This window comes from Cryptomeria japonica, chromosome 8 (genome assembly GCF_030272615.1).
Source record: "Cryptomeria japonica chromosome 8, Sugi_1.0, whole genome shotgun sequence".
In the NCBI taxonomy this organism is placed as follows: Eukaryota; Viridiplantae; Streptophyta; class Pinopsida; order Cupressales; family Cupressaceae; genus Cryptomeria; species Cryptomeria japonica.
In genome coordinates, this window is record NC_081412.1 from 717,954,913 (window position 1) to 718,027,001 (window position 72,089).

Consider the following 72,089-nt stretch of genomic DNA (forward strand, 5'->3'; position numbering starts at 1 on the left):
TAAAGCTGCTATTTCTTCTCCTTTTGAGTTATGTATGCTGCAACCAATGCCTGCCATGCTTGGATTGCCTCTAGATGCTCCATTGAAATTGAGTTTAACCCATCCCTCATCTGGGGGCATCCACTTGCAGTCTCTGTGATTTTGAATAGCTCTAATAGGATCGTCCCCAAAAAATGGAGGAATCTTTAGGCCGATCCATTTTAATCTCATTTTATCATCCCACTGTGACATTTCCAAATTTTTATGGTTTTTCATAGAGTGGCTGTTAATTAGTTCTATAATGGCTGCCTCAACCTTGTTTGTGAGTTGTTGTCATTCCAACTTGTCCTCTCTGAATATTCTCCTATCTATTTCTTTCCAAAGCTCCGAAACAAGCATTGAGGGAGCTGCCACCCAAAGTCCATCATAAATTCTCCCTTTGTTCATGATGGGCCATGCTTGAAACATGGCTATGAATGAGTCTGGGATGGGGGAGTACCAATTAAGTTGTTTCCTCAACCAACTCCAACAATTATGAGAGTATTCACAAGTAAGTAAGAGATGATTGATTGATTCTTCGACCTTCTCACATAGTGGGCATCTGCTTGGGCCTTCATACCCCATTTTTTTGAATAAATCAATAGTTAGAACTTTGTTATGTAATGCAAGCCAAGCATATAGCCTTGCTTTAGGGAGGCATCTCTTGTCCCAACAAAGTTTTAATGGAATATCCTTAGCAGTATCATGCCCTTGTTCAATAAGAATGTTGTAGCCTTTTATTGTGCTATACCTGCCACTCTTAGTCCTTGCCCAGATTACTCCATCCTCATCCTTACCCAAAGAGATTTTCCTAGCCAACAATGCTTTTTCCTGCTCTCTTACTTCATGGGCTGGAAGTCCCAAATTATCAAACTGTTTCCACCTCCACACTATAATACCCTCCACTATGTTTTCCTCAATATAATCAGCAATCTTATCTCCTCATTGTCTTTCCAGGATAACCCTAGAAGTGTCAAATTTGTTATTTTTGCCTAGTGCAGGGTAACCTCCCCAAGAGTCTGACCAGAATAGTGCTTTCTTGCCATTCCCTGGATTCCACATTATTTTTTCTTATACTAATTCCATGCAATCCATCATGAAATTCCATATTCTGGATCCCTTAGCTGGTGAAAGAACTCTAAAGATGCTTGTTGGGTCACTGTTATAGAGATATTTGTTGTATACGATCCTGGCCCATTTGAAATGGGGATTGTTATGCATTCTCCATACCAATTTAGCCCCAAGGGCTTTGCTCTATAGTATCATATATTTTATCCCCAAACCCCCTTTCTCTTTAGGTTTGCAGATTTTATCCCAATCCATCAGAGGCTTTCTGTATTTCTCACTAGCTCCCTACTAGATAAAAGGTTCTAGTGTGTTTATTGATTTCATTCTTTTTTGCAAAAGGGAGGTCTATACAAGAGAGTTGGTAAATGGGCATAGCCGATAATATTGATTTTATCATTGTAGCCTTGCCAATTGATGATAGCCATTTACCACTCCATGAGCTGATTCTATTTTTTATTTTTGCTATGATTTGATCCCATAAATTTGAAGATCTACAACCTTTGTCCAGGGGGATGCCCAGGTATTTGCATGGCATTATGCCTTTATTAAATTTTAAGATTTTGCAAATCTTGTTTGCTAGTTTCTCTTCAGTGTTGAAGAAGAAAATGTTTGATTTTGAGGTATTGATTTCTTGTCCTGACACCATTGAGTAAGTTTGAAGAATTTATTTAATGGCATTGGCTTCTTGAACACTACTTTGTCCTAAGAGCATAGTGTTGTCCACAAATTGTTGATGTGTGGTTGCTTCCAAGCCACTAGTAATGTTAATTTCGTGAATTGATGATTGTTCTCTTGTAGTATTCAATAGTCTTCCAAGGGACTCAACCATTAATATAAAGAGGAAGGGAGAGATCGGATCTCCTTGCCTTAGTCCTCTGGAGGTATTGAAGAAACCAACCGGGGCCCCATTAATGAGGATTGACATTTTTGGTGTTGATATATATTCATATATAATATTGATCCATTGTTTAGCAAAGCCAAAATCTTCAAGGCATTTGCATAAGAAGTGCCAGTCAACCTTGTCATGGGCTTTTTTTATGTCTAGTTTGATGAGCATACTTGGGTATTTATTGTTTTGAACTGTATGTATCACTTCTTGGGCAATAATGATTCCATTATATATTGAGCGACCTAGAACAAAACCTGTCCATTCCTCACTAATTAACAAGGGGAGCAGATTGTGAAGTCTGTTTGCTATGGTTTTAGTTAGAAGATTGTATAATGTGTTACATAGAGCAATAGGTCTGAATTCTTCAAAACTCTCAGCTTTGTCTTTTTTTGGTATCAAGGCTATGAATGTGTTATTTAATTCCTTAAGGATCTTCCCTGAATTCCTGATTCCTTCTAATGCCTCTATGACTTCATCCCCGATGAAGTGCCAACATTTCTAGAAAAAGGCGGTCGGGAATCCATCGACCGAGAATCCATCTAGCCTAGGGGCCTTGTCTAGATTCATTTGGAAAAGGGCCATCTCAATTTCTATATTAGAGAATTTAGCATTTAATAACTGATTATGATCCTTATTTATTATCTTCGAAATGCTCTTGAGTACTTCATTTCGCAAGGGTAATCTAGAGCCATCCTGATTGTTAAAGATGTTCATAGAGTATTCAATTGCTTCTGCACCTATAACATTCGGGCTATAGTTGGGAGCCCCAAACTTGGTTTTAATTTTAGTAATTCTATTAACTAGTCTCCTCTGGTTTGTGTTGTTATGGAAGAACTTGGTGTTTTTATCACTAGACTCCAACCAATTTTCTTTGGACTTTTGCTTCCAAAAGATTTCTTCTCTGACCAAGGTTTCCTCATATTTTGTTAATAAGGATTTTTCCTTCATGTAGAGGTTATTATCCATCCTGGACCTAATGACCTCTTCATTCACTTCTTTTAGAGCTACCTCTATTTTAGTTTTTTTCTTAAAGAGGTTCTTGAACTGATTTCTATTGTAGGCTATTAGATTTTGTTTAACTGATTTTAATTTAGTGATTAATTTGAAGGGTTTAGAGCCTATAATTCTAAGTTCCATCCACCATTTTTCTCTTAAATTTTAGATGTTTTCATCTCTTAGCCACTTTGATTCAAATCTAAAAGGGCTTTTAGAGGAAGGGATGGATTTAGAGATGAAAAGATGGACTGGGAAATGGTCAGAACCAGAGAGAGGAAGGATTTTTGCTTCAAAGGTGTTTGAAATATTGGCAAGATTTCCTCTTATAAAGAATCTATCCAACTTTTCTGCAATGTTACAAAAACCTTTCCTTCTATTATTCCATGTAAACGAGTTTATTTCTGTTTTAATCTCCATGAGGTTGCAGTTGATTATTCAATCTCTGAGATCATTGGTGGCTTGGTTGAATTTTTTAATGCCCCACCATTTTTCTGATGGGTCAATAATGGCATTGAAGTCACCTCCAATGATACATAATTGATCTAGGATAGAGATAAGGAATTGTTCTATCTCATCCTAGATTTTCTTTTTGTCTTTATTTTGAATAGGTCCATAGATATTGACTAGGACAAAGTTTAAATTACTCTTTGTATTATTGATCCTGCCACATAGCCAGTTTTGGGTCTTATAAAGAAGGTTAAAGACCACTATCCTGGGATCCCATATTACTGCTAACCCTCTTGAAGCCCCCTTGGCTGGGGAGCCTTCCAAAATCCTTATACCCAATTTTTTGTCAAATGTTTCTAACTCATCTTTGCTTAATTTGGTTTCTTGTATCATAATTATATCTAGGTTAAATTTAGTTATGGAGCATTTTAAGATATGTTGCTTGTTAGGGGCATTCAGGCCCCTAACATTCCATGTAAAGAGCTTCATTTCTCCTAGGGAAGGATCTTCCCCCTCCTTGCATGAAAGAGATTAGTTAGAGTAGTTTGGCCCTCAGCCTTGCTCGCTTTACTAATGAGTTCTACTATTGATTTCCCACCTCTTCTTTTTACCTCTTTTGCACAATCCTGGGAATCAATAAAGTTTAGTGTTTTAGCTAAGCCCAACTCCTCTTCCCTGTTACCCATAGAGGCTTCGACTTCTAAAATTTTAGCCTTTGAAATTTTCCCCTCTAGTAGACCTGACATTAGTATTCTTTTCTGATAAGCCAATTACTCCTCATCCGCTACTTCATTTATAAAGGAGTCAGTCAAGTCATTAAATGTTTCATTTCCCACATACTCCAAAATAATTTTATTCTCCTCGGTGATCCTCCTGGCATACTCTACCTCTGTTTCCTCTGTATCGATTAATAGGGGCATGATGGGTGGTGAGTCAGAGACACAAATTTCATGTGTGTTCTTTGTTTGGATAACCTTTTCTGGGTTGTATTTTGTTTTCAAAAAACAATCCACATTTGTCTTCTCACTGGAGTGAGCCTCCATGCACCATTTAAAGAGGGTTTGGTCACCCATACGAGGGATAGGAATGTCTTGGTCCATTAGTGAGGGGATTTCAGATGCGCTCTCAGAGCTGCAATCTATTTCCCCTTCCTCCAATTCTAGGGTTGGGGTTTCTCTTGGAAGTGGATTTTTTTCTAGGTTACTCTTTGTATTTATGTCTGTTGATTATATGTTGGCAGTTTTTCTCTCCCTAAGTATTTCCCTAACTTCACCACTTTTAGTTAGGCTCAGGGTGGCATTTATCATTTCCTTCGATGTTGTTTTTGATCTTTATTGTGATGTTTAGGGTTGGGGAGGGTTAGGCAGGGTAAGATTACATCAATTTGATCCATCCCGCCCTTATATATATATGGTCTTACCACATACATCGAATGGTTAGTTATTATTTTAATAGGTTCCAAGCTTAAGTCTTTTACTTGTAGTTTAGCCATTATTCTAGCTGTAGAAGAGTTTTTATAATTTTTTTCAAAACCTACAAAACCACCCAATGAATCCCCTATTCTAATCAGGCAGTGCTCGTTAAGAAGTTCAACTAGGAGGTTTGACAATTCAACCCATCTGGGAATCAAGCAGTTCTCAAACATTTTAGGAGAGAAATTTTGCCTCCATTTAAAAAAGGAAATGTAGCAACCTTTGAAGAAACAAGTTTGATTATTGAGTAAATTTTCCTTTAGTTCTGATGAATTGTAGAGGATAAACAAAAAATTATCGTCTAGGGTTGTGATACTTACTTGTCCCTTGGTAGTCGAAACCAACCACTAGATGATTTCCAAGGTGGAGATACCATTTTCCGAACAACCCCCGTCTCATATATTCTTCCCAAAGGCTATATGTGTATTGATTGCTGATAATAATTATTTTTTGGTCCCGTTTGGAGTAACTTTTTCTTGTTGCTCCTCTCTGCATAGCGATCTTTTGTTTTTCGGGATGTAAACCCGTGGAGGGTTCACATGGGGTTTTTCCAAGGGCTCCACCCTAATCCATTTTTTGCCTAATTTTGTCAAATTCACTCCAGTGGCGACAAAATTACCTAGAGGTGAAGACTTTTGTGGAGGCCACCTATTGGCCATCCCCATTCTAGTCTTGTGATGGGTACCAAGAGCTGCTCTAAGATTCCAATGATTCCTTTCCCAGCCAGAGACTCCCGTGGTGGGATCATGGTTAATTTTTTGAGATTTTGAGGCCTCAAAGCTGATTGGAGGACCCCTGGGAACCCTAGCCACCTCCTTGCACCTTTGATTCAAAGAAACCTGGATGGTATTTGCCCCCGTAGCACAAGATTTTAAGGCCTCAAATCTGTTTGCAGATCCTACCTTATTGAAGTGGGCGATGTTTTGGGGTTGTCCTATTAGCCCAGGAGAGTGCTTGGCGATTACATTAGATTTATTTTGCCTTGTTCCTTTCCAATTTGTAGTCGAGATTTTCTGCAACCCATTTTTCATGGATCCAAGTTTTTTGCAAAGCCATTTTTTTTTATCCTTGTGATAGTAATAATATTTAATTAATATTTAGAAGAGGGTTAATGATTAATTGATTAGAGATAAAAATTGGAAATAGAATTTATTTAAACAATAAAGATTATTTAAATTGGGGAATTAATCAGAATTAATTAAATAATAAATATTTATCAACATTAGAAAATGGTTAATGATTAAATGATGAAAGAATAGGAAATAGAAATAATTAGTGAGTTGATGAGGAAATATGAAATTAGAAGAATGTGATTAATTAACTTAATTAAATAATTAAATAATTATTTAATCAATTAGAGGAACAATTAGTACATGATCAATGAGACATTTTTAGGTGTCTACACTATCTCTCCTCTCTGTCTCCCTCTATATCTCTCTCTATCTCCCTACATCAATCTACCTTACCTCTCCCTCTATCTCTCTCTCTACGGCTCTATTTCTAGATGTCTCCCTCTCCCCCTGTTCCTATACCTCTATACCTACATGTGTTTGCCTCTCTATCTCTGCCTCTCCATATCCCTCTACCCCTATATTCTTCCTTTGCCCATCTCTCTCTCTCTCTCTCTCTCTCTCTCTCTCTCTCTCTCTCTCTCTCTCTCTGTGTCCCTCTGTGTGCGTGTGTGTATTTCCTCACATCTTTGTCTCTTTATCACTCTATCTCATCATCTATATCTATCTCTCCTCTCTGTCTCCCTCTATATCTCTCTATCTCCCTACATCAATCTACCTTACCTCTCCCTCTATCTCTCTCTCTCTCTCTCTCTACGGCTCTATTTCTAGATGTCTCCCTCTCTCCCTCTTCCTATACCTCTATACCTACCTATTTTTGCCTCTCTAGTTCTCCATATCCCTCTACCCCTATATTCTTCCTCTCTCTACTCCTCTCTTTATATCACTTCCTATTATGATGAACATCTCTTTCCATCTCTCCCTCTTTCTCCTTCTCATTATACTTATCTCTTCCACCTCTATGTCTCTTTGTCATATCTCTCTCTTTATCTCTCCCTCTCATTCTCTCTATATCCCTCTTTACCCCTCTATCTCTCCCTCATTCCTCCTCTCTCCTTTTTGTAAACATAACATGATCTTATTGGTAATTGAACTTGATTATATTCCTAATTCAAGGATTTTTTCAATTGTGTTTAGATCATTGTAAGTGGATGCATAATTGATTTGAAGCTACTACACAAATGTATGCAAAAATAAAAAATAAAAAAATAAAAATTTACTACAATTATCCTTCTATGCTTATTCGGCATGCCCATTGCACACCAAGATGCAATTGGTAGTTCTAGTCCATTACAACACTTCACCAAATTCCTATAGAATTCAGATTGCATATTCCTATCTATTCCAAATAAACATTGCTATCTACTCAATCAGCCTATCCTCTATTTATTATAGCCAAAGTTTTTTTATTATCTTCTCAAGTTTTTAAGAAAGGTTTAGGTAGTAGCCTTCTTTACAAACATCTCCTTCATCTATGCTTCACAGCTGTTCTGCAACGCCTTTGTTGACCACAGTCAACCCCTCCTCCTTTATAGTTGGTCGACCTCTCCTTACCCTGCCAAATCATCCACACTCATGGCGCCCAAGTTGGCTTTGTTTACTGTTATTTTCCTGTTTCTTCTCTGCCTCTGCTGCGGATGCATCGAGAGGGAACGGGAAGCTCTTCTCCGCCTAAAAGCCGACTTAAATTACTCTTCTTCTTATTCCTATATAAGCCTGGCATCATGGGAGGAGGGAGCAGATTGCTGTCTCTGGCAGGGCATAACCTGCAACAACACCACCAATCATGTAGTCGGTGTTGATATTAGTGGCCAATATGAGCCTGTTGTTCCGGGCGGTTTTGAAATTGGTTTTCAGCCCTTAGTTGAAGGAGCCATCGTATTTGACAGCTTGTGCAACCTCACTTTTGTTGAAACTATAGACCTCTCTCACAACGGAATATCAGGTATTATTCCTCGCTGCTTGGGAAACCTGTCTTTTCTCACAGATCTGTATTTAAACAATAATGCGTTGAGCGGGAGCATTCCGTTGTCCTTTGCAAACATGTCTTCTCTTGTTAGCCTTTCTTTAAGTTCAAACTTCTTGGGAGATGAAAGTTCCCTTATTTCTTTGTGTATGATCAGTAGTCTTACTTACGTTTATCTTGATTCCAACCAGCTAAACGGAAGCTTACCATCTTGTTTCGGTACTCTCTCTTCTCTAAATTGGCTATATCTTAGAGATAACGAACTCATAGGAAGCATTCCCTCTTCTCTCTCTAATCTCACTTCTCTAACTGGGCTCTATCTTCCAGACAATCACTTGAGTGGTGATATTCCATATTCATTAGGCAAGATCTCCTCACTAAGATTTTTTGATGTTTCTAACAATTGTTTAAGTGGTTGTATCCCAGATTCCTTGGGTGGCCTCTCTTCACTGGAAGAGATTGATCTGTCTTACAACCAGCTAAATGGAACTTTTCCCCTTTCATTTTCAAGGCTTTCATCCCTTACTAGACTCCATGCGGAGAGGAATAAATTCGACCTGAGTATTGCTTCTTCAGCTCTACCCTCTTCTCTTTGGGAGCTCTCTCTCACATTAAACGGCCATCAGATAATTTCAGAGTCTTTCTTTCACTCCATTAGCAAATTAAATTCTCTAAGCCTGTCCAATTGTGTACTTAATATCAGCACCACTTGGATTCCCTCGTTCCAGTTATCGACCTTACATATGACATCATGTAAAATAAATGGTCAAATCCCTTCGTGGATCTCGACTCAGTTCTCACTTTCAGATTTAGTATTAGGTGACTGCAATCTTGTTGGAGAAATTCCCCCTGGGCTAGGGGAAATGGGTTTTGGCATGCTCAACCTCTCAGCAAACCATCTGCAAGGCCCCCTTCTGCTAAATAGTTCAGCTTGGAATATGTTGTCATTCTTGGATGTGTCTAGGAATGCATTATCGGGTCAAATACCGTCAAATTGGCCCCCTTATATGAAAGTATTGCTGCTCAATGACAATTTTCTGAGGGGAAATTTTTTTCAAGGCTTTCAGGACACCTCTCCATTAATGATTCTAAATTTGGCAAATAACTCTTTAAGTGGAACCATCCCTCAAAGCTTAGGAAATTGTATCTGGCTTCGAATTCTGAATTTGGGGGATAATAAGTTTGAGGGAAGGATTCCGCACGGGCTGTGTGAGGAAAATCGTCTGCTGTCGCTAGTTGTAAAGAATAACCGCCTGACTGGATCACTCCCTCCTTCTATATCAAACTGCATAGAATTAAATTTTCTGGATGTGGGGCAGAACTTTTTGTCAGGCAAGATTCCAAAGGTAATAGGAAAACTGACAGAGTTGAAAGTGTTAGCAATGAGGAAGAATAATTTTGAAGGTAGCATTCCTGCAGAAATCGGGCAGCTCAAACACCTTCAAATCTTGGATCTTTCTTCAAATCGTCTATCAGGTCTTATACCACGCAGCATTTTCAGTTTACAAGCAATGTTAGAACCGCACCAGGAACTCAGTATGGTTCAAATAGATCTACATATAGATTCCAATTACATGTATGAGAATGGATTGAATATGAATTCAAAAGGCAGAGATGAGGATTACATCTATATTTTCCCTGACATGGCATCAATAGATCTTTCAGACAATCAATTGAGTGGGGAGGTTCCTTCTGATCTGGGAAAGTTGAAGGGGTTGAAGTTGCTCAACCTTTCTATGAATAATTTCAGTGGTATGATTCCAGATATTATTGTACAAATGAGCTGGCTAGAATCATTAGATCTTTCTACAAATAATTTTTCTGGACAAATACCTTCAGATCTTGGTTCATTGAATTATTTAGGAGCTCTCAACTTTTCCAATAATCAGCTTTCAGGTAGCATACCACAAGGAGGATATATGACAACATTTACCGAATCATCATATTTAAGGAATCCAGATTTGTGGGGATGTCCACTTCGAAAGAAATGTTTTTGGCCAGAATTTGCTCCAGCTCCTCCTCCTGTTTCGATATCTACTCACGAAGAAGAACAAAGTAAGGAAATCATATGGTATGGGATTGGACTTGGATTGTCATATGGAACAGGTTTTTCAGTAATTGTAATATTTATTGTATTAAAAAAAGAATGGGGAGAGATATTTCAAGGGAATTGATTTGGTCTTGAAATTTTGTTTCCCTTCATTTCGCAATTTGACATTGTGAAATTTATTTCTTTTGATGAAATCAATTAATAAAAATATATTATAGTTTTAAAGGATCATACAATTTATTATTTATTTTATTTACATTTATGTGTAATATATAACTTGAAGTTGTTAACTGTGTGAAATCTAATGGTCATTTGACCAATCCTCTTCTCCCCGTCTCTTCATTTGCTTGTTTTCTGGGGTTTTCGAAACCTGTCGCCCCACAAATGCCCCCCGATAGAATGAATTCATTTTCGTTTAAGTCAAATAAAGGCTTTGGAACCTTAGTTCTGTTTCATTACTACACATTTGAAAGGGAAAAGTCTTACGAGTTAGAATTATGTTAGAATTTAGTTTTAGTTTATAAATTCTTATTATATATTTAATAATTATTTTTATATAATTAGAATTATATTTAATTAAATATTTATAAAAATATTAAAATAAAATATGTTAGGATTGTGTTTGTTATTGTAATTATTTTTAATTAAAATTAATAAATTTATTTGTAAGTTTAAAATAACATTATATTTGAGAATCAATATAAGATTAAGTTTAATATTATATTTATAATTAATTTAATGGTGTGTTAAAATTAATATTAAAGAAATATAATTATAATAGTATATTCTTAAAATATTCATAATTAAGAATTAATTTAAACATTAAGTTTATAATAATATTTTATTATTAGAATTTCAATTATGTTGATTAACTTATAATTACAATTATATAATTTTTTAATCAACTTAGAATCATTAGTATAATTAATTAATTTTTTTAATTAATATAAGCCAGATTTAATTTTGTAAATTAGAGTTAAAAATAAGTTCGAATTAGAATATAATTATTTAATTTCATGTTCAAACATATACTAAATATTTTTCTAAGTTATCAATTGTTATTTCAAAATTCAAAATAATTGTAAAATATCTATAAATAATTTAATCAATTATAATCTTAATGAATAATTATTTTAAATGTTTTTATAAAATAATTTTTCATTAGGTTAGGCAATTATAATTGTAAACTCACATATTGATAAAAGGAATGAAACAAGTGGTGATGCACATGAAGAAAATTATATTTACAACCAAATTTACATGTGACAAAAGAAACGCTCTATTGGCATTAATGAAGTTTGATATAATTAATGTTTATAATTTTTATTTATATAATAAATATAAGGTTGTCAACTTTTGAACCTTGGTTGTTGGATTTGAGGTAGTGCATTTAATCATTTTCTTTCCACCTTTCATTTCCTCACACTATCCTCTTTGTGTCTAGCTACATATGACAAGCAAGTTTAAGCCATTGAATCAAAGAATTTCTCTCTCTTTCACCAGCTAGGAACTCTCCACTTCTGGATCTTACACCACAGAACAAGTCTCAAACGTATTTTTAAATGAGATAATCTTAACATTTAGAGGGTGATAATAAATTTATCAATCAGGAGGTGATTAATCCTAGAGCACCTTGTAGCCTTTAGCCTGCTTAGGTTGTTTCTGTGTTCCTTTCCAATGCTTTTGATTTGCCTCAAAATTTTAGGTTCTATCATTTAGAAAGGCTATCAAAAATATGATTTATTTGATGGCACGAGATGGGTAGGAGGTATTTTCACCAAGTATCTAAAAAAGAAACCCTAGTATGCTAGCCTCTGCAATGTGATGAAAATAGGGATAGAATCTAACAATTGTAAGATTTTTTAGAATGATCTAGTGCTTTTCGCGGAGATCATTTTTTCTTTTGTGGTAAACTAGTTCTTATATTCGTTCTATTCACTCCATCATTTGGTCTTTCATTAATTGCACCATCAAAGGGTTGAGAAATTCCTTGCCATGGAGTTTGTGAGAGACATTCCAAATGGCTACTATGTGGGCTACAAATTTGGGGGCAAGGTTCCTTAGGATGAGAATATAGAGATTGAGGTGACATATGAAAATCACCCTAAGACCTTTAAAGTTGTCTCTTTTTGTATATTCAACTTATAAGGTGCGGCTTTCTTCTCCTCTCTTTTACAAATTCATGTCACACGACTCTTATAGTTTTTTGTTATTGTATATATTCCCTTTGTTTTGTATGAGGGGATGCTAGTTCATGAGCTACTCATATACGCTTTATGATTTGGGGTTGTTAATAGTTTAATTGTTCATATAGTCCCTTAGTTCTAGTGGTCTAATGTATACTTTATACCGCTCTTTGATCTTGCTTCAATGTGTTTTTTTGGATTGTGTAGATGTTTATGTTGGATTTAAAATGTTGGCATTTTCAGATTGTTGGCATTTTGCATATAGATTACATTAATGATATGTTGTCATTGATGTCAATTGAACCGGTATAATGATATTCATGATATTGTTGATGTTATTGTTGTTATTGCCTTTGTCTTGTAAACCAGTAAGAAGAGAGTAAGAAGAGATTCGTAAAATGTTGTAATCGGTATGTAAAGTTTGTGAGTAAAACCAGTGAACTGGTATGAAGGGTTAAACATATCTATGTAAAGTAACTGGTAAACCCTAACCTGTTGATAAACCCTAACCGATCAAGTTTTTTGGTTTATTACCTGTTAAGCGGAAATGATGGAGACAAGTGTGATCATTGTATAAGGATAAATTCAAATCAATTTAGCGTGTTTGTTTAATTTCTTAGAAATAAGCAAAGCGGATTGCATCTAATGCACACCACGTGATGAGTTACAAAGTCCAATGTAGTGGTGATCATGGAGCGGTTGGAATTTTCTTGAAGAATGTGAAGAGATTGTTATGATTTCTAACGGTCAAGATTGTACCGACTTGTTTGTAATCTCAATGATGAGAATTAGGTTTTTTCTTGTGTTATCGACGTAATTGTTTGTGTATTTAAGGTCGATGTAGTTGTTTGTAAAAGTGTTGGCAAAGTTGACAAGATTGGTAGAGACTTGTGAGTGTGCATTTGCCTAACCGGTGGATGGATCTATACTTTGAGTAAAGACAAATTGAAGCTTAAGAAGGATCCGATCAAGCAAGTGTAGTGCTATTCAGACATATCAACAAAAACTATTATTTTCTAACAATTACAACAGAAGTGAAATCCCCTAACCGGGTAAGCTCTAACAAGCTTGGTTACTCATTAAATCCTCTAACAAGGTGGTCCATTATCTTGGATTCTTAAATCCTCTAGCGAGGTTACTCCTTATAGGGTATTGTGTTTTTTCATCAAGGTATATTTGTAAATCCCTTAACCGGGTGATTCGTAAACAAGAATTAGTTCTTAACATGACTTATTGTAAAGCTCTAATAGGATTTGATTCCCAATAGGGAAAACTTAAGAAGAGTTAAGATAGCTATCTTTTTGAGTCCCATCTCACCATGGTTTTTACCTATTTGGGTTTTCCACATAATAAACATTTGTGTCAAATGGTGAATTATTTTGTGGATGTGATGTTACATGTTGATTAGATTAATTTCTGATGAAGCATTGAAGGATGACTATGTTGAGTTATGTTTAAGCATTGTTGATTTACATAAAGGTTGAAGTTGTTTTACTGTTAAGTTTCTATAGTAGTCAAACCGGTTAATGTCAAGTATTCTTATGATTATTGATTTTGATTCATAAAAGTTTACTTTGTGAGATTGAATTTGAGTTCAGGAACTCTGTATCAGTTTTTCAATATACTGATTCACACCCCCCTCTCAGTATTCTATCGGATACTTATTCTTTCATCATACCATCAATTGGTATCAAAGCATTTCAGGTCCTCTTTATCTAAAATCCTAACAGCTTGAGAAAAAGATCTTGTAGACCATGATGAAGAAAGAAGGTCTGAAGTTCAACAAAGATAACTATAGAATATGGAGAGACAAAATAAAATTTTACATCAAGGGTCTTGGTAGCCAATATTGGGATCATGTAGAAACTAAGTATAACACACCTATTGGAATCCTAACTGATGATCAGAAGAAAGAACAACAAGAAAATCATCAAGCATTAGAGGCTATTATCAATTCCATGTCTGATGCTAAATATGTAGATGTTCATGGTCTTTAAACTGCATATGAAGTATGGAAGAAACTAGAAGATATCTATAGCAGTGATGAGCATGTAAAGATTGCTAAAGAAGAGAGTCTAAAAGGAAAGTTTGATGATATGAGAATGTCTGAAGGGTAGAATATCTAGCAGTATGGTCAAAGGATAAAAGAGATAGTAGGATAGGTTAAGAGTGCAGGAGGGAAAGTGGAAGATGACACAATGATCCGTAAGGTACTGAGAACCCTGTTACCAATCTATGCTATCCGAGTTGCAGCTATTCAGGAGCTGAAGTCCATTGACAAATCTATGGTATCTCTTGACTCTATCATTGACAAACTTACTTATTTTGAACTAAATGGCTATGATGGTAGTGTACAAAGATCAAATCTACATTTAGAGCCTCTATTTCTAACCCATCTGTGAGAATAAGTAAAGATGCTAGCCATATCTATGAATCTAGATCCAACAGAGATGCTGATGATGAAGACAACTTAGTGGAACTTGAAGCATTGTTGGCAAAAAAACTTCCTAGAGGCACCAGTAAATATAAAGGTAAGTTACCTTTAAAATATTTTACATGCAACAAAATTGGTCATGTAGAAGCTAATTGCCCTAATGGTGAAAATGAGTACAAAAGAGACAAATTTAAGAAGTATAAGGGTAAAGCCAAGAGAGATTGTCTTGTAGCTATTGACAGTGGTATTGCTGATGATGAATTTGATGATGGTGCTAGTGAAGATATTGTGTTTGTATCTATTAAGGAAGAATTATCAGATTAGAAGGCACTAGTATCCAGGATGGATAACTCTGATGATTGGATCATTGATAGTGGTTGTTCACATCACATGACTGGTGATCGAAGAAAATTTCTTTCCCTGAAAGAATTTGATGGCGACATTGTCAGATTTGGCAATGACTCACCCTATATGGTTAAAGGTAAAAGAGTTATTTTTCTTAATGGGAAAATCAGTGTTGACGATGTCTACTGGATTGAAGGACTAAAGCACAATATTCTGAGTGTTGCACAACTTAGTAACAAAGGATACCCACTAGAGTTTAGAAATGGTATATGAAAAATCTTTGACAACAAAGGTGAATTGATTGCAACCGGTAAACCAACCAGAGGTAATCTATTTAATCTCAATCCTAAAGTTAGCAACTATTTGATTGCAAAGATGGATGACAGCTGGCTTTGGTATAGGTGATTTTGTCATATTAATTTTGACAATAGTATTAAAGTAAGAAAATCTAAGACTGTAAGAGGTTTGCCTCAGCTAGACAAACTGGTTAATGCTCTTTGTAAAGAATGTCAATTAGGAAAGATGACCTCCTCAACTTTCAAGAGCAAGTCCTTCTCAGTGAAACACTTGTTAGATTTGGTTCATACTGATCTATGTGGACGAATAAGAACAAGAAGCATTCAAGGTGATAGATACTTTATGATCTTCACTGGTGACTATTCAATGATGATTTGGGTCACATTCTTGAAGGACAAAAATGAAGCTTTTGGTAAATTCAAGGCATTCAAAGCCTTAGCTGAGAAAGAGAGTGGAAAGATTATTAAATGTCTCAAAACAGATCTAGGCGGTGAATTTACTTTTGATGAATTCACTAAGTACTGTGATGATAATGGTATGAAGCGACAACTTTCTGCACCTAGGACACCACAGCAGAATGACATAGCAAAAAGAAACAATAGGACAATAGATGAAGCGACTAGGACAATGTTGATACAAGGAGATGTGGCAAGAACATTTTGGAGAGAAGCTGTAAGTACAATAGTCTACACAATGAACCGGGTTCTGATGAAAAAAGGTAAGGACAAAACCCCTTATGAATACAGGTATGGGAGATCACTTGATGCTAGCTATTTTAAAATGTTTGGAAGCAAATGTTTTATTAAAAGAGGTGGTTATATAAGAAAGTTTGAAGCTAAGAGTGATGAAGGCATATTTCTTGGCTATTCCACCAAGAGTAAGGCCTATAAATGCTTCAACAACCAAACACAAATAATTGTTGAGAGTGCTAATGTTCGTGTAGACGAATTTCCTAAAGTTGCTGAAGGAACAAGTTCAGACAAAAAGGATGAAGATCCTTGTATTTTGCTTTTTGAACCTGAAACTTTTAAGAAAGAAACCGATAAAGAAAATCCTGATGTACTTGTTCAACCGAAACAAATAAATTCAGAAGAAGATGACAATGATGAAGCTAAACCTGAAGGGAATGATCATGTCGTACCTAGGTATGTGAGACTGAATCATAGTCCTGAACTGATAATTGGGGATAAGGATGTTGGAGTACAAACTAGAAGGAGATTAAAATAGAACTCTTGCATGATATCCACTTTTGAACCTAGAAGTGATAAAGAGGCATTTGGTGATGATCATTGGATGAAAGCTATGGAGGAGGAGTTAGATCAAATTGAGAAGAACAACACTTGGACCTTAGTACCTCGACCAGTAAACAAGAATGTTATAGGTACTAAATGGGTATTTAGAAACAAGTTAAATGAAGATGGTGTTGTAGTTCAGAATAAGGCAAGATTAGTCTGCAGGGGGTATGCACAGGAAGAAGGAGAAGACCATGGAGAAAATTTTGTACCAGTAGCAAGACTGGAAGGTGTTAGAACATTACATGCATTTGCAGCACATAAAAATTTCAAGGTATACCAGATGGATGTCAAGTCTACATTTTTGATTGGGATATTAGAATAAGAAGTTTATATATAGCAACCTGATGGTTATGCATTGATAGATAAGGAAGATATGGTATGAAAATTGCATAAAGCTTTGTATGAATTGAATCAGACACCCAGAGCATGGTATGAATGACTTCATACTCATCTGATGAAGATAGGATTTGCTAGAACCAATGATGATAACAACATTTATCTCAAGTCTAAAGGAGATGATATACTGGTTAGTGAATAATTTGTTGATGACATTATATTTGGAGGTAATGATGGCATGAGTAATTGTTTTGTTGATGAAATGAAAAATGAATTTGAGATGGCATTAGTAGGGGAAATAAAAAATTTCATAGGCTTACAGATACAACAGATGAAGAATGACATTTTCATTACTCAATCCAAATATGTGAAAGAGGTTTTGAAAACTTTTGGTATGAGTGATTGTAAACCAGTTGGAACCCCAATGGTTACAGGTTGTAAATTGATGAAAAGGAATACAAATCAATGATTGGCAAATTACACTATGTTGTTCACAGTCGACCGGATATTGCCCATGCAGTTGGTATTGTTTCTATATTTTGGAAAAATCCAAATGAAGCACATATAATGGCAACTAAGAGAATTTTCAGATATTTGAAAGGTACTATTGACTATGCGTTATGGTATCCATATGGTGGAAATTTTTATTTGAAAGTGTATATAGATGCTGTCTGGGTGGGAAATATTGATGACTGGAAAAGTACTACAGGTGGAGCTTTCTTTCTTGGAGGAAGGTTAGTTTCTTGGAGTAGCAAAAAGAAGAGTTGTACTTCACAATCTGTAGCAGCATATATAAATTGCGCACAAGCTATGTGGATGAGACACATTTTGGAAGGTTTTAAGATGAAAATATCAGAACCTATAAAGATTCTATGTGATAATACAAGCGCAATAAACATTTCAAAATATCCTGTTTTGCACGCAATGACTAAGAATATTGAGTTTAAGTATCACTTCTTGAGAGAAAAATTTCAATGTAAAGATGTTATCTTGGAGCATGTTTCTACTATGGAGCATCTTGTAGATATCTATACCAAACCTCTACCAAAGACCACTTTTGAGTATCTTAGAAGTCAGTTGGGGTTTGTACCTCTTCATGAAGTTAGTTGAGCTGATGCTGACTACATCAGTCCCTGAATTTCTTATAGAATCTTACATGGATTGATGAAGAAGTGGATGTTTTCCACAGGGGGAGCATCTAGTTGCAATATGATGTTGTTGCATAGTCATGAGAGCAAAATTAATTTCACTTTGGCATTGCTATCAAAGGGGGAGAAGTATTATGTAATTGAAAGGGAGAAGAACCAGTGACAGACTGAAGACCGACAGAGAACAATGAATTTACTTGGTAATGTAAAGCAGGATTCCTATTCACCAATCATAGCAGCAATCAAGGCAATGAATTTGTATTGCCATCAATGCCAAAGGGGGAGATTATTGGCATTTTGCATATAGATTGCATTAATGATATGTTGTCATTGATGTCAATTGAATTGGTGTAATGATATTCATCATATTGCTGATGTTATTGTTCTTATTGGTTTTGTCTTGTAAACCGATAAGAAGAGAGTAAGAAGATTTTTGTAAAATGTTGTAACCGATATGTAAAGTTTGTGAGTAAATCTGGTGAACCGGTATGAAGGGTTAAACATATCTATGTAATGTAACCGATAAACCCTAACCTGTTGATAAACCCTAACTGATCAAGTTTGTTGGTTTATTACTTGTTGAGCAGAAATGATGGAGACACGTGTGATCATTGTATAAGGATAAGTTCAGATCAATTTAGCGTGTTTGTTTGATTTCTTGGAAAGAAGCAAAGTGGATTGCATATAATGCACAACGCGTGATGAGTTACAAAGTCCAATGGAGTGGTGATCATGGAGCGGTTGGAATTTTCTTCAAGAATGTGAAGAGATTGTTATGATTTCTAACGGTCAAGATTGTACCGACTTCTTTGTAATCTCGATGATGAGAATTAGGTTTTTTCTTCTGTTACCAACCTAATTGTTTGTGTATTTAAGGTAGATGAAGTTGTTTGTAAAAGTGTTGGCAAAGTTGACAAGATTGGTAGAAACTTGTGAGTGTGTAGCTGCCTAACCGGTGGATGGATTTGTACTTTGAGTAAAGACGGATTGAAGCTTAATAAGGATTTGATCAAGCAAGTGTAGTGCTATTTAGAGAGATCAACAAAAACTGTTATTTTCTAACAATTATAGCAGAAGTGAAATCCCCTAACTGGGTAAGCTCTAACAAGCTTGGTTACTCATTAAATCCTCTAACAAGGTGGTCCATTAGCTTGGATTCTTAAATCCTCCAACAAGGTTACTCCTAATAGGTTATTGTGCTTTTTCATCAAGGCATATTTATAAATCCCTTAACCAAGTGATTCCTAAACAGGAATTAGTTCTTAACAAGACTTATTGTAAATATCTAATAGGCTTTGGCTCCAAACAGGGTGAACTTCAGAAGAGTTAAGATAGCCATCTTTGTGAGTCCCATCTCACTGTGGTTTTTACCTATTTGGGCTTTCCACGTATAAACATTTGTGTCAAATGGTGAATTCTTTTGTGGATGTGATGTTACATGTTGATTAGATTAATTTCTAATGAAGCATTGAAGGATGACTATGTTGAGTTATGTTTATGCATTGTTGATTTACATAAAGGTTGAAGTTGTTTTACTGTTAAGTTGCCATAATAGTCAAACCGGTTATGTCAAGTATTCTTATGATTATTGATTTTGATTGAGAAAAGTTTACTTTGTGAGATTGAATTTGAGTTTGGGAACTCTATATTAGTTTTTCAATATATTAATTCACTACCTCTCTCAGTATCCTACATGATACTTATTCTTTCATCATACCATCATTCAAGAGTTTGATCATTATACTCTTTGTTTGTTTAGAATTTTACAGACTGAGTGTTTCTCTCTATGTTAGCTCTTGCTTTTTTTCATATTACATATTTCTTATAAGTATAGTTTAATATAAAGATGTATGTTTTCACACTTTGCCTCCAAACAAAAAATAGATTAATTTCAACAAAAAATAATGATTGCATTATTATCATTTCCCAAGACAAGGTTTAATAATACAAACCGAATAAGAAAAATTATAATTATACATCAATACTAAAATTTATAAATTTACATTAATACTACAATTTTTTTAGAGTGACTTAATACTTGGGAAGATGCAAATTTTCAGTATAGAGGATCCAATATGTAATAAAAATGTAGATTATAAGTGGATGCTAAAGGCTATTGGCCATTCTAGATTCGAAAGATAAACCCAAATGTACAACAGTGCATTTGTACATATTTTTTTGTGCTTTGGAAATCTAATATTGGTCTCTAAGAATCTATGTAGGGAAAGCATACCAGTAGCTATTATAGCTCACTTCATACACCCATAGATTCTAAATGACACATTAGATTTTGATGATTTTTTGTTGTCTCCACATATAACTTAATTACTTTTAGTTATTATTCTAGCTTTTGGGCAGTAATGATGCATATTGTGTGATTTTTAATATGCACAAGGGTCACAAAGTACATATTTCAAAGTGTCACTCAATACCTGCTTAAAGATGCCCTAATAACCGTGCACTTAAAATTGTCTATACTTACATGCCAAGTAGTCATGGTCTATGGGTACCAATAATGGTGCACAAATGGGCTAATTATTGTCCAAAAATACTAAAAAATGGATGGCTATTGATAAATGTGAAATTTATTAATGAGATTTTAGTTTTTTCTATGGTTTCTTTAAATTATTAATTTGGGGCTTGGGTGAGCAAGGAGTGAATTATTAGTTTTTGTATATAAATTCTTATTATATATTTAACGATTATTTTTATATAATTAGAATTATATTTAAATAAATATTTATAAAAAAATTTAAAATAAAATATGTTAGAATTATGTTTTCTATTCTAATTATTTTTAATTAAAAATAATAAATTTAATTATAATTTTAAAATAATATTATATTCAAAAAATCAATATAAGATTAAGTTTAATATTATATTAATTAATGGTGTGCTAAAATTAATATTATAGAAATATAATTAAATAATATAATCTTAAAATTATAATAATTAATAATTAGTTTAAAAATTAAGTTTATAATAATATTTTATTACTAAAATTTCAATTGCGTAGATTAACTTATAATTATAATTATACAATTTTTTAATCATCTTAGAATCATAAGTATAATCAATTTATTTATTTTTAATTAATGTAAGCCAGATTTAATTTTGTAAATTAAAGTTAAAAATAAGTTTGAATTAGTATTAAAACTATCTATCTATCTATCTATTTATAAAATAATTATAAAATATCTATAAATAATTTAATCAATGATATTATGATTGTAGTCCTAATGAATAATTAATTTAAATATTTTAATTAAATATTTTTCTATTAGGTTAGGCAATCAAAATTGTAAACTCACATATTGACAAAAGCCATGAAACAATTGGTGATGCACATGAAGAAAATTATATATACAACCAAATTTACATTTGATAGAAGAAATACTCTATTGACATTAATGAATTTTGATATTAATGTTTATAATTTTTATTTATATAATAAATGTTAGGCAGTCAACTTTTAATTATAAGAATAAATAAGTTCTAGTTATCTCTCCTTTGTATCCCTTTATCTCTCTTTCTATCTATAACTCTCCCTCTCTCCCCTTATTACTCTCTCTCTCTCTCTCTCTCTCTCTCTCTCTCTCTCTCTCTCTCTCTCTCTCTCTCTCTCTCTCTCTCTCTCTCTCTCTCTCTCTCTCTCTCTCTCTCTCTCTCTCTTCTTTACCTATTTCTTTCATCCTTCCTCTCTCCTTATATCTTCATCTCTACCTCTATCTTCCTCTCTCTATATTTCTTCTTCCATCTCTCCCTATGTCTCTATCTTGTTAAGTCTAAGTCTCTTTAGCCATACTTCCTCTTCACATTACTTTATGTGGTATCACGAAAAACTAATGAAATTTTAAAAAAACATTTACTATAATATGACAAATATATTATTCAAATTACCCTACAATATAACCTTGTAGATTGGGAAAAAACTTTATTTTCTATAATTATATTTGACATTGATTTAATTGATATTTGTCAAAACATTAATACTTATTCACTATCTACTTCAAATTTTTTATTCACAAACAAATAATTCCTATTTTGAAATTAAATCAGACTTTTACAAATTTATTTAACACTATATCTTTGAATAAATTAAACGAAACCTATTTAAACATTAAATTTTTAAACAAAATATTATGGTTGCACATTTTATTTTCCTTTATTCCTCTTGTTGTCTACTGTTGTGTTTTTCATGAGCAAATTGTTGCTAGTTTGTATTTTTTTTTGTAAATTGTTATATTAATGTATTTTTCCAATTTAAAGAAAAAAATTATGAAAAAGAAAAAAAAATTGAATCTTATTTCTTATTTTTAAATAAAAATTACTATATAAAATTTATAAACAAATAATAAGCCATTGGAAACACCTATAATAAAATTAATTATTATTTTAAATGGAAATTAGTGTAGGCATAAATTTCAAAATTCTATTTCTTGTAGTGCCTACAACCTAGGTTAAAACCCCACGAGTTCATCTCTACCATGTCAACAATGGAGCATTCTTTACCTTGGGGAGAACCTTGGAGAAATAGTGGGGCTTCTTGCCTGTAGTGCGTACATTCTTGGTTCAAACCATTAATTTTAGGGGATGACCCTTTGGTGAAATGGCGGGGCTTCTTGCCTGTAGTGTCTACAACCTAGGTTCAAACCCCATGGGTTCATCTCTACCATGTCAACAATGGATCATGATTTACCTTAGGGAGAACCTTGGAGAAATATTGGGGATTCTTCCCTGTAGTGCTTACATCCTTGGTTCAAACCATAAATTTTTTGGGTTTTTCTAGGGCTTTGGAGAAAATGTTCACCTTGCAGGAGAATGTTTCAAAGTTTGATTGGGGTGATGAAGCGGTAGCTGATCTGCTTCCACTTGAGGATCCATTTGGCATCAACACACACCATGTTCCTCAAAGGGTTTTTTGGGGCAGGCAATGGGTGGATATGGCCATTCGGCAAAAGGCTTCCTCTGGTCTTCCTCACCATGGTTCTTGCGTTGGTAATGAGGGTTTTCCTTGGGTTAAAAAATTCAGGTGATATTTCTATTCTTTCCCATCCTTTGTTTATTTTCTGGGGTTTTTTCCTCAAAATGGGGTCGGGGCCAAAAGATGGGGACCAAGGCTCTTGGTGTTCAGTGATATGGCTTAGGGGCTGCAAATATTAGGGCTTCCCAAGTTGAAAATAAGGCATGACATGGGATGGTAAATAAGGAGCCTAGGGCAAAGCAGATGTCAGGTGTTTCTTCACCGAAGGAAATTTCAAGGGAAGCCGTTCGCCCTCTACCGAATTCTAAGATGTCTTTGAAGCCGCAATTTGTATGGCTTCCAGTACCCTTGATTGATGTCTCTGATTTTACTTTGGGAAAGAAGGCTTGTGATCTTCAGGCACTGGCGGTCATTATTTAGGTTTGGGGTGACACCATTCCTCTTTCAAAGATACAGTGTAAGATCCATTCACACTGGTATGGTACCTTGTACTTTCCAGTCTTGTTTGCAAGTTCTTTCATTATTGTGTTTGAATTTTTTGAATCTAGGGACAAGGCTTTAGAAGTTCCATTTTTTTGGTTGGGTAAAAAATTGGTTTTTGTAGAAATTTGGAAGCCCTTCTTCGAGCCCTCTTGGGTTTCCACCAAACAGGTCCCTTCCTTGTTTAAACTCTCTCTATTTCCCTCTAAATTTGTTGAGTCTAATATCTTAAGGAAAATTGGGGATTGTTTTGACAAGTTTTTATTGTTGCATTCTGTTTTTGAGGATGGCTATTTTGTGGTCAAAATTTGTGTACTAGGGTGAACTCACAATACTGGTTCCCACTTTTTGACCAACTTTGACACTTAGATGAACATTTTGCAAAAAACCTTCACTTTCCGACACCTATAACTTTTAAATCGTTAAGAATTTGAAGATGATGTAAACTAGTGATTTGTAACATCCTTTTTGTAGATTCTAAATATATTTTTTTCAAATTTTTTTGAATAAAATTTTATTGATTTTTCCATCTCCCTCAAAAGTAGTTTTTTACAAGAAACAACATTTTTTAAGAGTGATGTGCATCCCGAAACGTATAAATTTTTTTCTATAAATGATAAAAACTTATCTCTTTTAAATTTTGGTTTGTAACATCAATACCCAGGGCATGCAGTTGGTTTGATAGTGATATGTTGAATATTTTTTATTTTATTAAGTTTTGAAGTTCGACTAATTATAATTTAGATATAGGTGTACGTTTGAACACATAACTTGCTCTATATATATCAAAATTAAGTTTTATTTTTTTTGTTAGAAAGAAGACATCAATACCTAGGGCATAGATATTTTTCAGATTTTTTTTGAATTAGTTTGCTATTTTTCCCAATGCATTGAACAAAGAAGTTCATGTTCGGTGAAAAACCTACATTCATAAAAAATAAAATAAAAATATATTAATAAAATTAAATATATTAAAAATTATACTATTTGGAAAGCTTATAATAAGGACTAAATCCTCAAGAAAATAAAACTTCTAAATGAATTCGTTTGACCCCTCAAAAGCTAATGTAAAATTGGTTTTTTATCAGCATTTGATAGATGCAAAGGAGACTCCATTGCAAGTATGATTTAGAAGTAGAGAGGTTCTATCCAAGAAATTTTGATCTAAGAGCCTTTGATCTAACTCTCTTCAATTAATTACTTCAAATGGGACTTCTTAAAGCTTAAATAATTATATTTTCCAAAAAATATATGATTTCAGCAAATATCAGGATGTACTAAAAAGTGGGAACCAGCTTTGTGAGTTCACCCACTAGTTGTTGTGAATGTTTCCCCTCCTATAACTTGCAACATCCAGTCCTCTTCTGGTATTTGGCATCAAGGCCTTGTTAGGGATTCAGTGGAGTTTGTTCATACTTCAGTTGTTATGGATTCAACTTTTCTTTTTCATATGAAGAAGATTAAATTTGCTTCAAGAACTCTTGAGTCTTCACTTGAGAAAAATCTTGAATTTTTTTCTTGGAATAAAGTGCAAACTTCTTTAAAGGATTCACACATTTCATCTGTTATTCCTCCTTTGGATAAAAATGTTTCAATTGGGATTAATCCAAATTTAGCTACTTGCTCTATTCCTTCTCCATTCTTGGGCTTTGATAAGGATACTTGTGTGGATAATGTTAATTTATTCTCTGATGCTTGTAATTTATCTTCGAAATTTGTGGGTTTGGAGAAAGATAAGTTGATTGCTAAGGGTACTCCTTTTCCTGTTAGTCCTGCTAGTTTGGTTAAGAAGAGCAACAAGCCCCCTCAGGAAGTTGATAATCCTCTTACTGCTCAAGTGCAAAATATTGTTAGCATTAATAACATTGTTCTAAATTCTGAATTAGTTGACAGAATAATAACCTCGATTACGGCTGATTTACACAAATTGGATAACGACTTATCTACTTTCCCTACAAATAACCCTTTTAAATTGTTTAATCCGGAAAGGGAAATGGTTTCTTCTGCTCTTGGGATTCCTTTGGATTCCATTGGGGTTGAGGTCTTGGATCAAGGCAAGGATAAGGTCCTTGTTGGATGTGCTCCTCTTGGTTCAATAGTTTACCTTTAATTCAATCCCCACTCTCTCCTGCTTCTCCTTTTACTACTCCTAGAACCTTCTACCATTCATCACCAAACTAGTAACCGTTGCCACTAGGGTTTCATCCAATTGGTAATCAGCACCATAAGCCCGCAGAACCCCTATCTTCTACCCGTTTACAAAGGATTATGTGAGCAGAGGAGAAGGGCCATGAAGTCTTTTCAAGAAGGGGACAATTTCCCCATCAATGATTTCCTGCCACACCTCCTTGTTTTTCTTCCATTTCTCACAAGTAGATGGTTATAGTTAGTGTTGGCATTATGTGAACCAGTATGAGGACATGATGACATTGTATGTTTTCATTGATGTCAATATGCTGAAGAAGAGAGAACTGGTATGTTACCATAAACCGGTATAATATTGTGAACCGGTATATGTGCCAAAGTGAAGCAGTGTGTCTGTTCAAGGTGAACCGGCATGTTGTTATGAGAACCGATATATGGAAGCTTTGCATGACTACCAGTTGGCAGTCTCAGGATTTCCGGTTGGTAGTCTCAGGGTTTCCGATTGATGAGCTTCAAGCCTGTGTGACTCAACCAGTGACTTTGTGTGATGAGTTATTATTGTAATGAGGAACAGACTATGTTGCCACGTCATCCTTGTGCGCGTGAGGGATTTTGCATGAAGGAGATCGTTATCTTCTACCTCGGGAATGTGTGAAGTCTGGAAATAGTGCAAACGCGTGATGGGTTATTAGCTGCCATGAAAGCGGTGGAAAATGAATGATGGTGAATGTCTTGAGATCAGTTCAAGACTCTTGCATTTAATGCAATATGTTCAACGCCCAAGATTGAACCATTTGAATTGCTTAACCTAACAAGTTTAGGGTTTATGCTATCGACCTATCTGTTTCCTATAAGGTCGTTGTTGTGTTTCTTTCTGAAGTTGTTGGCAAAAGTTATATGTGTGTATCCAAGTGAAGTGATACGTGATTCTTGCCAGACAATAGGAGAGAAGTGATATCTGTAGAGTGTAAGTGCAGAAGGTGAAGAGGAGCTAAGGCAAATTTGCATTGGCATTGAGTGTTGTTACTAGATCATTGTAAAACCTGTTGATCTTTAACCACCTCAACAATTGGAAAATCCCTTAACAGGGTAGCTCTAACCAGCTTACTGAAAATCTTTTAACAGGGTGACTCAAATTCATTGAGTTCTTTAAAATCCTCTAACAAGGTAACCGTTAACAGGGTTTAACCCTTAACTGGGTATCTTAGCCATCCCTTAACCAGGTGATCCCTAGCAGGATCGGTTCCTAACAGAACCTATTGTAATATGTCTTTAACCAGACTAGGCTCCTGACAGAGTGGGCTTCTAAAGAGTTCAAAACAGCTTGTGGTTATTCATCCCCACCATGGTTTTTCCCAGTTGGGTTTCCACATGAAAAATCTGTGTGTTATGTGTGGTTATTTTCATGTTATGGTTTAAGTGATTTGTGTCTGATGTTAAATAAGGCTAAACTAGTTGTTATGACTGACTACCTGTTCATGCATAAGGGTGAAATGAAAGTGTAATACTAGGATTGTATGAAAACATAAGTGTCAACTAGTTTATGCTTATCTCAGCTATTTTGGGTTTTGCTGGTTGTACTTTGTTTAAGACCGGTATTATTGTCTGCCTACCAAAGCACAGTGCCTACTGACTAACCAGTTTTAGGAAAGTGATTTTTGCCTGTATTGATTCACCCCCCCTCTCAGTACCAGTTCAGTACTCATCATTCCTCATTAAGTTATCAATTGGTATTAGAGCATCCTCTAGGTCCTCTGTGCTGTAAGCTTAACCGCTTGAGGAAAAGATCCTATTGTAATGATGAAGAGGGAAGGTCCAAAGTTCAATAGAGATAACCTCAAAATATGGAAGGATAGAATGAAGATTTACATCAGAAGCATGGGTTCTCAACACTGGAGGTATGTTGAGAATGCCTTTGTTATTCCTACCAGTACTCTCATTGATGATCATAAAAGAGAAATACATGAGAATGGGCAAGTCACGGAAGCCCTAATCAGCAGCTTATCTGACATTGAGTTCATTGATGTCTAGGATAAAGACAACCCCAAAGAAGTATGGGACACTCTTGAGAGTATCTATGGTGGTGATGAGCATGTAAAACAAGCTAAGGAAGAAAGCCTCAGAGGGAAATTTGAAGACATGCGAATGATTGAAGGTGAGACCATTCAACAGTATGAAATAAGAATCAAAACTGTTGTTGGGGATATCAAAAGTGCAGGTGGTAAAATGGAAGATTCTACGGTGGTAAGAAAAGTTCAGAGATCCTTGTTACCGGTCTATGCAATAAGGGTTGCTGCTATTCATGAGTTGAGAGAAATAGACAAGACCAAGGTATCTCTTGACTCCATCATTGCAAAGTTGATAGCCTATGAGCTAAATAGTTTTGATGACAGTGTTCAAAAGACTGAATCAACTTTTAAAGCCTCTGTTGTACCATCAAGAAAAGGAAAGGAAGCATGCACCAGTGGTGAACCGAGACAGAATAGAGAAATGGATGATGAGGAGATCCTAATGGAATTTGAAGCTCTTCTTGCTAGGAAACTTCCAAAAGGAACTAGTAAATACAGAGGTAAGCTCCCTTTGAAATGATTTTCTTGTAACTGGATAGGACATATTGCTATAAATTGTCCTAATGGTGACAACAAGGATAAACCGGAGAGGTTCAAGAAATTCAAAGGAGGAAATCGGAGAAACTGTTTTGTTGTAGTTGATGAAGGTGTCATAGATGAGGAATCAGAAGATGAAGAGAATGAAGACATTGTGTTTGTTGCAGTAAAGGAAGATGTGTCAGACAAGAAAGCTCCTGTCTCCCGCTTTGATAATTCCAATGAGTGGATTATTGATAGTGGCTGCTCTCACCATATGACTGGTGACCGGAGCAAGTTTCTATCTTTGGAAGAATATGATGGTGGTGTGGTTCATTTTGGTAATGATGCACCATGTATGGTTAAAGGAAGAGGGTCCATCTCTTTCTGTGTTGACAATGTGTATTAGGTGGAAGGTCTCAGACATAATCTATTAAGTGTTGCCCAATTGAATGATAGTGGACTCATTCTGGAATTCAAAAAGGGAGTGTGCAAAATCAAAGGAAAGAATGGTGAATTGATGGCTACTGGTATGCAGACCAAAGGCAACTTATTTCAGCTAGATGCAAATGTAAGTACATGTCTTATGGCTAAATTTTATGATAGCTGGATATGGCATAGGAGACTCTGCCATGTAAACTTTGACAACATTGTGAAGGCCAACAAGACCAAGGCAGTCAGAGGATTGCCGGTGCTGAGAAAACTGGAAAATCCTTTGTGCAGGGATTGTCAACTTGGGAAAATGTCTTCCTCAACTTTCAAAGGTAAATCCTTCACTACTGACAATTTACTCGATCTTGTGCATACTGATTTGTGTGGCCCTATGAAAACTAGGAGTGTGCAGGGAGATAGGTATTTCATGATTCTGACTGATGATTTCTCAAGAATGATGTGGGTCACATTCTTAAAGGATAAGTTTGAAGCTTTTGGAAAGTTCAAAGCTTTCAGAGCATTGGTAGAAAAGGAAAGTGGTAGAAGAATCAAATGCCTTAGAACTGATCAAGGAGGTGAGTTCACTTCCGGTGAATTCAACAAATATTGTGAAGAGAATGACATCAAGAGGCAACTGTCTACCCCTCGAACTCCATAGCAGAATGGCTTAGCAGAGAGAAACAACTGGACTGTGGTTGAAGCAGCTAGAACTATGCTAATCCAAGGAAAAGTTGCTCACACCATTTGGAGAGAAGCGGTGAGCACTGCAGGATACATAATGAACCAGGTACTTATCAAGAAAGGAAAATACAAGACTCCTTATGAGTATTGGACCGGTAAGACTCCAGTAGTAAGCTACTTTAGAATGTTTGGTAGCAAATGTTATATCAAGAGAAGTGAACATCAAAGTAAGTTCGATGCAAAATGTGATGAAGGAATATTCCTAGGATATTCCACCAAGAGAAAAGCTCTCAAATGTTTCAACAATAGGACTTAGAGAATTGTTGAAAGCATCAATGTTAGTGTTGATGAAAACTCTGGAAAATCTGAGGAAATTGACAATATGCAAGTAAGAGATGAACTGGTAGTAACCTTCTGGGAACTAGTTACTAATCAGCCAAATACCAATAATAGTGGTCCTTCACTGATAGACACCGATGTTGATGAAGATGAGAATGAAGAAGAAAAGAAGGAGGAATCAGTCAAGAGAATTCCTCGATATGTCAAACTGAATCATGATCCTAAGTAGATCATAGGAGATAAGGATGCAGGAATCCTTACAAGAAGAAAGATCAGAGAGAATTCTTGTATGATCTCTGGATTTGAGCCTAAATCATTCAAAGAGGCACATAAAGATGAAGACTGGATCAAGGCAATGGAGGAGGACCTTGACCAGATAGAGAAGAATGGTACATGGTCTTTGGTACCTAGACCGGAGCATAAAAAATGTCATTGGAACCAAATGGGTTTTTAGAAACAAGTTGAATGAGGATGGCACAGTGGTAAGAAACAAAGCTAGACTAGTATGTAAAGGATATGCTCAAGAAGAAGGAGAGGACTATGGAGAAACCTTTGCTCCAGTAGCCAGATTGGAAGGAGTTCATATGCTTCTTGCATATGCAACTTTTAAAGGATTCAAAGTATATCAAATGGATGTAAAATCTGCATTTCTAAATGGAGTACTTGAAGAGGAGGTTTATATAGAGCAACCAAATGGGTTTTCCCTATCCGAAGACAGTGACATGGTGTGTAGGCTACATAAAGCCTTATATGGTCTAAAGCAAGCACCTAGAGCATAGTATGAACGTCTGCACTCCCATCTACTGAAGATTGGATTTGAGAGAAAAAGCGAAGATAGCAACATCTACTTGAAATCTAAACGAGATCAAATCCTAATCTGTGAGGTATTTGTTGATGACATTATCTTTGGTGGAGATGACAAGATGAGTCATGAGTTTGTAGATGAGATGAAGAAAGAGTTTGAGATGTCACTCATAGGGGAAATTAAGTTCTTCATTGGACTGCAGATTCAACAGATGAAAGATGGAATCTTTATCACTCAGTCCAAATATGTCAAAGAGGTGTTGAAGACCTTTGGCATGGAAGATAGAAAAATGGTTGGTACACCGATGGTGAAAGGTTGTAAACTATCCAAAGAGGATGACTTAGCATTGGTTGATGAGAAGGAATACCAAACAATGATTGGTAAGTTGCATTATGTAGTGCATAGCAGACCAGATATTGCACATGCAGTTGGCATCACAGCAAGGTTCCAGAAAAGTCCAAGAGAATCCCACTTGGTTGCAGTCAAGTGGATTCTTAGGTATCTGAAGGGAACTATTGATTATGGATTGTGGTATCCATATGGCAAAGATTTCAACTTGAAAGTATTCATAGATGCTGATTGGGTAGGTAATGTGGACGGTCAGAAGAGCACAACCGGTGGTGCATTCTTTCTCGGTGTAGATTGGTCTCATGGATGAGTAAGAAGCAGAGTTGTATCTCTCAGTCTACAGGCAAAGCAGAGTATGTTGCAGCCTTCATGAACTGCACTCTGACAATTTGGATGAAGCATGTATTAAATGGATTTAAAGCTCTTGTATCTGAACTGGTAAATATATTTTGTGACAATACTAGTGCAATTAACATCTCCAAGAATCCGGTTTTACATTCTAGAACCAAGCACTTTGAGCTTAAGTATCATTTCTTGAGGGAAAAGGTTCAGAACAAAGAGATTGCACTGGAACATGTTTCCATCAAGGAGCAGTTAGTAGACATATTCACCAAGCCTCTCCGAAAGGCTACATTTATGTACTTAAGAGGTGAGTTAGGGGTACTGCCCCTTCAGGAGGTAAACTAAAGGAATATACTCCACATTAGTCAAGTATTGCATAGTCAAATTTCTCTCCAGGATTGATGTGTTGAAGGATGCTACCCCTTAGGGGAAGCAACATAATGGAACAGGAAATCTTGTGCCTCCACTTTGGCATTGTTGTCAAAGGGGGAGAAGAAGTGAAGTGGAGAAGATATCTGTAGAAATTGGGGGAGAAGATGTGAAGCAAAGAGATATCTTTGTATATTGCCATCAATGCCAAAGGGGGAGATTGTTGGCATTATGTGACCCAGTATGAGGACATGATGACATTGTATGTTGTCATTGATGTCAATATGCTGAAGAAGAGAGAACCGGTATGTTACCATAAACTGGTATATGTGAGAACCGATATAACATTGTGAATCGGTATATGTGCCAAAGTGAATGTGTCTATTCAAGGTGAACCGACATGTTGATATGAGAATTGGTACATGGAAGCTTTGTATGACTATCGGTTGGCAGTCTTAGGGTTTTTGGCTGGTAGTCTCAAGGTTTCTGGTTGATGAGCTTCAAGCCTGTGTGACTCAACCAGTGACTTTGTGTGATGAGTTAGCATTGTAACGAAGAATAGACTGTGTTGCCACGTCAGCCTTGTGTGTGTGAAGGATCTTGCATGAAGGAGATTGTTCTCTTCTACCTCAGGAATGTGCGAAGTCTAGAAACAATGCAAACACGTGATGGGTTATCAGCTGCCATGAAAGCGGTGGAAAACGAACGATGGTGAATGTCTTGAGATCGGTTCAAGATTGTTGCATTTAATGTAATATGTTCAACGGTTAGGATTGAACCATTTGAATCTCTTAACCTAATAGGTTTAGGGTTTAGGGTTTATGCTACCGACCTATCTATTTCCTATAAGGTTGTTGTTGTGTTTCTTTCTGAAGTTGTTGGCAAAAGTTGCATGTGTGTATCCAAGTGAAGTGATACGTGATTCTTGCTAGACCATAGGAGAGAAGTGATATCTGTAGAGTGTAAGTGCAAAAGGTGAAGAGGAGCTAAAGCGGATTTGCATTGGCATTGAGTGTTATTACCAGACCTGTTGATCTTTAACCACCTCAACAGTTGGAAAATCCCTTAACAGGGTAGCTCTAACCAACTTACTGAAAATCCTTTAACAGGGTGACTCAAATTAATTGAGTTCTTTAAAATCCTCTAACAAGGTAACCTTTAACAGGGTTTAACCCTTAACCGGGCGATCCCTAGCAGGATCGGTTCCTAACAGAACCTATTGTAATAAGTCTTTAACCGGAATCGGCTCCTAATAGAGCGAACTTCTAAAGAGTTCAAAATAGCTTGTGGGTATTCATCCCCACCGTGGTTTTTCCTAGTTGGGTTTCCACGTGAAATCTGTGTGCTATGTGTGGTGAATTTCATGTTATGGTTTAAGTGATTTGTGTCTGATGTTAAATCATGCTAAACTAGTTATTATGACTGACTACCTGTTCATGAATAAGGGTGAAATGAAAGTGTAATACTAGGATTGTATGAAAAGATAAGTGTCAACCGGTTTATGCTTATCTCAGCTATTCTGGGTTTTGCTAGTTGCACTTTGTTTAAGACCGGTATTACTGTTTGCCTGCCAAAGCACAGTGCCTGCTGACTAACCAGTTTCACAAAAGTGATTTTTGCCTGTACTAATTCACACCCCCCTCTCAGTACTAGTTTGGTACTCATCATTCCTCATTAAGTTATCAGTTAGATGCATAGTTATGTTGTTAATTGTGAACTATTTTCTACAAAAGAATTCTAACTTGGCTTTTGAATTGTGGTTTTGCAACCATCTATAGAACCATGAACTGCATTGAAGAGGCTCGATTTTGATGATCCACCATAAGTTTAGGATCATATAATGTTAGTTGTGGTCATAGAATGACCAATACATGCAGATATTTTCTACATTTTATTGTATATTGATTTGGACATGGCATATGCCACATTTTTGTAATACTTGTATTGACTTGGCAGACATGCCTTTTTTTGATATATATAAATGTTGATATTTGATCCAATAAATAAGTACTGAGTTCATAATTTTGTACTTGTTGTATTTCATGCTTGTCCTTTTATTAAATTAATTGATCATTTGCCTATGTAATCAACAATATGAATATAAACAAAAAAAATCTATGATATAAAACATTGTAATAATGGAATATGATTTGATAAAATTTCTAAAATGTCGAATTAACCCTACAAAACTCCTTGTATTCAGTTCATTATTGTGTATTCATTGTTTTTGGTGGCTTCCCTTTTATAAATTTAAATGAATATTTTCCTATGTAATAAACAATATGAATATAAACAACAAAAATCGATAATATGAATATAAACAACAATATGTGTGTGCTGCAAGAGCACCCTCATGCTCGCAATGGCCAAATTTTGGTTCTCATGTGCACAAACTGACATCACAAGTGCATCTAGGTGGGCATGCTCCTCTCATGCATCCCAAAGTGCCGGAATGGCGAGTCATACCCTACCGACACAATCTCTCAAGTGCCCTGAGTCCAAAAAATTGTCAAACTTTGACGGAGTATTCTTCCAATCCAGGACACATATGATCGATCTGTTTGAACCTATGGGGTTGCATGAGGCTCATCTACAATGGCCTATCTCAATTTTTGATGACTCCAAGCCATTTTCAATTGGTATCATTTTTTCGTTTGTTGCAAAAACTGTTAGTTGCATGCAATGCAAAGTTGCAGGATAGGCTAGAATTGATTTTGTTCATCGTGTGCACAAACCTATGTTACAAATGTGTCTAGGTGGTAATTTTTACGCTAGGCATACTCATCTCATGCATCCCAAAGCACCAGAATGTCGAGAGTCATACCCTACTGACGCGATCTCTCAAGTGCCTTGAGTCCAAATTTTTTTAAAAATTTGACAGAATGTTTCTTCCAATCTAGGACACAAATGATCCATCTGTTTGAATCTATAAGGTTGTGTGAGGCTCCTCTAAAATGGGCTATCTCTATTTTTGATGACTTGGAGCCATTTTCAATTGGTAGCATTTTTTTGCCTGCTACAAAAACTGTCATTTGCATGCAATGCAAAGTTGTAGGATAGGCTAGAATTGGTTCAGTTCATTGTGTGCACAAACCAAGGTTATGAGTGTGTCCAAGTGGGAAATTTTATGCTAGACATGCTCCTCTCATGCATCCCAAAGTGTCGAAACATCGAGAGTCATACCCTACCGACACGATCTCTCAAGTGCCCTAAGTCCAAAAAACTATCAAATTTTGACAGACTGTTTCATTCAATCCAGGACATATATGATAGATTCGTTTGAACCTGTGGGGCTGTGTGAGGCTCATCTATAATGGCCTATATTTCTTTTTGATGACTCAGAGCCATTTTCAATTGGTAGCATATTTTTGCTTGTTGCAAAACTCATCAGTTGCATGCAATGCAAAGTTGCAAGAAAGGCTAGAATTGATTCGGTTCATCATGTGCACAAATCAACATCACGAGAACATCCGTGTGGGAAATTTTATGCTAGGAATGCTCCTCTCATGCATCCCAAAGCATCGAAACATCGAGCGTCATGCCCTACTGACACGATCTTTCAAGTGCCTTGAGTCCAAACAATTCTCAAACTTTGACAGACCATTTCTTCCAATCTAGGACACATATAATCAATCCGTTTGAACGTATGGGGTTGTGTGAGGATTATCTATAATGACCTATCTCAGTTTTTGATGACTTGGAGCTATTTTCAATTGGTAGTATTTTTTTGCCTACTACAAAAATCATTAGTTGCATGCAACACAAAGTTACAAGATAGGATAGAATTGATTCGGTTCATCATGTGCACAAATTGACATCACAACCACATCTAGGTGGGCAGGTTTACACTAGGAATGCTCCTCTTGTGCATCCCAAAGTGTTGGAACATTGAGAGTCATTCCCTACCGATGCGATCTCTCAAGTGCCATGTGTCTAAAAAAATGTCAAACATTGATGGATTGTTTCTTTCAATCCAGGATACATATGATCAATCTATTTGAACCTATGGGGTTATGTGGGGCTCCTCTACAATGGTCTATCTCAGTTTTTGATGACTTGGATCCATTTTCAATTGGTAGCATTTTCTCACCTGCTGCAAAAACCGTCAGTTACATGCAATGCAAAGTTGCACGATAGGCTATAATTTATTTGGTTCATTGTGTGCACAAATTGACATCACGAGCACATCTGGGTGGGCAGGTTTACACTAGGCATGCTCCTCTTGTGCATCCCAAAGCCCTGAAACGTCGAGAGTCATACCCTTCTGATGCGATCTCTCAAGTGCCCCGAGTCTAAAAAATTGCCAAACTTTGATGGATTGTTTCTTCTAATCTATGATACATATGATTGATTCATTTGAACTTGTGGGGTTGTGTGAGGCTCCTCTACAATAGCCTATCTTGTGTTTTGACGACTCTGAACCATTTTTAATTGGTAGCATTTTTTTGCCTACTACAAAAACCGTCAGTTGCATGCAATGCAAATTTGCAAGATAGGTTAGAATTGATTCGATTCGTTGTGTGCACAAAATGACGTTAGGAGCACATCTCGGTGGGTTGGTTTACACTAGGCATTCTCCTCTCATGCATCCCAAAGTGTTGGAACTTCGAGAGTAATACCCTAGTAGCGTGATGTATAAGTTGCTTGACAACTTTTTTGACAATTGTTTTTGACAATATTGAGAATTTTTTCTTAAATTGTATCTAGTCTCAATCTATGACTCCTATGACCCGATAATGACTCAAATAATTCTCCATGATTATACAAGAATCAATAATGCTCATGATTGACCTTATCACATCACAAACTCAAAACATAGTTACAAAACATAGACACAAAAAATAGTTAGAGGTCAAATCATCTCTTGGCTATTTGAATATACAAAAAAATGTCTTATAAATCATCTCATGGGATTTTATACAAAATTTTGCATTACAATATATGTGATTTATCTCATCGCCATTTTAATATACAAAATTTGGCATCGACATAAGTACAAATCAACTCATTTTCATTTAAAGATACAAAATTATGCTCCTAAACATGTAAAAGTCAGCTCATGGGTAGTTATATATACAAAAAATGAATATAGAACAATTTGTCGACGATACATATAAAATTATCAAAATCATTCTACTCTGAACTGTAGAATCAATCAAGTGAGCCTTCAGGGTTGCCTCTAACCCATATTGTGTTAAGTACTACCTTGTAGTCAAATTCATGAACTTTCCATAAAATCTTGTTATGAGGTCTACCACGATACTTCATCAAATGAATATTTGTTGCAACAACAAGGTTAGAGAAATGAAGAATATGTCTGTGTGTTTCAAAGTCCTTGAAGAACCAAACATCAGAATTCTTGATAGGGTGTCTCCTAAGCCATATTTATGTCACGACAACAGACCCTATTGGGTACTCAATACCCTCTCCGTCAATGATTGTGGTTGTCAATTTTATTTTAGGCCCAACACAACAACACAAATAGTAATTTGTTCCTTCTTCATTATTCTCTTCTGCAACAACTGCATACACATGACCTGCATTTTATAAAGTGATAATTAATATTGAAAATAAAGTATGTTGTACAACAAAATGAACCAAAAAGGATACTTGCAAAAAAAATTAACTCAAAAAATTACCAAAATCCACTATGTTGGATACATGATCAAAATCCATCGATGTCTCCATCTGGCTCAATTGTAGTATTTTGAGAATTTGATATGTATCAATGGGAACTAACGGTTTACAAGACCATCTGTCAACCCACTCTTGTGATTCACATTCTTCCCAGAAACAATAAATGCATGAAGAGAAAAAAACATAACATCTGTCTCGTATAAATTACTAGTGAACTTGCATTTGAACTCATAAATGAGTGCATGTCACTTGATCCTACAACTATACAACAATCTACATAGTTTTCAAAGTTAGATTCAGTGATCAATCAAAAATATCTATGAACCATTGACGTACATGGATTACCTGGACCCATCGTAAACTTACACCATCGCTCAATTTTTTCTACATCTAACAACTCAGCACCACCTTTGTATTTCAATTATTCTCTAGCTAGGGCTCCTTTTACACATGCTCCTGCACCATTGTGCTCTCCCTTACCATGTCCAGCCTCGCTGAAATTCCAAAAATATTGTACACCACTTGTCATATCCATCCTTATCAACCAATAAAACATCCTTGCATTCTTGAATTGTGCGGTGCAATTATCTGATCATATTAAGTGTCGATTGTATCATACGTTCCTTTCCCTTAAAATATCATAGAAAACTTTAAAGCATCCTTGTACAAGAATGAGTACAACCATCACTTATGTAGAAGTGATACTATCTTACAACCTTTCTATCCTCCTCTATACTATCATCTGCATGCATGAATGCTATGTGTACAAAAATAGAAACTTGTGTAGAATGATAATACATAGATTGGACTTTATTTTGAGGTTGTAGTGTATAATTTTCAGCCAAATTAATGATAGAGACAATGGTTCGAAGAGGAAATGTGTCCTTACATAACTTGAATTGCTCATCTAACCATCGATCTCTATGTGTATGCATTATATACTCATAAACTAGTTTCTCTTGAAACATTTTCATAAATTCAGCTACACATATATCATTTTTCACTATCTCTCATCTCTTCAAATCTTTTCCATCGTTAACTCCATATGTGACTGTCTTGTATTTTCTAAAAGAAAGTAGCTTCCTACCAATTTCATGTGTGCTCTCTAAATGTACACATCTTGGTAAATATTGCAAACCATCAAATATAGCACAAAAACCTTCCAAACAAGGTATCATATAATAAATGCAACCATCATGTCTATTACATAGCACCCTAGAAATAAATTCTCTTATTGACTTAGGAGGTGCTTGTATGTTGCATTCCTGCAAAACATCGTTAGTGTGCAAAGTAGAACAAATATGACGAAAAATATCATAGTGCATGGAAAATTCAATATGCATCCTACAAAAACACGTGGTGTGTACATGATTAATCTTAATATAAAAATGTTTTGCCATTTCAAAAAATCTTTGAGAAATTCTTATTTGAGGAAACTTTTGAAGGAATCTCATAAAATTTTGTTTGAGTCATATCCAAATAGTGTTTGGCATGTGGCTCATGATTTGTAGACCTGATTCGCTTTCTAACATCTCTTTGGTTGGGCGAAACTCTTGTGTTGTCATGCCAAAAAATTTCAATTAATGTTCTTAGTGCATCAACAACAACCTTGTCTTTGTGTGGTAGTCTACCTGAGAATGCCCAAAGAGAATTATTGTTAGGTTCCTCTATTTTGTCTCTCCTCTGTAATGCTTTACTTAATGTTGTTTTACTAACGTTTAATGATTTACTTTTTTTTCTTATCAAATGATCTTTTTCTATTTTCTTTCTCCTTATGGTTGATGTAATGACACGTCGAGTAGCATTAGAATCTTTAGTACATGATTTTGAACCAATACCTTGATATGCATCAAACAGATTTCTCACAATAGTCCTTTCACTGTAAATTTCAGATGATCTTAGGCCTAGAATTTTCATTGTCTCTCTAAAATTCAAATTTTTAATCATTTGAACAATTAATTGACATCTTGCGGTTTGATTTAAGTTTTCAAAATAGTTTTTCCATATTCTTTTAACCATTCTCCTTCAACTTCGTTCATTCATTTTATCAGGCATTGGCTTCAATATATTCTCATCAATGTCAATTAGATACTTTGGTTTCCTACGAATGATTCTAGGAGGTGTTAACATCAGTGCATTTTGTACATTCAATTCAACAAATAGAGAAGGTGTATGTTCGTCATTTAATTGATTATTCAATGTGGTATCTTCTTCAATTGCATTAGGTTCATATGGTAAATCAAATGTCTCTTCTTCAATTGTATTAGGTGCATTATGTTCATTTGGTAAATTGAATTGAGATATTGAGGATGGCATACCTTCTTCTCCCATTGTTCTTATCTCACGTAATTTCTTCATACGCTACCTTTGTCTTTCCTTTCTAGCCTCTCGTTGTTCCATTGTTCCTCGCTTGTTCTTTCCCATGGTTGATATCGGTTGTCCTAAATAGAAGCATATTACATATATATGTAAACAAAAGTTCATAAACAAACAAATAACCATAAATATGCATCTTATCATTATTTTTTTAATCAAAACTAATAAGAACAACAATTCAATCATTTGAAATCATGCAAAAACAAAAAAATCATTTAATTCTATGTATAAAGCAGTGATAGAAGTGCATATACAGTTGCAGTGGGGCCTTCAACGACCTCAAAACCTTCTTTTGAGGTCGTTGAGGCTCTTGGGAATCAAAAAATATGTCTAAGTACCCCGTATGCGCTATATTAATAACCGTGTGCATGCTGTTAGTCCCTAAAATGTTGGCAAGCCCAACGATATTTTTTTCCACCTTGTACTAATAATTAGTGCGTATGTGCTCCTACGTCTTAAAAATGTTATGGTAGGGCAACAAACTAATAGGCTTAGTACCTCGTGCGTGCTTACAAGTAATAAGTAGTACGTACACGCTGCTATGCCTTAAAAATGTTATGGTAGGGTAGCGAACTAATAGGCTCAGTACCTCATACGCGCTACTTTTAGTAAATTAAATGTGAAGGAAAAGGGAGGGAGAGAGAGAGAGAGAGAGAGAGAGAGAGAGAGAGAGAGAGAGAGAGAGAGAGAGAGAGAGAGAGAGAGAGAGAGAGAGAGAGAAGAAGGGGAGGGAGGGAGGGAGGGAGAGAAGAAGAGGTATGGAGGAAGGGGGAGAGAGAGAGAGAGATAAGAAGGGGGGGATGGAGGGAGGGAGGGAGGGAGGGAGAGAAGAAGGGGTATGGAGGAAGAGAGAAGGGGAGAGAATTAAGTCTCTATTTTTCACTTAAGTCTCTCTCTCTCTCTCTTCCCCATTCTATATCTCTAAAGTCTCTCCCTCTCATCCTCTATCTCTCTATCTCACTCTCCCCTTCTCTTAGGTGCATCTCTCTCTCATTCTCTCCCTCTCTCCTACCTCTCCCTCTCCCCCTTTCTCATTACCTCTCTTTCTCACTCTCTCCCTCTCTTTGTACCTCTCTCTCTCTCTCTCTCTCTCTCTCTCTCACACACACACACACACACACACACATTTATCTCGTCTCTCCCTCTCAGTCTCTATTTATCTATCTCACTCTCCTCCTCTCTTAGATGTATGTCTCTCCCATTCCATCCCTCTCCTCCCCCTCTCTCTTTTTCTAGTGTCATATGGTATTTTTAGGGATCATATGGTATCCTAGGGATCAATGCATGTGTCCTAAGGGGTCATAGGACACCATATGACCCCTTAGCACACCATACGACCCATAATGACATCAAATGGTGTTCTAAGGGGTCATAGAAAACTATATGACCTCTTAGGACACCATATGACCCATAATGACACCATATGGAGTCCTAAGGGGTCAAATGGTGTCCTAAGGGGTTGTAGGAGACCATATGACCCCTTAGGACACCATATGATTCCTAACGACACCATATGGTGTCCTAAGGGGTCATAAGGTGTCCTAGGGGTCATAGGACACCATAAGACACGTAACGACACCGTATGGTGTCCTAAGGGGTCATAGGACATCATATGACCCTTAGAACACAATATGACCCCTAACAACATCTAAGGGGTGATAGGGTGTCCTAAGGGGCCATAGGACACTATATGATCCCGTAGAACACTATAGGACCTATAACGACACCGAATATTGTCCTAAGGGGTGATAGAACACCATATGACCCTTTAGGACACCATATGGTGTTGTTATGGGTCGCATGGTGTCTTGAGGGGTCATATGCAATCCTATGACCCCTTAGGACACCATATGGTGTCCTAAGGGGTCATAGGACACCATATGACCTCTTAGGAAATAATATGACCTCTAATGACACCTAAGGGGTCATATGGTGGGCTAATAAAATGATATATTATTTAAAGTTATGAATAGAACATCATACAATAGAACATCGGTAATTTAGTTTTGATATAGCTAAGTTAGACCATTGTCAGCATAAGAGAGGCTCCAAGCGAAGAAACAATGAGGCTTTCCTAAAAAGCAAGTGTAAGAGCTTGACCTAACCCTAAGAGTACTACCTTTCTAAAACATATGATGCTCTTAAATTTGCAAGGCTATATGACGGATCTCAATTGTGACTACAGGAATTACACACTTGATTTCTTTCATGGGTATGTACCCTTCTAGGCCTTTTGACAAGTGATGATCATCATATACTACCACTGCCATGCTTACAACAAACTTCAATTTCTTTAGATGACAGGTGTTGTGTAATAGCATGGGAACTCTCGCATACCCACCACTATCATTCTCTGTGACATCATCTATGTTACTCTCCCTCTTTCTCTTCCTATCAGTTGTTTCCTTCTGAAAAATATATTGCAGGTAGTCTGACTCATCATTTTTCTTTGTTGACACTATTTTCCACATCTGCTCTACTCATTAAAAACACATTCGAGAAGAATATTGCTGCATGTTTCCTTGTTTGTCAGGGTAATGCACCCGTGGTTCAATTTCAAACCCTTCTTCCTCCTATTCAATATACACACACAGATCCATCAACCAACTTTCTTAGGAGAGCATACATGATAAAAATCAAAGAGGAAGTTGCAGACAATAAATAAATTCACTTACTTCTATAGAAGTGCAGACACAGTTGCAGTGGGGTATGGAGGGAGAGAGGGAGAGAAGAAGAGAGAGAGGGATGGGGTCTGGAGGAAGGGATAAGGGGAGAGAGGGAGAGGGAGAGGGAGGGGGAGAGAGGGAGAGGGAGGGAAAGAGAGAGAAAGAGAGAGAGAGTGAGAGGGAGAGAAAGAGAGGCACCTTATATGTGCTTGAGAGGGGGAGACAATACAGTTACATACAAACATATGTGTGTATATATATACTTAATATATTATATATATATACATATATATATAAATATTACATATTATATATTAAAATTATATATTATATGTATATACACATTATATATACAATATCATATTATACACACTCCCAAAATTTAAATAAACGTAGCGCGTACACACTATTTATAGTTAAGATAGAGCGTGCGTTCTTCTTACACCATAAGTACCCTATATGCGCTTTTGCCTCTTTAGGCATGGAAATAGGCCTGGATGACAAAGCTATTGTTTGGAAGTTTGATTTCCCTCCATTTCCCTCCTTTTTGATGTGTTTTATTTTATCAACTTGGTTTCTCGACTTTGTCATCATCAGGTTTACACTTCATCAAGTGGGTATTACTAAAATTGCCACCATATTTTCAATCATCTTCTGAGCTTTCTAACCATATATTTTTTTTTAAAATTTGAACAACAATAACATTATTGTTGAATTTCTTTTACCAGTGTCTCCATAGTTCTCACAGACGTAGGTGCACCATTTTCTTAATAACTTTTGATATACTTATCCAAATTTAAAAAACTTTATTTATTATTGTAGTGCACTTGATTCTTTACAATTTAAAAAAAAATTGTATTTTCGATTTGTTTAGTGCAACTTATGCTTCGCGCATGAATAGGTACCTAATTTTTAGGATGTGATCGATTGGAAAAATCATAAGAAAACAAATACTCAACAAAAAATTACAAAAAAATACATATCTTCTAGTGTGCACTCTTAACTATCTTTCTCCCAAAGGATTTGTCAAAATACTAAATCTAACTATGACTTTTTTGATACGCACGTCAGACACTCTGTTATGTTTTTCAGAAAAAATCAGGGTTTGTTTTTCGTGCACGAAGTATTTGACCCCCTTAATCTTATCCAATTTTGAAAAAAGTTTAGTAGTTTGGAAACTAGATTTAGAGTACTACAATATTGGTTCTTTGATTATCTTCATATCTTGAGTTGATGACTTTCAAATTTTGCCTCCGAGTTCAGGTTCACCTGATTTTTTTAAAGAAAGTGTCCTTATACCCCCCTTTTTGACCACCATCTTTGTGCGCTTACCCTCCATTTGAACTTTCCATAATCCAAAATTTTGGCCTGTGAATTTATTTATCTTTCATTTGTCTTTTTCTTCTATAACTCTATAAATTCTTCAGCAATTTCTCAATCAAACCAAGTCTGCATTGAGCTTCTTCACCAAGCTCTGATATCAATTGTTAAGTTTTTTTAAAACAACAAAGAACAAACATAAGAAATACATCAAAAAAGAGAAATTGAAGAATACAGAGAAACAAAAAGCAAGGAGAAATAAATTTTAATGTGGTTCACCAAAATGGCTACATCCACATTGAGCAGGGGATGCTCTCTGTATTCATCATAGTACAATTGCATACAACATTCTTAGCCAGTATATATATTAAAGCTAATTACATCTCCTTTTAGGAAGATTCCCAATTTGTAAGTCATGCATTGACATGCACGAGAGGAGTTTGAAGTTTGCCAAACATAGACAATAGTTACATATGCCAAATATAGGCAGCATAATAACCACAAATGCCAGACTTGGCTTCACACATAGCCAGTCATCAGGTACAAGTGTGGTAGGTTGTAACACTTGACTTTGAGAATAGGGTTGCCAACTTTTATTTATTTTTAAATTAAAATCTATTATAGATAATTATATGTAAATTTAAAATATGTAATTTTTTTAATTGTAATTTGAATTTATGTTCTATTAAATAAATAAATTAATAAGAAAATTAGTCCATAAATTTAAATGTCAAGTTTTAATATTTTTATAATCTTTTACTTTTAAATTTTTTAGAAAAGTGAAGTCATCAAGCTAAAAAATAGGATGATTTTAGTCCAATTTTTTTTTCATACATTGAGGTTGTCAGAAATAGTTGTTAGGTAGATATTACTTTAGTGGCGAATATTTGCCAATGGCGAATTTTTCACATCAGCGACCTGGGAAATGGTGAATATTTTGTACTGACTAGGGGTTGCCATGTCGCCAGAACATTATCAGTTTTCGTCAAATTCACGGCCTGATCGTCATATGTTTTATGTAATTAAATGTTTCTATGCAAGGATTTCGCCAATACAATATACGATGGACACACTATAAATTTATTTTTTTCGCCCACACTCTCCAAGGTTGCCTTAATAGATGACCATAATTTGCTTATAGGCATATGAAGATTTGTTAGCAAGGAGGACCCAATTCACCTGACATTTTTCCAACGCATCTCCATTCACCCCAAATTTCACCATCTATATTGTATTTTCCAATTATTTGGATGACCCATAATTGCCTTGAAAATTACATAAGTTATGTTATAGTTACACGGGATTCGCCAAATATTTGTATACCATATAAAATTCCTGCAAAATTTGCCTTATAAGGATTGGTATAAATACATTCAAAGATCAGATCTATCTCTACACAATCAAGTGGGTTCTAGGCTCTAAATTCTGATCAATAGTGAAGTTTAAGACCAAGGAAAATCATTATTGTTGACTGCATTGGTGACTACTAGTGACCTAAAGGCGAGCGATCATATTTTTGATGTGTTATAATATTATTCTGAATTTATCTATATTTGTTTGCACTGTTGAGTTCATTCTTATTCAGAAGGGACCCATCAGTGCCAAGTGGTCAGTCAGGAGATTCAGACCTCTGACATCTAGAATCTAGATTGTAGGTCGTAGGGCCAATGAAACATATCTTATGAAGCCCTGGCCAGAGATTACTTTAGTGGCGAATATTTGCCAATGGCAAATTTTTCACCTCGATGACCTAGGAAATGGGGAATATTTTGTATCGACTGGGGGTGGACATGTTGCCAGAACATTATCAGTTTCTATCAAATTCACAGCCCGATCGCCATATGTTTTATGTAATTAAATGTTTCTATGCAAGGATTTCGCCAATACAATATACGATGGACACACTGTAAATTTAATTTTTTCGCCTACACTCTCCGAGGTTGCCTTAATAGATGACCATAATTCATCTATAGGAATATGAAGATCTGTTAGCCAAGAGGACCCAATTTGCCCGATATTTTGCCGACGCATGTCTCCATTCATCCCAACTTTCACCAACTGTATTGTATTTTCCAATTATTTGGATGACCCATAATCGCCTTGAAAATTACATAAGTCGTGTTATAGTTACATGGGATTTGCCAAATATTTGTATACCATATAAAATTACCACAAAATTTGCCTTATAAGGATTGGTATAAATACATTCAAAGATCAGATCTATCTCTACACAATCTAGTGGGTTCTAGGCTCTAAATTCTGATCAATAGCGAAGTTTGAGACCAAGGAAAATCATTGTTGTTGACTGCATTGGTGACTGCTAGTGACCTAAAGGTGAGCGATCATATTTTTGATGTGTTATAATATTATTCTAAATTTATCTATATTTATTTGTACTGTTGAGTTCATTCTTATTCAGAAGGTACCTGTCAGTGCCAAGTGGTCAGTCAGGAGATTCAGACCTCAGACATCTAGAATCTAGATTGTAGGTTGTAGGGCCAATGAAACATATCTTATGAAGCCCTAGCTAGAGATTACTTTAGTGGCGAATATTCACCAATGGCGAATTTTTCACCTTGGCGACCAAGGAAATGGGGAATATTTTGTACTAACTGGGGGTGGACATGTCACCAGAACATTATCAGTTTCTATCAAATTCATGGCCCGATTGCCATATGTTTTATGTAATTAAATGTTTCTATGCGAGGATTTCGCCAATACAATATACGATGGACACACTGTAAATTTAATTTTTTCGCCTACACTCTCTGAGGTTGCCTTAATAGATTACCATAATTCACCTATAGGAATATGAAGATTTGTTAGCAAGGAGGACCCAATTCACCTGACATTTTGCCAATGCATCTCCATTCACCCCAACTTTCAGCATCTATATTATATTTTCCAATTATTTGGACGACCAATAATTGCCTCAAAAATTACATAAGTCATGTTATAGTTACGAGGGATTCGCTAAATATTTGTATACCATATAAAATTCCCGCAAAATTCACCTTATAAGGATTGGTATAAATACATTCAAAGATCAGATCTATCTCTACACAATCAGGTGGGTTCTAGGGTCTAAATTCTGATCAATAGCGAAGTTTTAGACCAAGGAAAATCATTGTTGTTGACTGCATTGGTGACTCCTAGTGACCTAAAGGCGAGCGATCATATTTTTGATGTGTTATAATATTATTCTGAATTTATCTATATTTGTTTGCACTATTGAGTTCATCCTTATTTAGAAGGGACTCGTCAGTGCCAAGTGGTCAGTCAGAAGATTCAGACCTCAGACATCTAGAATCTAGATTGTAGGTTGTAGGGCCAATGAAACATATCTTATGAAGCCCTGGCCAGAGATTACTTTAGTGATGAATATTCGCCAATGGTGAATTTTTCACCTCGACAACCTCGAAAATGGGGAATATTTTGTACCGACTGGGGGTGGACATGTCGCTAGAACATTATTAGTTTCTGTCAAATTCATAGCCCGATTGCCATATGTTTTATGTAATTAAATGTTCTATGTGAGGATTTCGCCAATACAATATACAATGGACACACTGTAAATTTAATTTTCTTGCCTACACTCTCCAAGGTTGCCTTAATAGATGACCATAATTTTCCTATAGGAATATGAAGATTTGTTAGCCAAGAGGACCCAATTTGCCTGACATTTTGCCGGCACGTGTCTCCATTCACCCCAACTTTCACCAACTATATTGTATTTGCCAATTATTTGGACGACCCATAATCACCTTGAAAATTACATAAGTCGTGTTATAGTTACGCGGGATTTGCCAAATATTTGTATACCATATAAAATTACCACAAAATTCGCCTTATAAGGATTGGTATAAATACATTCAAAGATCAAATCTATCTCTACACAATCTAGTGGGTTCTAGGCTTTGAATTTTGATCAATAGCAAAGTTTCAGACCAAGGAAAATCGTTGTTGTTGACTGCATTGGTGACTGCTAGTGACCTAAAGGTGAGCGATCATATTTTGATGTGTTATAATATTATTCTGAATTTATCTATATTTGTTTGCAATGTTGAGTTCATTCTTATTCAGAGGGGACCCATCAGTGCCAAGTGGTCAGTCAGGAGATTCAGACCTCTGACATCTAGAATCTAGATTGTAGGTCGTAGGGCCAATGAAACATATCTTATGAAGCCCTGGCTAGAGATTACTTTAGTGGCGAATATTTGCCAATGGTGAATTTTTTACCTCGACGACTTGGGAAATGGGGAATATTTTGTACTAACTAGAGGTGGACATGTCACCAGAACATTATCAGTTTCCGTCAAATTCATGGCCCGATCGCCATATGTTTTATGTAATTAAATTTTTCTATACGAGGATTTCACGAATACAATATATGATGGACACATTGTAAATTTAATTTTTTTGCCTACACTCTCTGTGGTTGCCTTAATAGATGACCATAATTCGCCTATAGGCATATGCAGATTTGCTAGCCAGGAGGACATTTTGCCGATGCGTGTCTCCATTCACCCCAACTTTCACCAACTATATTGTATTTTCCAATTATTTGGATGACCCAAAATCGCCTTGAAAATTACATAATTCATGTTATAGTTATGTGGGATTCGCCAAATATTTGTATACCATATAAAATTCCCACAAAATTCACCTTATAAGGAATGGTATAAGTACATTCAAAGATCAGATCTATCTCTAAACAATCTGGTGGGTTCTAGGCTCTAAATTTTGATCAATAGCAAAGTTTCAGACCAAGGAAAATCATTGTTGTTGATTGCATTGGTGACTGTTAGTGACCTAAAGGCGAGCGATCATATTTTTGATGTGTTATAATATTATTCTGAATTTATCTATATTTGTTTGCACTATTGAGTTCATTTTTATTCAAAGGGGACCCGTCAGTGCCAAGTGGTTAGTTGGGAGATTCAGATCTCAAATATCTAAAATCTAGATTTTAGGTTGTAGGGCCAATGAAACATATCTTATGAAGCCCTGGCCAGAGATTACTTTAGTGGTGAATTTTCATCAATGGGGAATTTTTCACGTCGGCGACCTGGGAAATGGCGAATAGTTTGTACCGACTAGGGGTGGCCATGTTTCCAAAATATTATCAATTTTCATCAAATTTATGGCCCGATTGCCATATATTTTATGTAATTAAATGTTTTTGTGCAAGGATTCCGCCAATACAATATACAATGGACACACGGTAAATTTAATTTTGTCACCTACACTCTTTGAGGTTGCCTTTATAGATGACCATAATTCGCCTATAGGCATATGAAGATTTGTTCGCCAAGAGGACCTAATTTTCCTAATATTTTGCCGACGCGTGTCTCCATTCACCCCAACTTTTGCCAGCTATATTATATTTGCCAATTATTTGGATGACCCATAATCGCCTAAAAAATTACATAAGTCATGTTATAGTTATGCAGGATTCACCAAATATTTGTATACCATATAAAATTCCCGCAAAATTCACTATATAAGGGTTTGTATAAATATATTCAAAGATCAGATCTATCTCTACAGAATCTGGTGGGTTCTAGGCTCTGAATTCTAATCAATAGTGAAGTTTTTGACAAAGGAAAATCATTGTTGTTGACTACATTTGTGACTGCTAGTGACCTAAAGGTGAGCGATCATATTTTTGATGTGTTATAATATTATTCTAAATTTATCTATATTTGTTTGCACTGTTGAGTTCATTCTTACTCAGTGGGGACCCGTTAGTGAAAAGTGGTCAATTGGGAGATTCAGACCTCAGACATCTAGAATGTATGTCGTAGGGCCAATGAAACATATCTTATACTTTATAGTCTATTGTTGCTTCTTCAATAAATTGATATTTTTTTGGCAGCCTTTATTTTGTTGGAGATGTCGAACAGGAAGAAAGGTAGGAAACCTGAATGTGGGGAAGGCCATGAGAGGCCAACAAAAAGAAGAACGTTGTCCTCATACTTTGGATTTGGAAAAGATTGTGGTGAAAATCAGGAAGGTACACCATCACAAGTACAAGTACAAAATTCGCAACCTACACCGCATGTTGAAGACGGTGGCAAACCTGATATCTCAGATCAGGATAATCTTGAAGAAGATTATGTAGTAGATGCCCAAGTTAACTAGAATGTTATAATCGACTAGGGTGATGATGCCATTGATGAGTATGCACGGAAGGGGAAAAGAAAAGCCAGGTCAAAAAAGGATTGGGAGTGGGATATGTCAGTGAGGAATTTTCTAATTAATTGGGTATCAAAGTATCCATTCATTGAACCAATGGAGAATCCAATTGAAGGCGAGCCTCCAATAGAATGCAGGTGTAAGATTTGCACTTGGAAACATAACAAGGAAATTAGGTTGTAGCTAAAATTTGGCACCATAGAAAAGCATATGGGTAAAGCTTATGAAAAAAAAATGATAGACGGAGTTGAAAAGTCAGTGATAAGATGGAAAACAAAGGAGGAATGTAAGTATGTGAGGAATTTTGAAGAGTATTATTTTCATGAGAAAATACAGACGAAGCCTGCTGAAGTTAAAGGTTGTATTGAAGATAGTTTTGGAAAAGCAATGCAAATAGAACAACTCGGAAAAGTTGTTCAATTAAGCGTTGTTTTTTATTCTTTGAGTAGAGGGTGTGCTATGACATATTTCCCATCAATTAGTGGTTTATTACACTATTCAAAATTTCCTAACTATCCTAATAGACACTGGTCAGTAAATAGTGGATGGGAATGGGAAAGTTGTCTTGCTAAGGTTGAAAAATAAGATGTAAAGGAAAAAATAAGAGAGTCAAACTTTATTGCATTTTCTTTAGACGAAGTTACGACAGTAGAAAATACTTCATGGGTATGCATGCATGTTTATACTGTATAGAATCATGCCCGCCAACCTCATCTTCTATTTGTTGCTAAAATGAAGGAGAGTATGACATCGGAAAATTTATTTCAACTAGTAAAGAGAAGTTTAATTGAATATGGAGGTATGGCTGACATGACGGTTTCCAGAACATTGGTGCGTGTTGGAGTAGATGGAGCTTCAGTAATGCAATGTCATAGGAATGGTCTTTGTACAAATATTGAAACTTCATTTGCACCATACATTACTGCAATTCACTGCATGGCTCATAAAATGAATCTAGCTTTTAGAATTGTGAGCAAGTATGCTTCGGTAAAAAAATTTGAAAATTTAATCAAAGAGCTCTACTCAAACTTCTATCGAAGTCCAAAGAGATTTATAGAATTTTAACACTTTGTTGATGGAATAAATGATGGGAACAAGCTTCTCAAGGATAATGATACCAGATGGATCTCTTTGGATGGTCCAGCACATCAAGTTTTTTTAGAATAACCATCCTTGATCGAACTATTTCACACAACTCACGATGAATCAGATCAATTGAAATTTCTTGACCTTCTTTGGAGGTTAAGTAATCTAGAGACACTCTTAACTTTAGTAGCTCTTCTACCCATACTAGAGGAAATGAGGAATATTATGAAGGCTGCCCAAAAAAGAGCTGTCTATTGCAAAATATGCTACACTGCGTAAGATGACATGCATGACCCCTTACAATCTCTATCAAAATCAACTAACACTATCTGATGAAAAATTTGTTAAGTGGTTGACACTCATAGATTTGAACAATCCTGAGAAATTTTTACAAATCGGTGCAAATGGGGAGGTATGTGCCAATGTATGGGGAGTTTAGATACCAATGCACTTCTATGCCATGATCGACCCCAAGGAACTAGGGAAGTGCCCCAGGAAGCAACTAGCAAGAGTTACAAGGGAAGATTTTGACAAGATTGTTGAGTCTGTAACTACTCCTGTGAAGAAAATTGCTTATGATCTTTCCTCACAAATTAAAAGAATATTCCCTCCTAACAACCTAATCGAAGCCATGTCTATTGTGTTTCCTCAATATTGGAGCCTCAATAGTGTAACTAATTTTCGAAGTAAGCTACTAACTTTGATAAAACAATTTTGCATATCTAGAGAATTGAATGGAGTAACTATAAATTGAATATTAGATGAAACTCATCTTAGAGAGAAATCATCTCATTTTACATACACTATGCGGGAATAATATGGCACAATGGAGAGCCCCCTTGAAGAGGGATCAGTAACAAGGCTTTGGAAATATATAGCTGAGAACATAGCATTGCATTATTCAATGCCAGAATATTTGAAGCTTGCTGATTTATGTCTTACCATGATATTGGGTTTGGTGGAAGATGAGAGAGTTTTCACTACTTTGGGCTTCTTAAAATCAAAGCTAAGAAACAAACTAGACAAAAATTTGGAAAATTGCTTGAGGCTCTATACATCTAGGTATGATGTCCACACTTTTCCTTATGATAGGGCACTGCATATTTGGAGGTCCAAATGTGAAAGAAGAGGTTTAAGCAACACTTCAAACCAAAGTGCCAGTGGGAATATTAACTCATGTACTGGACCTACCTGGTAGCATTGAGATGAAGTTCAACAAAGGTATGCAGACTTAGAGTGAAGAAAACACAGACAAGAATCAAGAAAGCTCTAAATTTGATGAGGATGAATGACAACTGTAAGAGATTGGTATTTATTAATCTTATTACTGTATCTCATCATTGATATTACAAAAACATATTATTATGGTTGATAACTTGATGATATTTTATGAGTTTGTCAACTTTTTGCAATCATAATTTAATATTGATTTGTAATTGTAGTTTTCAACTTTCTATTTCCAGATTTAAAATAGCATAATAAAATACCATAATGTGTTTATTGATACAAATATTTTTATTTAGACATGTTTGAGAGCTTAGATTTTCATTAATTCTTTCAAAATATAATATAGCCATATGATACAATTCATTCAATACACCACTATGTGTGATTCTCCATGCAAAAGTCAATACAAAGTTTCTGAACCCTTTGCAAATGACCTTGAATTCCCTTTTATGGAAATAAGGGAGCAACAATAGCTTCATGTCAATTTGAAACATGTGAAGACTCAACATCAAAATCACAAACTCAAGCTTCAACACAAATTTAGTTTTACATGCCCATCACAGGCCGGATTAGCAATTTAACAACTTCTACAAGTTTGATGCCTCGTGTTCAAAAAATAGAGTTGAAAATTAAATATTAAATAAAGCCATGAAAAATTAAATATAGATAATAATAGTGCCCAAAACCTAGTAATCAGAAATGGAAAAATGCAGAAATGTTAAAACTTAGGAGAATTTGAGAATACAAATTTACAGGCTGAAGGTTTGCACTGTGCATCATAGATTCATAGGCTGGATTAGCAATAGAGAGTGCTAGTTTTTTCCTATTCATAAAATAGAGTTATTTCAAGCGATGACAAATTCCAAACAAAAAAAACATAAAACCTTGAAATTAAGAGTAAAAGCATAAAACTGTGCAATACATACTATGATTCTTAAGATTTATGTGCCAGTTTTTGTAGGGTGCTCCACTCTTCGTCTGATGGAAGGTCAATATTCTTTAAACTATTGAAAGTCAACTACAACTTTGTCAACAATCCGTATTTAGAAGAGTGTCTTGACATCACTGTTACACCCAATATTGCATTCAGTGTTGTATTTGGTTGGATGAATTCCAGAAAGCTTTTGGGAGTTGTGTTCTTAGGAAGCAATTCTAAATCAGACTTCATTTTTATCTCCATATTTTTTTGTAAGCTTCTTTTCCAATGAATTTATTTGATGGGTCAGTGGTCTTAGGAAAACCAAATTTAATCAAAGTAGTTGTCTTTTCTTGCAACTTCAATATTTTTTTGCCACATTTATCCATAACTTCTGATGTTTCCCTTAGTTTATGGTATTTTTGAAGGATAGATGATGTCTTAATTGTGGCATCAATGCGACTCTTAATTCTCTTGGATGCCAAATAGATGTCATTGGTACTGTAGACTACTTCCAGAATATGTTTTTCCATATCCTCTTTTGAATAAACATGTATGCTCTTCTCAATGTGCCCTTTGATTTTCATATACATTAATCTCAGACTTTCATTCAATTCAAACCATTCACACAACTTGTCACTCCTCTGCATTAGTCACCCCCAAATGTTTTCTTGTATATACTTTGTTGTATTTTTCATATTATCTTTCAATCTATCCTCTGAGGTTTTAATTTTATCATTTGCTTTGTGCAGGTCTTCTTTCATTTGTGCACATTTTTTTTCTTTCTTCCTCTACTTCCTCTTCCAAATATTTTTCTTTTTCCTTCTCACGATTCAATAGGTCCTGTATTTTTCTTATTTTGGTAGTAGTAGACTCATAAATTTTGTATAATTTACCTCTTTCCTCATCAAATTTTTTACTGCTTTTAGCCAGTTTTTCTCTCAAGTCCTTAAATTCTGCATCCATCTTTTCCTTCTCTACAATTTCTACTGCAGAGCTCGAATTTTTTTTCCTTTTTTTGTAAATCATTACACTTGTTATCTGTTGCTTTCCTCTTTGATTTTTCATTCGCCATATCTGCCTGTAACTTTTCTATTTGTTTCTCCAGTTTATTTTTTTCTCTCTCCACCTTTAGCAGTGAAGTGTATACCACTTCATTAGTCCTTTTTGACACACTAATTTTTTCCACATTATGTACTTTGGAAAAATCCATTTGGAGGGTGCTAACTTGAAATTCAGAGGGATCTATCTAATTGTGTGGTGGATTTTTTATATTTAATTGGGGGCATAACAACCATGAACTCCATCATATCTTTGTGTGGGTCATATGTTGGAAATATCCCATTCCTTGCAGATTGTTCATCTAAAACTTCAGTCAAGGCAACCTTATGAAATGCTCTCTTTTTTTCTTTATTTGCATTTGTTGCGTGTTCAAATTTTTCATAGTAATCATGAAATTGAAAATATGGGCTTGTTGAAGCAACTGAATGTTTGAAAGGTGAAATAGGAATAGTAGAGGCTCTAGTTCCACCTATGCTTGTGGTTTTAACTAATGCGTTACTGGATTACCAACAACCATTCCTGATCCTGACCCATTGTCACTTTCATGTGTAGTCTTTATAATCTTTTGAGGGGTTTGATATGAAGCTGAAAATGATAGATTTGTAGTGTCAGTGGCACTTGATATAGAATTCTGAATAGTATGATACTTATCTACCACTAGTGGCCTCTTGCGAGAGATATTTTGTAGTTGCCCTTGTCCAACACCAAGACAACTAGTATCAGTAGTGTAGTACCTCTCCTCGTTTGAACTTATTAGACTCATATTTTATTATTGTTTACTTTCAGTGGATACATTACCATGATGTGTTATTCAGACTTATATGACATTATTTCATGCTTTATCTGGATATGAGATGCATAATTTATTTGCAGTATTTCGGTACTTGTGATTTATGGCATTTTATGGATTATTCCTATATACTGACACTTTACTTTATCTATGCAATGGAAAATTATATGTTGCGTGTCTGCAAGTGTATTGGATGCTAGGGGATGATTTTCCTTCACTCACTCCGATGAGATAGGGAACCTCATGATTCTCCTTCATCGGTGTGTATGTCGTGTTTTCTATATTGTATATATGCATGTGTGCTTCAGTGATGCAGGATATTGTAGGTACAAGTACCGGGTAGGTACGGGGTATCATCTCCACCTGGCTTCACAGGTCTGAGCGTGCCTTATATTTTCTGATGGAAGTGGAGGAGGTAGTAGTTGACCCTATTTTACTCAGTTTACACTCTTGTGAGTGTTGTCAGTTGGTCGTCCTGTTAGTTTGTTCAACCTTCGTGTAGTGTCGTTTGACTTTTTCTGAGTCTTTGCTTGGGGTTTGTTCAGTTGTGTGTTTAGTGGTTTTAATTAATTAATTAGATTTATGGATTTATCTCATAGTTGGTATTCTTGGGAATTATGTATTTCATGCATTGAGATTATAAATTTAATTAATTAAAAGAAATTATTAAATTAAGTTGCAAGCTGCATGATATTAGAAATATATTTTATTTAAATTTTAGTGAAAAAACCATAAATTAGATTAATTTCATTTATTGTTTCCTAGAATTTTAAATAAATAAATGAATAAAAGAATAAATAAATAAATAAAAGAATTAATTAGAATTAAAGTATTGCTTTAATTTCTTTATTTAGAAAATTAATTAATTTGCATGAGAAAAGAAAAGAAAGAAAACTGATTTTTAATTATTGCATGTTAACTTATCCTTTGTTAGAAAATTAGAAAAGAAAATAAAATTACTTTTATTACTAAAATTAAATATTAGGGTTTTTTGGGAAAAATATATGCAACCTAGAATTTTAGTTTAAAAGGGGAATATGTCTTTATTTTTGGGGGACACAGGAAAGAGTCAGGGATTCAGGTGAAGAGAAATTTATTTGGAAACTTGTTGAAGGATTGATTCTCTTCTACAAATTTCTTCCAAGAAAGCTATACCAAGTTGGGTGGCTTCTTTTGATTGTTTGTTTTAAAGAAAATATTTTATTTCTTTCTTCTTTCTAAATGATGTGTGTGTTAAGATGTTTGTCAAATCTAAAATCATGTCTGATTATTTCTTGTTCTTGGCTAAAGTCCATTCCTAAAATTAATTTCTAGTTTATGGAAAGAAGTTATTTCCTGGGTGTTTTAGATTAAAATTTTGAGAAGATTGGGAAAAGTTAATGTGGCAAACTTTGCCAAGAATTTTATTGTGCATGGAAATTGCAAGATTTGGGAGGAATAAGATTTACCAGAGAAATCATTCCCTCTTGTTTGATTTTTGATTTCAATATTTGACTATGGTTGTTCTTTTTAATGTTTGTGCATCTCTGTGTAATCATATAGTTAATATGGTAATAAATTTAATTTCAAATAAATTTATTGATTATTTAATTTGTAAATTGGTTATTTAATTATTTGGGGAAAATTTGTACTAATTAAATTTCCTAGGAAATGGATTTTTTTTAAAATGAAATTTATTAATTATTATGCTATTGAAATTCTTGGTTTTAAAAAAATTATTAAAAAAAAATTATTAAAAAAAATATAAAAGAAAATTATGAAAAAAAAGGTGGGGAGGCGGATTGCCTACTACCCATGGTAGTAGAGGTTACTTGAAGGTAGCGACTACTGCCGTAAGGCAGAAATGCTACACAAAGGTAGCCACTGCTACCTACGACAACAATGTTACCCAAGGGTAGCGGTTGCTATCGTATGGTAGCAGTGCTACCAGGGGGGCAACCGTAAAATAAAAAAAAACTTTCTCCACTATTTTTAAATTGCCACCGAATTTTGTAAGTTTTCTTTTATTCTAATTTTAATATGCTTTAAAAAATAAGAAATATTATATATAAATGTATGTATGTATGTATGTATGTATGTATGTATGTACACACACACACACACACACACACACACACATAGAGTATTTTCTAAGGTGTTATTATGTAATTATTGGAAATGTAAGTTATTTCAATATTAAATCTTCATTTTATTATATAGTTTTAATGTGATATAATTACATGATATTATATTTGAAGAATATATTTATCTATGTAAATATATATATATATATATATATATATATATATATATATATATATATATATATATATATATATATATATATATATATATATATATATATATATATATATATATATATATATATATATATATATATATATTTTGATAGGTAATTGGCCGAAGCCTGAATAGCTTTTGACTGGAGCTATGAACCAGTGGGGCCACAGTAGGGGGCCCCATCCCCATTACATATCTTTGAATTATTATTATTATTATTATTATTATTATTGTGTTTGATTAGATTGACCCCAAGACCTTCCCCATCCTATGGAAGGCCAAGAGTCAACTTAGAATTCCTCTTTAGATGTCCTTATTGAGAGTTGAACTTGGGTCTCCACCATGAGAACCTAGTATTTTAACCAGTTAAGCTCAACCCCTTGGACATCTATGTAAATATATTAAAATATATTATATTATTATATATAATTTTAAATGTGGAATTTAATTTAAATTATGGATATAAGCTATTCAGAATTATTTGTAAATTAATCATGAACATATAATTAGGAGGTTAATTTGTATGTGATTTTATTTAACTTTATTAGACAAATGACAACATTGATCTCTTTGTATTAATATAGTTGTATTTTCTTATTTTCTGGAAAGTCCTTAATTGCAAGTTATTTATACTTTTGGCTGTTGTAAGAAAAGATTGCCTGTAATAGGATCTTGTGTAAATGGTATTTGCAGTCAAGCTTAATTTCGTTGCAATTTTGGTTGAGTTGTCATTATGTCATATGTTGTTATATCTCCTTGGTCAGGTGTTGTTGTATAACCTTGTTGATGTGAACCATTGTGTGTTTTGTTCCAAATGGTCAATCCTGGGTTAGTGATTATGTATCCTTCACCTATGGTTTGTCAGGATTAGTTACGATTGTCTATTTCACCATAGAGTTCTCGTATAGAGCCCTTTCCTGTTAGTGTCCTATGAGAGAGAGTGGCTTTCAAGCAGGGGCCGCACCCGAAGTGGATGGCAGGATAACCCATCAAAAGTCAATTAAGAAGTGATAACCTAATAATTGATTAGGGGGTGGGTAGTTTAAAATATTAATTAAGATAATATGCCTCGCACATGGTTGAGTGCTTGTATAGGCTCAGGATGTGGTGAGAAGGCCTGGAATGGAAAACTTATCACCTTGTCCTCATGAAAGGATTGGTAGGGTCTGCATGAGACTTAGATGGAGCTGGAGGTTTGGGAGAGGTTACCAGGATAACCCAGGATGGGGGCCGGGACCTATGGAGCCCTACTAGGGTAACCACCGTAAGCCGTGTGATGACACTCTCTCCTTAGAGTCACTAGTGTTTGTGAGTTGAGTCACATGGATGTTTGTAGAGTCGCGTAGTTATTTCGTACTTGTCTTATTTTGCTTGCTTGAGGGTTTTCTACTATCTCTTAGGACGGTGGGGTGGTTCCATTTTGGGATCACATGCTTGGGTGGTAGTGCCACTTCCCATCGGATGTTCTGGATTGTATCTTCAGGCGAGGAAAGGCTTCGTTGGCATTTCTTGGTTCGTGGTTCATGTACTAGCTCTTGTTCATGATCATTGTTCAGTTGAGACCTTGTGGTCATTGTATCAAACTTTTATGTAACCTTGATATTGTAACTTTTGGATTCCGTGGTATTTTTGGAAGCCATGTATTTATGGATATTTATAATATTATATTAGTGGAATGTATGTTAATTCAGTTGTTTTGATCTTTTGTATATAGGATCTATGGATAAATAAATGCATTGGAACACTTTGATTATTTCATTATGGAATTTAGATGTATGTGTAGGTTTAATCTTAAGCATTTAATTCTCCTAATTAAAATGGGCAATTGGATTAACCATGGTGTTAATAGAATCTACGAATTAATCCTCATTGGTAACCCTTGGGAAATCATGTGTCAGACTTCTGTTGTGTTATTAAACATGCAATTGTTATAATTAATGCACTTAATCTTTTTTTTAAACATATTTCACCCTTTAGTTGCCTAGTTGTGTTGTTTTCCTTTAGGGTTCCTGGCGGGGCATTACAAGTAGTAGTACCCTGTTGGCATTTTAACATTGTTGGCATTTTGCATAGAGATTGCATTAATGATATGTTGTCATTGATGTCAATTGAACCGGTAATGGTATTCATGTTATTGTTGATATTGTTGTTTTTGATATTCGCTAGTAACCGATAAGAAGAGCTTTGTGGAAGATGTTGTAAACCAGTATATAAAGTTTGTGGGTTGAATTGGTGAACCCGTGTAAAGGGTTAAACCTTTCTATGTAATGTAACCGATAAACCCTATCAACTGTTAAACCCTAACCGATCAAATTTGATGGTTTATTATCTGATAAGTGGTAATGATGGAGACACATGTGATCATTGTATAAGGATATGTTCAAATTGTTTTGGCGCATTTGTTTTTGTCTAGGGAAGGAGCAAAGTGGATTGCATCTAATGCACAATGCATGATGAGTTACAAAGTCGGATGAAGTGGTGATCATGAAGTGGCTGGAATTTTTTTGAAGAAAGAGAAGAGATTGTCATGATTTCTAACGGTCAAGATTGTATCGACTTGTTTGTAATCTTGATGCTGAGAATTATGATTTTGTTGTGTTACCGACCATATTGATTTTGTATTTAAGGTCGATGAAGTTGTTTGTAAAGGTGTTGGCAAGATTGGCAGAAAACCTATTGAGTGTGTAGTTGCCTAACTGATGAATGGATCTGCACTTTGAGTAAAGGCATATTGAAGCTTAGAAGGATATGATCAAGCAAATGTAGTGCTACTGAAACAGATCAAGAAAAAACTATTGTTTTCTAACAATTATAGTAGAAGAGAAATCCCTTAACCAGGTAAGCTCTAATAAGCTTGGTTACTCATTAAATCCTCTAATAAGATGGTCCATTTGCTTGGATTCTTAAATCCTCCAATGAGGTTACTCCTAACAGGTTATTGTGCTTTTCATCAAGGCATATTTGTAAAACTCTTAACCGAGTGATTCCTAACTGGATTTAGTTCTTAATAGGACTTATTGTAAAGCTTTAACAAGATTGGCTCCTAACAGGATGAACTTCAGAAGAGTTCAGATAGCTATCCTTGTGAGTCCCATCTCACCATGGTTTTTACCTATTTGGGTTTTCCACGTATAAACATTTGTGTCAAGTGGTGAATGCTTTTATGGTTGTGATCTTATTTGTTGATGTGGTTAATTTCTGATAAGGCATGTTATGTAGAAGAATTGAGAGATGAATATGTTGAGTTATGATTAAGCATTGTTGATGTTTACAAGATTAAAGTTGTTTACTGTTAAAGTTGTCATAACAGTTAAATTGGTCGATGTCAAGTATTCTTATGAATATTGATCTTGACTGAGATATGTTTACCTTGTTTGATTGAGTTTGAGTTTTGGAACTTTGTATCCATTTTTCAATATACTGATTCATCCCCCTCTCAGTATTCTACCGGATACTTATTCTTTCATCATACCATCATACCCATTCCAACCCAATCATTCCCAGTGGCACTCAAATGAACACTCATAGGAATACTATCCCTAGATTCCCCACCAGTGGTAGTGGAACTTGATTCACCACAAATGGGAATACCATGATGTGGTGGTGGTTGTGGATTTGAACCTAAAACAAATGCAGGTGGACCTTGAGGGTAATGAGTAGTACCTTTCCATGATGAATCTGGAAAATCAAGTCCAATGACTAGTTTAACAAGAGCTTTTGATTTTGAATTTTATGGAAGTTGTACCTCAAGTGGATACCAAATGCCTTCTCCTCTGGGACCTACACCACCACCTTCAAAACCCTTTTTTTCCACAATGTTTGCCCCTTTGCTATATTTTTCTTTCATGGACTCATTGAATCCACCTAATATTTTAGGGACTGTAGTAGTTGTTGGAGTGGGGCTCAACCTCATAATCATTATCATCTTCACTCCTATCATATGTTGTTATGGGATGCTCCATATTCCACAATTTGCTAAACTCTTCATCCTCGTCGATGGACTCAAATTCTGCACTGGTCTTTGGTTCACCGAGATTCTTCCTCATGGTCCAAAAATCATTTATTTTGGTTTGAGTCCAATAACTTTCTTAACATTCTTTCAGAATTGTTTTCGGAATAGATTTGCTAGATGGATTAGCATATTTTTGGTAGAAATTGTAGGACCTCCTATTTTGGATGCCTTGACCCTCCTCTGTTGTCCTTCATGTGTGCAATGCCATAATTTGTGATGGCTTTTCTTTTGTTGAAATGTTATTGCCAGTGGAAATTTTCTCCATCACTTTTTTTACCTCATCCCAGGAGTCCATGTTTCTAAGCTTTTTTAGTAATGGTTTACTTTCATGTTGACATAATGTTGAAGAGTTCCTATTTTTCTTAAGCCTTTCTTTAACTACACTGATTGGATCATATTGCCAGAGACCCTCATCACAAAAGCTAAAAACTGTCAAAAAATCATGTGCCACATTGAATGCTTTTCTCTCAAATGTGGACCCTCCACATGAGAAAGGAAAGGAAGGAAATATACTCTTCTTTTGCTAACCATGGAAGTTCCTATCTATGCTCTCCAACTGTCGTACATATTCCAATGCAAATACCCTCTCTGTCACACATATTGGAAGTTTGTATGGTTTTACAGTTGATCCGTAAAACCTTAACATAGTGTATTATTCCATGAAGAACCAGTCAGCTAATTGTATTTGACTTCCGAGTTTAATGCAATATCTACAAGACACAGGAAATCTAGGCTTCGGAGTGCTTGCAATTTCATTATACATTGGTGCCAAAAAGAAGTCTACAAAATAGTTGTAGTTCTTTCTGTTATCATGCATCCTTATCTTTGGTGTCCATTCATATATTGGACACTCTATTATGTTCCGAGTCTTCTCATCAATCTTATAGTTCACAATTTGAAGATTCTTGGTCTCTAATATTGCACGATACTTGGATAGAAGGAGATAGCACAAGTAGGATGAGAACCTAAATTTCTTACAAGAACCTTTTTTAATCATTAGTAATTGTTTTTGCATGGATTGAACAATGTGCTCAACAAAATTATATCTTACTAGCTGAGTTACACAATGGATATTAAAAATCATTTCAAGAAGGCTAGCACCCACTTCCTTATCATTTTCCAATCCTAGGCAAAATGTCAGCAAGGAAATAGTATCCCGAACCCATGGAACAAAAATGTTAGAATCATAAGGAGGCCTATGATTCTGATCCAACGGAGTACCACACATTATTGGAGCTCTGATAAATGAATCTTTGAGACTTGGATTGATACTCTCATAATTCTCTGCCAGCTTTCCTAGGTCAATGTGGATGTTTGAGTTTTGTGATTCAAACCCTAGGTTCAACAAACGAGCAAATTATTCCACGTTTATGGATAGAATTTCCTCTTTTGTATTTTTATTAACAATTGCTTTTTTATCTCCATCATAACACCATGCTTCCCAATCCAACATCCCACAATGTAATTTTATTTGATCTTTGCTTTAACATTATGTTGAAAACAATAAATTTTCCCTTGGTTGGATCTACCGCCTTACTAGATAATGCATATCTAATATCTATGATACACTTTTCACCATGGATAGCAGGGTCATAAATATCATGGTATTCATTAGTGAAACTTGATGTTTTAACCAGTTCGGTTAGGTACATTTTTTTTTCACTTGGCTTCCTGTTGAACTATTGCTTCCCATTTTCCCCATCGTTGTTATTATTAATAATTCAAAATAATGCTAAATAGAAGCTTGAAAATGCTAACCCTCAAATTGAACAACGAGATTAAAAACAATAAAAAAGGCAGGATGTAGGTGCTCTAGATTTTACCCAAAATTTCTATTTCACTAGATTGGCGTAGACAGTCTCTGTTGCAACTTGCATTCCTCAATCTAGTAGTTGTCTCTGAATCTCCCTTGATTTACTAGTTTGTCCATGAAATGAAATACGATTATGATTTATGAGTCACTTATTTTAAAAACACTGAAAAGTACAAAAGTAATACCTAAAGGGCAAAATATCTAGAAGCTTGTTGTAATTTTATTAATTATTATTCATATCTATTCGCTGCCGAAGGAAAAAAAAATCATTGCTTCACTCTAAATTTTGAGTTCATTAAATGTAAAATGTTCAATTCAGGGCGAAGTTCTCACAAATGTGTTCACTTCCCACATTCGGGCTGAAATCCACCCTAAGTCGTTGATCTATGCTCATCCAACGAACGATGGTATCTATTGTTAGTTGTCATGGGTCCCATGACTTTTTCCATCTTTTGAGCATGTCACCACACTCGAGTCACTTTTTTGGACTATTTTTAAAGTCTTTTTAATCCTTCAACTTCCACCCGAAAATAGAGCTTTATCGACTTAATTAAATTTAATTAAATGTAAAATGTTCAATTCTGGGCAAAGTTCTCCCAATTGTGTTCACTTCCCACATTCGGGTTGAAATCCACCCTAAGCCGTTGATATGTTCTCATCCAATGGATAATTGTATTTGTTGTCAATTGTTGTGGGTCCCATGACTTTTGCCATTTTTCAGGCACGTCACCACACTCGAGTCACTTTTCTAGACTGCTTTTTAAGTCTTTTTAATCCTTCAACTTTTACTTGGAATAGAGCTTTACAGACTTAATTATATTTGATTAGATGTAAAATGTTCAAATCTGGGTGAAGTTCTCACAAATGTGTTTACTTCCCACATTCAAGCCGAAATCCACCCTAAGCCATTGATCTATACTCATCCAACAGATGATGGTATCTGTTGCCAATTTTCGTGGGTCCCATGACTTTTGCCATTTTTTGAGCACGTCACCACACTTGAGTCACTTTTCTAGACTATTTTTAAGTCTGTTTAATCATTTTCAACTTTCGCCCAAAATAGAGCTTTATAGACTTAATTATATTTAATTAAATGTAAAACATTTAATTCTAGGGGAAGTTCTCATAAATGTGTTTACTTCCCAAATTCGGGCCAAAATCCACCCTAAGTCGTTGATCTATGTCATCCAACAGACGATGGTATCTGTTGTCAGTTGTTGTGGGTCCCATGAATTTTGCCATTTTTCGGGCACGTCACCACACTCGAGTCACTTTTCTGGACATTTTTTTAGGTTTGTTTAATCATTTTCAACTTCCACCCGAAATAGATCTTTATAGACTTAATAATATTTAATTAAATGTAAAACATTCAATTCTGGGCGAAGTTCTCACAAATGTGTTTACTTCCCACATTTGGGCTGAAATCCACCCTAAGTCATTGATCTAATTGAGTCTGATCCTATTCTCTAATTGAGTCTAAGAATCTTGAATTTTCTTCTAATGACCTTGGCCTTGAGTCTAATAATGTGGTGAATCTTATTGATAAACCTGCACCTCCTAAGGACCTATGCAATATGCATTACCTTTGATCCTAGTGAGACTATTGAAAAACCTGATGGCCCACTATAGTTCATTGCAAAGATCAAAGACATACTCTCACGATTCGTTCCAATATATATATATGTATGATATATTGATCAGATTCATAAAATTTTGTCATTTTGAATATAGTAAAAAAGAAAAAGCATTGTAATTACTGGGAAAAAAAAGCCCACCAAAGGGGCTAAAAAAGAGGGTAAGCTGTCGATTATCATATCAAAGTTGATTATCATATCAAAGTATATTAAATAGTCATTTTTTTTAATTACAAAGATAGATTATAAGATCAAATTAGTGATAGGACCAAATAAGTGGATGTGCCTTTCTTCGTAAAATACCTAATTCATTGGGTGTTTTGTAAAGTAATTAATTACTTTAATTTGTTTGATACAAAACAAATAGGACCAATTACCACATTGTATATTGATACATATAAATGATAAAATATATCCGCTTCTCAATTCTATTTTTTGAAATTGTTCTAATAATATATTCACATCCTTGATTCTCTTCCGTGAAAGTGATCCGATCTACCATTCATAAATGTCTCAAATTTCTTCATAATGACAAAATCTTAACTATAAATCATAGCATGTACCAAACCACACATGCACTAGTTCAAAACTTCAACAACAAGCAAGTTGGACTTTTATTTCACTTGTTTTTCGTGAGATAAACATCTTTTTTTTTTAATATTCATAAAATTATAATCAACCATAATCAATGTACAAATAATTAATGGAACAAACTAGATTTTTCTTTAATATATTAAATATAGAGGAAGAAGCATTACATAAAAAAGATCATAGTATTAAATTTATTTCCATTGTTTAACAAAAAATTGAAATAGCGTAGCTCATAGACAAAAAGCATTTGCAAAACTATCAGTTAAAAAATGAAATAGAAAGCATTTTTATGTCCATAAGAGGCAAATTGAAACGAACTAGAATTTGCAAAATTATCATTAATATTTATGTTTCGAAAATTTACAATTTTAATATGTCTGAGACTTGAGTCCCTCGAAAAACTTTAAAGCCAAAATGAGTGAGCCACTGAGTCTGTGAGGTTACGAGGACATAGCCAAAAAAAAAAAACTACTAGGAGGTCAGGGGTAGGGTATAGGTAGTGGATGGTTTACCCTAAGAACCTAGCCCTCCCTCCATGTAGAATTCTTTAGACAACATAAGCTGAGAGAATTCTTCAAGCCAACTATAGTTTGGAAAGTCGTCTAGGAGAAATCATTTCCGAAGAAAGTCCCTACCAATCCATGCCCATTTCTTATGACGCATCAACTGCTCCGCATTCAGGTTCAAAAGAAACAGTTTCCTGGCCACTGACACTGTTTGGTCAGGGAGGAGAAGCTTGGTTAATTTACTCGCCCAAGGGATCCCCACCCCTACTTCTGCAAGGACGACAATAATAGCGTTGTCTCCAAGGAAGTCTTCCTTAAACACCTTCCTTAACAACATCAACATATCCACCTTGTCTCCTCTGAGGTCTAGAAGAGACACCAAGAACTAGGATGTAATATCCGTGTTAACACGGTATTTCTTTTTGTTACGGAGAAAGTCTCTGCCCAACACCATCCTCACAGCCTCATTGGCGAACATCCCAACCTCCTTGCAGACTGATTGGAGGGTTGGGTCTTTAACGGAGCCCAAAAAGGCCCTCTAGTCATCCACAGAAATGCTTCTCATGCAGATGGGAGTGTCCATCTTGATAAATTAGATTAGCAAATTAAACAACCTGAGCTTATAGACCTAAACCAGAGGCAGAATTTAAATACCGTGAGCTAGGATGATTTATCTACCAAATGGAAAAAGCTAATTGAAGATGAAAGAAGAAAATATCGTATATAAATAGTTGAATCTATTGATTGTAATAATTACTTCTCTAACTGTATTAATTCCTTTAAATTTTTTTAAATCTTTCATATGTCTATGCAATTCTTTCCCATACATGCACTAGTGTGCGAAATTGGAAATGACTATAAACTAGTACCAAGTTGGCAAGTACCACATTGGAAGTCATGGGTATAGAATGGATTGCAGTTAGTGACTAGACATATATTAAATGACCAACATTATTGATCATGACATTTGATATGTGTCTATTGAATCCAATTCCATTTCGGGCACTTTCTGGTGAACTATGTTCTCTTTAGAAAATTGGACCAAAATAAAACTTCAGCCATTGATCTACGATCATCGAATGATTTAAAATCATTGATGGATTTTAGGTGCATGTCACCCTTCACATTTCAAAGAGGTCGTGCTTTTCGATACATCGTGTAGAGTTCGGAGTCAATGTGATGTACTGATGTGATATGATGTGCCTTGTCTGTTAATGGCATTGAATTCATGAAATTACCAATAAAATATATATTTTTCCATAAATAACAAAACATTAGCCAAACAAATTAAATAATTTTCAAGCAGTGGATAAAAATCGCCAATACCCTTAAATAATTTTTCCTTTAGACTAAAAAGTTTCACCCATACCATTGTATATTTATTCCTTTAAATGAAAAAATATTCGTCTCCTACAATATATATATTTTCCCCACAGAACAAGGTATTATTCGGCATAATTTTATGTAATTTTGTACCCTAGGAAAAAATCGTGAATACAAAATAATTTTTATTTCTACTTTGAAAAAAAATTTCACCATCAATATGAAATTTCCCCCCCAAAAATAATGTTTGATTCGCTAGGATTTTACACTTTTGCCTGAGGGGTGGTTTCTTAAAGTTATCCCTATTGTTAGGGCTAATTAAAAAGTTAATATTTATCAAAAAGTATTAAAAAATTCATTAAATTTAATTATAATACACATGTTTTTCAAAAAAAATTTAGAGAAAGTAATTTTTATTAGGTCAAATTATTCTTGTTGTACATGTGCATGTTATGAAATTAAAATAGTGACTTTAGAAAGGTAATTTTTGTACATCCTATTCAAAATTATTTTTTATCATTTAAGTATTAGAATAAATTACATACTTAAACTAAACTTTAAATTCTGCATTTCATATTACTGAACAAGCTTTTAAGATTCTATGTGGAAGTGTTTCAAAATTTTACAGGTGTTAAAAAAAATGATTTTTAAGAAAAATGTTTCCATTTTTACTATTTCCACTTACCCATATGATAAAATTTCTATAAGCTTTATCATTTTTTATTTTTAAATATAAGTCTAATTAAACCAACCAATCACTGCCATCAATATATATAATCCTTGTATTGTCCTAAGCAAGATATATTATTCTCATATCAACAATGTTATCATCATCGTCAATCACTAAATTATTTTTGTTCAAATTGATCAAACACCCAATATTGTTACTCTTTTTTCTTTTTATATTTTTATGAATGCTTTCTTTTTTGTGTGTGTCTTCTTGCTTTATATTATAATAAAATTCAAAAATAAAAAGTATTTGCGTGGCATATTTTCCCAAGGACACCATGGTTCTTTATACTATGTTGTGTCTTGAGGATATGGTCATTGGGACATGATTTAAGTCTTTACTTTAAATATTTATTATTGCTCTCTCTATACCAGTAGTGGACATAGCTAATTTCACACACATAGAACTCTCAAACCGTATATTCGATTTTAATTTTACTTTTTTTGGTTGTCTTCGTATATGACTTAATTGCTTATAACTAAGGATCCGGCTTTTGGGTAGTGATGATGGACGTTGTGGAAATCGTTATGTGCCAAAAGGTCAAAAAGTGGTCATTTCAAAGTGTCCACCCATACATGAACTCCTTTGCACCAAAAGTAGATAAATCAAAATTTGCAGTAGTAGTGGACAAATGCCCCAGTAGTAGATCACCTTTTTTGATATTTTTTACTATAATTAGCTCATTTGTGCACCACTACTGGGACATTTGTTCAAAATTATCCACTATTGGTACATGTGATATTCATTAATGAACTTTCCATTATCAATTTGTTGGGCTCCTTTGCAATCTAGTATTGGGGGGCTGGGTTGAAAAAAAGGTGTCCACTTATGGGACTTTGTCCTCTACTGGCACCCTTTCCCTAGTGTGTTTATTGTTAATATTTCTTTTCATGTATTTATATATTTATTTTATTTTATTCTTTAATTTTGTGTTTGAGTCAATCCTCTAAAAAATATTGGTCAAGCATATTGTAAACCTTTTGTATACTCTTAATGACTACATATGCTTAAAGTACTCTAATAAGATCTCACACTCCTTGATTTCTATTTCTAACATCATAGTCTATAATAAAACACTTTTATTTGATAACTCCATAATATCCATTGAAATCATAGATATGCATCCTCATACTAATTATATTTCTCCATTTCGAGAGCACATTTATGTTTTAACCTCTTGAGGGGGCATCCTATTATCCAATTTATTTCTAAATCCATCCAATCTCAAATATGAAGTGTCTCCAAGCATCTAAGTATATTTTAAAACCCAATATACTCATGTATATAGAATTTTGAAACTACCTTATCAATACTATGTAGATTGTAAATTGTTAAAAACTTGAACCAATTGAAATTATAAATTTTAAGTTTTATGCAATTATAAAATTTAAATAGATAAAATTATTACCTTTAGACAATTGTTCAAAATTTTGACAAGATAATTTACAAATTTTCCCAATTTTTACGTATGACTTATGTAGACTTCTCTTAATGATGAAAGGAAAACATACTAATTTGATTCTTGTTTTCCAAGGAAAAAGGTACTGTCAAATTTTCATGAAAGATTAAATCTATTTGGTATAAGATAGTGCTTTTGAATTTGATTGTATGATTTTATTTAAATTTTTATATTAAATTTTATGATTTGTTATAAAATTTTTTTAAAAAAGATCAAACAAGTGCACTCAATCCAATCAACCTTTTAAAGAAAGATTGAATCTATTTGGTATGACATGGTGATTTTGAATTTGATTGTATGATATTTTAAATTTTTTATATTTCTTTAAACTAAGTTATATCCAAACAATGTTTTAAGTTAATTTTCTTCTTGCATTGTAAAAAAATTATGTTGTAAAACCATTTATCATAACATACTTGTTTAAATTAAGTTTCATTTGATCTTATTTAGTTCTCATCATCAATTGGATTCTATTGTAAATAATTAATCTTAAGAAAAGCGATTTACATTTCAAATGCAATTTATTTGTAAAAACTTCAAGTTTTGTATCACATTCTATAATTGATGGAAAAAATATAGGTAATTATTGGAACTTAAATCTGCAGGTCTGTACTTTAGGAAAAATTCTACAAGTAATCAGCAATAATGTGACACAAACCAAGAAATGTCTACTGAGTAGGTGAAGTTACAATTTAAGATCTGTACAATCTTAAATGCGGAGTAATACCTAGTAGTTGCATACGGGCCTCCTTTACTGTACAATTGAGCACTTGTTTTTCAACCTGCTCACTTGACTTTCAGAAAAGTTTTCTGTTTCGCCGACTTCTGTGATAAAACACACGTCTCACGGCTGCCTTCGTTTACTTGCATATTTTCTTTAAAAAGTCTGTGTGAGTGCAGTTGCATCGAAATTGTTGGTAGCCTTCTACCGGGTTGCATACAGACTTCACTTCCTTACTGTGAAGTCTGTGTGAGTAGAGTGTCAAAGTTGTTTTATAACGCACGTCTCACGACTGCCTTCGTTCCCATTTGGCAAGTCTAGTCAACTAGCAATTGCACCTTGGTGTGCAATGGGTACGCCGAAATTGTTGTTACCCTTCCTCTACCTAGTGGTTGCATACGGACTTCCTTTGAAGTCTCTGTGAGTCAGTGTCAAAGTTGTTTTATAACGCACGGCTCACGGCTGCCTTCGTTCACATTTGGCAAGTCTGCAGGTCTAGGCCTAGTCAATACAAGACTTTCCACATTTCCTTAAAAAGTCTGTCCAGATAAGTGCAATTGCATGAAATTGTTGTGGGCTTCAAGTCCTGAATGAGAATTGTAGACTTCAATTGTTGTAGGCTTCAAGTCTTATATATATAATTTAACATTTATCTTAAATTTTGCCTTTTTTCATTTATTTCATTTGAAAATTTGTGCAATTTTTTCACCCTCCACCTCTCCTATTTTTTTAATCTGTCTCAGTATAGAGGAAGCGTACCAATAGTTATTATAATTTTTTTTTTATTGAATAAGCTGAAAAAAGTAACAATAAAATGAAAGGAAGTCTAAAGAAAGGAGTGTATATAGAAAGATGAAATGGAACTAATCCTAAATAGCTGAACCAATCAGCTCAAAAACAAAGAACACACTGCTAAACAAAATAGGAACAAGTTGTAGCGATAATTGAAACATTGTAACGCTGAAGATACACTGAGCTGTCTAAATAGACAATGAAGATGTACAACTACTCTAGAGATAAAACATTAAGCTTGAAATTTGAAGAGCTTTTACAAGTGCCTGGTACACTTGATATCTCCTTACTAAGGCTGCAAAAATTGGTACTTCATCTGATCCAACTGTCTATAAACTTGGGTACAAACCTTGTCACTATTCTTCAGCTGAGTTCACAAAAAGACGAACTAAAACATGATGTTAGAGTAAAGCCTTAAATTATTTATATCCTGATGCAAAATGTGATTAAAAAATAATGGAAGGCAGCTACTTTTCCAAATATGGAGCAAAACACATTGTCTCATAGAGTCTGCAATCACATTCTTACGAAGACCGAAGCCAATAATTGCTTCTTTCCATCTTAAACTATGATCAAAGATGGGTGAAAAATGACTAAACATAATATTCCACATTTTTAAAGCTCTAAAACAGTCCTAAAAAATATTTTTATTTTTTCATCCTTGAGACAAAAAGGGCATTGTGCTGGTTGTAATTTGGGTTGTCTTAATTTATCCCCTACTGATAACTTCTAATGTATAAACCTTTCAAGAAAAAAATTATGCATTCACTTCATCCTTAGAGTTTCAAACCTGGCCACTTAGACTCTTCCATTTACTCTCATTAATTTTACATTTTCATTTGTTAATAAGCCTTGGGTTTAAATTCATAGAAGGAAGAATCTAAAGATAAATCTTCTTCAAGGGAAAATATAAAAATCAATACTTGTCTAGCCACAACCAATCTTTAAACATGCTACATTACAAGGGAGTACATAACTTCATAAGAAATTCCATAGGAACAAGCGACTTGACAGATACCAAAAATCCATGAATCTTATTACTTGAATTAAAGAAACTCTTCGAACAATGCCAACTAATTCAATCCATAGAATTAATGTCCTAGATATCATTGATTGCTTCACCTCCTTCTTGAAAAGATAGAGAGCTTTCTTAGGACAAGAGATAGCCAAAGGTTAACCATGGTATTGCACAAGCATATTCTCCCATATAGAGGAATTAGCAAAGTTGAAACCATGTTGAAGATAATTTTTTCTCTAATTTAAGCAATTGTAGACTAGCTTCCAAGCCTTCCAAATAGATTGCAAAGGAAATAATCCTTTAATGCCGAATACTACTATATTTGGAGCAGTTTTTCCACGACCTTTTGTCGGAACTCAGATAACTAAACATCGGAATTCTGATGTATTTGTTTGTCGTTATTTT

General features: G+C 34.8%; 1 protein-coding gene across 1 annotated transcript; it reads left to right on the forward strand.

Moving 5' to 3' along the window:
- Nucleotides 1-7,535: 7,535 nt before the first annotated feature.
- LOC131074209 (receptor-like protein 12) lies at nt 7,536-23,053 on the forward strand. The gene is made up of 2 exons (XM_058010769.2): nt 7,536-9,997; nt 22,807-23,053. Exons 1-2 carry the CDS (start codon nt 7,536-7,538, stop codon nt 23,051-23,053), a joined length of 2,709 nt encoding a protein of 902 aa, XP_057866752.2.
- Nucleotides 23,054-72,089: the final 49,036 nt, after the last annotated feature.

Bases quoted from the DNA above. Each gene is read 5' to 3' on its own strand.
- LOC131074209 (XM_058010769.2), top strand. From the start codon at position 7,536: ATGGCGCCCAAGTTGGCTTTGTTTACTGTTATTTTCCTGTTTCTTCTC. The intron at 9,998-22,806 runs GTATGGGATTGG...GGGTTTTTCTAG, and splicing joins CAAAGTAAGGAAATCATATG to GGCTTTGGAGAAAATGTTCA.